A 66,019-nucleotide genomic window follows, 5' to 3' on the forward strand; every position below is an offset into this window, starting at 1 on the left:
ACGCTAATCTCAGTTCCAACCATTTTAGAATTGATGCTCTCTCACTCTGTGATATCCCCTGTCAGTCAGTAATGTCACAAAGCTAGTCCTTTATTTTTCCTAAAAGCTGTTCGTTGGCTCAAGGATACTATGTCCTTGATTTTTTTCAGAGGAATAATAAACCAGGAGGGGCTCCAATCAGTCTGTTTATGTATAGAAATGAAAAGGATTTTGAGAGGCCTTTTTGTTTAAATGTAAACAGATGAGACTTCAGGCCAAAGTGGTCATGTTTTAGAAGTGACCTGTAGAATGAAAAGGGAGTGGTCAGCTCTCGAGCTGAACTGAGCAGTTTAGTTCAGTCCAGAACTGGTTGGGAGTACTGGACTCTCTTCTGCCCTTCTAACTTCAACCTGTAAGAATCTGACCCTTTTTTGTACTGTGTTTTAAAGGGGGTTTGCTCACTGGGATTGTTGTGTATATTCGGAACAAGATACTTAAGTCTAGTTTTCTTAAACTGAGTTCTGTAGGGGTTCTTCTTTCTGTTCTTCGTGTTTCATTGTGTAATTTTGTGAATAATTTTTTTGTCTGTTTTAAACCTGGTAGTCAACCTTGCTAACTTAATCCAGGTAATTTTCAATGTGCAGTTACCAAACCTAGAGATCCCGCCCCAAAAAACCCAACTAACATCCTGACCATTGAGCTATACTGCAAATCATATATACCCAAACGGGAACTGACTACCCTCCCGAGCTGAACTGACCACCACTTGACCCTATCCCCTGACCCAACCCGACACCTCCCAATAAAATGTAACTGCCTCATGCACCCTCCCAACCAACTCAACTACCCCTTCACCTGAGACAACCTGACTGTTCCTCCAATCACCTGATTACTCATGAATCCACTGTTGCATCAGGTATTGGCTCCGAAGGGTTAATATTAACGTAACATTGGATCCACCCATTCTATTGACATTACAGTCAGTCTGTGAGTGGAGGCAAGCAGTGGTCCACTAGCTTTCAGTGGGAGCAAGTGTACCTGCACCAGCTCCCGAAGGTCCTAGTGCTTATGCCTGATCAAACATTCTCATCATACAATAAATGCTTTTGTATCTATGGGCAGTGCCTCTTCTGTAGATACCTCACAGTGTATTCTCTACCACTAATCACTAGATAGGCCCCAAGATAAAGAGGAATCCAAGCAAATTACCTCAAACAACCGTCACTCAAGTTGTGTAGGGTACTCATGAAGTGGCAGGTAGAAAGCAAAAGTTTGTGTAAAAAAACGAATGGGGGGGAATGCATTGCATGGCCCCTTTAAAAGATTTTTTTTGGTGCTTAGAGTTAAAATGGATAACTGAACAGCAGTTTAAAGTATAGGTGCACAAACAGAACCCAAAGTGAAACATTTTGTATCAAACAGCCAAGCAGCATTTTTACCAAGAAAACAAGTCTTTTCAAATCTAGCCAATCGACTTAATACCAAGCCCTGACATACTGAAAACCTATCACATTTAAACCTGATGGGTTTGATTACTGAGAACCAGTCTGATTGTGAAGAAATTAGCAAGTCATCAAGGATATAAGAGATGTGGGCATTTTGAAAATTTGGGGAGATCTAACTGCCATTCACCAGAGTTAAGAGTCTCAGCTCTCAAGAGAAAAATTGTCTCTCAGTCATCTATGTGTTAGGGAAAGCACAATGTAAATAATCCTAATTACATCAATATGAATGTCGGAGAAGACATTTTGTACAGAGCAAGGGCTTTTTGGAAAGAAAATCAGCAGAGAGGGTGAGGAGCATTTCGGAAGACGCAATCTATGTGAACTTTGCGAGTCTACATTTTAATTTTGCTGCTGGAACTTGTATTTATTCAAACAGCATCCTATTAGAATCTTGTTTTGTTCAGGGATAGGTAGTTAGAGAGGGATTGCTCAGTTTTAAAAGGATTTCATTTCACTTAACCACTCATATATAATAGAGTGGGGGGTGAGAGCTCGGTCATACTTGTTTCACTTCTTTATCAGATTACGAGGTGAGGCAAGCTTCTCAGTTTTAATTATCAGAGGAGTGTCGACCTCCCCTTCATAACACAAGTGACTTGGCAGAACAAAGAGTTGAAGGAAACTAGTAAGAATGTTGCACTGGAACAATTAATGAAACTGAAAGTTGACAAGTCTCCAGGACTTGATAGTCTACATCCCAGAGTGTTGAAGAATATGGCTATAGAGATTGTCAATCATCTTCCAAAATTCTATAGATTCTGGGATGACTCCTATGGATTGACTGCTTGTAAATGTCACCCTGCTGTTTAAAATCAGAACAAGAGAAAAACACCAGGAACTATCGACCTTACATACAGTCGTAGAGATGTACAGCACAGAAACAGGCCCTTTGTCCAACTCGTCCAAGCCAACCAGATATTCTAAACTAATCTAGTCCCATTTGCCAGTACTTGGCCTATATCCCTCTAAAGAAGAAAGTGAGGTCTGCAGATGCTGGAGATCAGAGCTGAAAGTGTGTCTTTTGCCCGAAACGTCGATTCTCCTGTTCCCTGGATGCTGCCTGACCTGCTGCGCTTTTCCAGCAACACATTTTCAGCTATATCCCTCTAAACCCTTCCTATTCCTGTTATATACCATCCAGGTGTCTTTTAAATATTGTAATTGTACCAGCCTCCACCACTTCCTCTCGCAGCTCATTCCATACACGCATCACCATCTCCATGTACAAATTACCCTTTAGGTCCCTTTTAAGCCTTTCCTGTCTCACCTTAAACTGTAGAGAAATGCTTGAATTTATCATAAAGGTAAATTAACATTTAGATGAACATGATCTGATTGGCCAGAATTAGCATGGATTTGTGAAGGGAAAATCGTTGTTTGACAAGCTTGTAGGATTGTTTGGAAGTGTTACTAACAAAATTGACCAAGTGGAGTCTTTAGGTGTAGTATATTGCTTTCTTTCAGAAAACGTCTGATAAAATCCCTGACAGGAGGTTGTTTAGCAAAATGAAAGCAGTTTGGATAGAAGGTAATGTATTGGCACGGATTAATAACTGGATAGCAGGCAGAAAATAGAGAGTAGGAATAAATAGTTAAAAATCACACAACACCAGGTTATAGTCCAACAGGTTTAATTGCAAGCACACTAGCTTTCGGAGCACCGCTCCTTCAACAGGAGACAATCACCTGATGAAGGAGCGTCGCTCCGAAAGCTAGTGTGCTTCCAATTAAACCTGTTGGACTATAACCTGGTGTTGTGTGATTTTTAACTGTGTACACCCCAGTCCAACACCGGCACCTCCAAATCAGGAATAAATGGGCCATTCTCACATTGACTGTGACTCATGGGCGACCATAAGGATCAGCACTCAGGCCTCAACTGTTCAAAATATACAGCAATGATTTGGACATGGGGACCAAACATTATATTTCCAAATTTACAGATTTATAATTTAAAAAGCTAAGCAAGAATGAGTGTTGTGAGGAAGATATAAAATGTTTTCAGGGTGATTTAGACGGGCTTATTGATTAGATAGGAAAATAGCAGATGGAATATAATGTGCAAAAAATAAGCAAAGTTATCTACTTTGATACAACAAACAGGTGTGCAGAGTATTCTTAAATGGTGGAAGGTGGAAAATGTAGATGTGCAAAGAGACTTTAAGCACCTTGTCAATAAGCAAGCTAATAGGAAGGCTAGTGGAATGTTGGCTTTTATTGTAAGGGCATTTGAATACAGGAGTATTGAAGTCTTGCCTCATTTGTACAGGAACTTGATTAGAACCCAGGGTTCTGTGTACAAATCTAGCCTCCTTCTCTCAGAAAAGATACTACTGGTCAGACAGGGAGTGCCAACAAAGGTTCACCAAACTTGTTCCCAGGATGGTGGGATGGTGCTATGAAGAGAGATTGGTCAAACTGAGTCAATATTCTCTAGAGTTTTAAAGAATGAGAGATGATCAGTTTGAAACTTCCAAAATACCTAAAGGGATAGACAAGGTAGATGTAAGAAAGATGTTTCCCCTGGTTGGGAATCTAGAACTAGGGGGCACAATATAAAAGTAAGGGGGATACCATTTAGGACTGAGAAAAGAGAATTTTTTTTATTTAGAGGGTGGTGAACATTTGGAATTCTGTATCATTGGTAGTCACAGGTGAGATGCCGGAAGTCTGGAAGTTGGCTAACGTGGTGCCATTATTTAAAAAAGGTGATAAGGAAAAGCCAGGGAACCACAGACCAGCAAGCCTGACATTAGTGGTGGGTAAGTTATTGGAGGGACAGGTTTTATATGTATTTGGAGAGGCAAGGACTGATTAAGGATAGTCAACATGACTTTGTGCGTGGGAAATTATGTTTCACGAGCTTGATTGAGTTTTTTTGAAGAAGATATTGATGAGGGTAGAGCAGTGGATGTGATCTATATGGACTTCAGTAAGGCATTCGACAAGGTTCCCCATGGGAGATTGTTTCGGAAGGTTAAATCTCATGGAATACAGGGAGAACTAGCCATTTGGTTACTGAACTGGTTTGAAGGTAGAAAACAGAGGGTGGTGGTGGAAGGTTGTTTTTCAGACTGGAGGCCTGTGACCAGTGGAGTGCCACAAGGATCGGTACTGGGTCTGCTGTTTTTTGTCATTTATATAAATGATTTGATGTGAACATAGGGGGTATTGTTAGTAAATTTGCAGATGACAACAAAACTGGAGGTGTAGTGGACAGTGAAGAAGGTTACCTCAGAGTACAACGGGATCTTGATCAGATGGGCCAATGGGCTGAGGAGTGGCAGATGGAGTTTAATTTAGATAAATGTGCAGTGCTGCATTTTGGAAAGGCAACTCAGAGCAGGACTGTACACTTAATAGTAAGGTCTGAGGGAGTGTTGCTGAACAAAGAGAACTTGGAGTGCAGGTTCATAGTTCCTTGAAAATGGAGTCGAAGGTAGATAGGATAGTGAAGAAGGTGTTTGGTATGTTTTCCTTTATTGGTCAGTGCATTGAGTATAGGAGTTTTGAGGTCATGTTGCGGCTGCACAGGACATTGGTTAGATCACTTCTGGTTAGACCAATTCTGGTCTCCCTCCTTTCAGAAGAATGTTGTGAAACATGAAAGGGTTCAGAAAAGATTCATAAGGCTGTTGCCAGGGTTGGAGGATTTGAGCAATAGGGAGGTGCTGAATAGGCTGGAGCTGTTTTCCCTGGAGTGTTGGAGGCTGAGCGGTGACCTTATAGAGATTTATAAAATCAAGAGGGGCATGGATAGGATAAAAAGACCAGGTCATTTCCCTGGGATGGGGGAGCCCAGAACTAGAGGGCATAGGTTTAGGGTGAGAGAGGAAAAATTTAAAAGCGATCTAAGGAGCAACGTTTTCACGCAGAGGTTGCTGTGTGTTTGGAATGAGCTGCCAGAGGAAGTGGTAGAGGCTGGTACAATTACAACATTTGAAAGGCATCTGGATTGGTATATGAATAGGAAGGGTTTAGAGGAATATGGGCCAAGTGCTGGCAAATGGGACTAGATTAGGTTGGGATGTCTGGCCGGCATAGACGAGCTGGACTGAAGGGTCTGTTTCTGTGCTGTCTATCTCTATGACCCTATGAGTGTGGAAGCTCAGTCTCTGTTTATGTTCAACATTGAGGTTTAATGACGAATGGTGTAAAGGATAATAGAGATAGAGTATGTAAAAGGCATTGATCAGTCATGATTGTATGCAGTTGTAGGACAGAATGGATGGGCTGAATGGACCATTCCTGTTCCCATGTTTCTACCCAGCACCACTTACTGGTCAAAGTGACAAACACCGGAAAGTACCAGGAGTTATCTGGGAAGATGCCCCCACATCACCCACTCATCTACCCACTGACCATACCCGCTCATCCACTCACCCATTCACTCACTCAATTACTTACTCACTAACCCTCACTCGAAACATGGGCTCTTAAACTGACCTGGTAGATTACACCAATTCATGCCATTAAAGGAAGGGTCTTTATCCTGAAATTGCTCCTCTCCAATGAACCACTTCGATTTGCTGTGCTGCACATTGCTTTCACAGCTGCCAGTGGGAGGTCCTGTTAGGTCGGGAGGATTCTCAGACACAGGTACAATGTGCCCAGCATCGCTGCTGCAGTGGGCCATTGTGTAATAATGCTTTAAAATAATTTTCCAATTGATACCTCTTGTTCTTTTTTCAAATACTTTAAATCTGTGTCCTCTAGTGACTTCTTCTGCCAGTGGAAACAGTTTCTCTGTATCCTTATCAAAACCTTTGATGATTTTGAACACCAATCTTAAAACTCTTCTTTATCAGTTCTGTTTTAAGGACATAGTTGATGTCTCTCATTCCTGAGACCATGTTTCTAAATCTTCTTTGCAAATTCCCTGGAGTTTGATGTGATTGTAATATGGGCCAAATATCCAAGGGAGTGACTTGATCCTTAATGGATGCTTCATGCCCTGTGGAAAGGAGAAATGGAAGGTGATCAGTTGCTAGTGTTTGCTCACGACTATATAAGCACTATGAAGTCAGTACAATAGGGTACAGAGTGGATGGTGTGGCCTATTGAACCTTGGTGCCTGGTTTGGCCTCCCTGGACAAATATGCTGCAGAGCTCCAAATGAGCAACTCCCCCACCCCTCAACAAAGCAGGGTACTTGGCAGTGTTCTGGACAAACCCAGCCAGAAATGAACGGAGCACATAAGGCAAATAGAAAATGGGTTGATAAGCTTTATGGTGAAAATTTGTTGTTCAGAAATGCTAGTTCTATTTCTCTTTCCACAGATTCTGTGCATTTCCAACATTTACTGGCTCAGATTTCCAGCATCTCCAGTTGGGAAATAGAGTGAGTCTGTAGGGGAGGTGTGTGGGTGGGGGGGGGGGGGGGGGGGGGGGAGCGTACATCCAATGTTCATTAAGGTTTGCATCAGAAACCCAGGATTGAGATGGCTGAAAACAGTGCTACCAGTGAGCCAAAATGAACACACCCCTTTTATGCATTCATTCTTGTATTCTTCTTGGTTGAACCTCTTGTTGGGATTCTCGTTGAAATTCCCAATGGCTGGGGGAGGTATTTTGTGCTGAAAGCATTTTTATCCATGATTTTCTCAATATTGAGAGGTCATGCTTTCAAGGTGAGAGGTGAAAAGTTTAAAGGGGATACACGTGGCAAGTACTTTACACAGAGCTTGGTAGGTGTCTGGAATGCATTGCCAGCAGAGGTGGTAGAGGCAGGCACGGTAGATTCATTTAAGATGCATCTGGACAGGTGCATGAGTAGGTGCGGAGCAGAGGGATGCAGATGCTTCGGAATTGGGCGACAGGTTTAAACAATGGATTTGGATCAGCTCAGGCTTGGAGGGCTGAAGGGCCTGTTCCTGGGCTGTAAATTTTCTTTGTTCTTAGAACTTATGAAATTGTTACATTAATCCCTGCACAGCTGCTCCATGATTCACAAAGACAATCAGGTAAAGCTCCAGAAGATTCAACTATCTTCTTGTTTGCACTATCAAATCCTTGTTTTACATCGTCGCACACAGTTTACTTTCCCCCAGCCCAACATATTTTGCAAATTAATTGATCTTCTCACATATAACACAGTAGCTCAGTGGTTAGCACTGCTGCCCTACAGTGCCAGGAATGCAGGTTCAATTCCAGCCTCAGGCGACTGTCTGTGTGGAGTTTGCACATTCTCCTCGTGTCTGCGTAGGTTTCCTCCGGGTGCTCTGGTTTCCTCCCACAGTCCAAAGATGTGCAGGGTAGGTGGATTAGCCATTCTAAATTGCCCATAGTGTCCAAATATGTGCAGGCTAAGTAGACTGGCCATGGGAAGTGCAGGGGTTACAGGGATGGGGTGGGGGTATGGGTAAGATGCTCTTCAGGGGGTTGGTGTGGACTTGATGGGTCAAATGGCCTGTTTCACACTGTAAGGATTCTATGATCCTATGTGAGCAATCTCTCCTATCTCTAAATGTATACCACTGTATGAAAAATATCAGAATGAAAAATTCTTTCAGACTTAATTAAAATTAATTAACACTGATCATTGGCATGGATTTAACCAAGTTTGCTTGAATCTTGTCAGGAAACAGAAGTGAAGAGTAGCTCGTAAAGTGCATCGATAAAATTTCCCGAACAGCATCATTGCAAAACCAGAATAAAAACTCACTAAGTATGCACTCTTCTAGTTTCAGATATGTATCCTTGAGTACAATGCCATTAAGGGAAAAAAGTTATCAGGAAGTAACACATTATGAAGTGATACTGTAGAAGATTTATGCCTGAAATAGAAGTGTTGCAAGCTGTAACTGAGTCGACTTTTCACCAGCTGATTAAGCATGACAGATGAGTCAAACAATTGACCTTTATTTGGCTGGGAAAAGTGAAATGGCCTTTCTTTAACCTCTTTGTTAGATGGAATGCTTCCTAATTGTAAACTGCAAAGTAACTGCCCACAAGACAAAGAGGAAATACTAGTAAAAATAAACTGTGACTGAAGTAACAACAATAGATTGAGTTATAATAATAAGAAAGAAATGTGTTATACAAACAGTTTAGAGTATGTTTCTTAGCCTGTCATAAGCCATGCATATTGTATCTAGTTGACCAATGTTCTTGTGAAGCTCTTCACCGTGTTTACAAGTATTGGGTACCAATCAATCATCATTAGTTATTTTAATTATCTCGAATGAAACCATTGTTCTCTTAACCATCTTTCCTCTGTGATGTCTTTACTTTATGGCATTCTTTTGATGATGCAAAATCAAGATTTAGTTCTCAGCATGGTTCCAGTTTTTGGTACAGTCTGTAAGCGGAATTTTCTGCTCCCAAAGGAACTGAGAATGGTGGATGATAGAACTTAATTGGGTGAGAGTGCAAAACCAGAACTTTCACAATCAAAATAAAAGTTACCATTTAAGTCAGCATTCTCAGAAGGTGAGGTATGCCCCTTGGCATTAAGCGTTGAGAACCTCATGTCCTGTATTGCGTCTCATTAATCATGCACCTCACTGGTATTAGCACAGGCTTCTCAAAGAACTCCCACCCAATTTAAAGACGAAATGCTTCAGATACTCATCTGCTCAGACCAGGTGAATATCTAGTGACCTGTTCTTCAGCTGCAATCCTGGTTAAATTCTTTGCCTGTTCGCCTTCTACCAAAATATTGTAAATGTTCATTGTCTTTTCTTTTGTGGTAAATTGTACAACTACAATAGGTGTGTCCAAAGGATGAGGTCAGGATGTGCCTCTAGGCAATCACAGAACCAAACAGGAGAACGGCAATGAAGCAGCTTGTACTTCAGGTGGTAACTTCATGACAAAGTCAAGGCAGCAGTTTGTGTTTTCAATGTAAAAAGGTAGGTCGATGTAGTGAAGGGCATGGTGCTGCATCAACACCAGAGATATAGTGCACGTAACTGCAGCATCTTCAGCAAGTACATAGCCGGTGGCTGAAGAGTGGGGTGATGCCTAAATAGGAGAATGGAGGCATGGTCAGTGGAGTGAGGCTGGACTCTGGTCAGTCAGAGAGTCTCACCACAGTCAGTCCACGGGCTGGGGTGCATTTAGGTTGATAATAGATTTCCAAGTAATTGGTCCAATTCAGATCCAGGAGATTAGTAACCTGTCAGACAAGGCGTAAGCCATGGTCATCCTGGAAGTCAAGGAAAGATCAATCCTGGTCTTGCAGGTGTGACAGTTAGGGATGTCTTACAAATGAGGCATGGGGCATAAGCCTCAGTCAATCAGGGGGAGGATCATAAGTGCATGTGGCGTCAGGGTGTGGTAGAACATGTCCATCTTAGCATTGAGGTTGCAGGTGGCTCAAGTCTGGTGATTTGTCTGGTTGTACTGGCTGGGTATGAGTGTGGTTATATTTATAGGATCAAATAAATGTAATAGGGTGGGAATAGAGCAGAGAAGTTGTACAATCTCCAAAGGAAGGCCAAGGAAACTCTGAGTGACTCTGGTCTGGATTTGGGGAGAGTGCAGGGGCAGGAAAAGGGATCAGCACTTTGATTATGAGGGACTCATTGGGTTAATCAGTTACATTAATAGTAACAAAGAAGGCTCAGGAGAGTGAGGCTTGAAGAAGCGAGAATCGTGAAACAGTGGAGGGTATACTGCAAGTCACAGAGGGTGCTTGCAACTGGTAGGAGTCAGGCTTTGGGCAGGTTTTGTTTGGCATTGGACATTCCTGATGAAGGGCTTTTGCCCAAAACATCTGCTCCTCGGATCCTGCCTGACCTGTTGTGCTTTTCTAGCACCACACTGTTCAACTCTGACTCTCCAGCAACTGCAGTTCTCATTTTCTTTTAGATCTGATTCAATGGACAAAGGTCTTCTTGCTACACTTTCAAAATTAGCAATTCGCCGAAGCCATTAACCTTCACAAGAGGCTGTACAAAGTTAAAAATCACACAACACCAGGTCATAGTCCAACAGGTTTATTTGGAAGTATTAGCTTTCAGGTGGTGGTGGAAATTCACAAGGGGGTATCGTTTTAGGGCAAGGGGCAGGAGATTTAGAGGGGAAAAAGCTTCCACACAGTGGATGGTGAGACTCTGGAATGCACTGCCTGGGAAGGTAGTGGACGTTGGAAACCTTATAACCTTTAAAAGATATTAAGATAAGTATTTCAATTATCATAACATTCAAGGATATGGGACAAATGCAGGTAATTGAGATTAGTGCATTTCTAGTGGTAGTTATGATGGTGCAGACTTGATGAGCTGTAAATCTATGAATCATGGGATCTCAGATTTTAGCCCAGATTTTGGGATCAGTAGTAAGAAGCAACACAAAAACATAGCCATGAGGTTCAAGCATCGATTGTCCTGAATCAACTTTCATGCAAGCACCATTGACAGAGGAACCTCGATTATTCGAATATCAATTATCTGAATTTGGGATTATCCGAAGAAGATCTCAAGGTCCCAATAGAAACAATACATCCAAGAGGTGTTTCCAACACTGATTGCGTCTTTTGTGTACAATGATTAAAAGTGAACTCAGCTTACTGAAATGTTGCCGAGAACAGTCCTGCACATCAATGGGAGCCCAGGCACTATAATCTCTCTAACATTGTCCTGTCCAGGGCAAAAGTGGAACCTGTCAAAACGTTGCAGTAAAAAATGTGTGTTTGTTATTTTGAGACTCACCCCTCAAAGGCAGTCTGTCTGTTGGTTCCAATCTGGCTGCCATCTCCATTCTGGGGACAGGGGTGGGGACGCACGGTGGGTGGGAGTGCGCGGGGGGAGCAGGGGTGCACCTGGGGGTGGGGCAGTGGTTTGCACGGGGTGTGCTGCTGCCTAGTCTCCTGAACTGGGGAGCAGACATAGCAAGTGATCACTCTGTCAATCCCATTGAACTGACTTGGGTGGTGGGGGGGAATGGGGTGGAGGTGAGTGGTGGTGGGGGGGCTTCAGCAATGCTGCAGGTCCCTTACACACAAGTGTGTCTCTGCTCAGTAACAAACCTTGAGACAGAGAGAGGGAGCAAGGCAGGCAGAGTGAGGAAAAAGGAAACTTCAGAAAACTCCACGCTCCAGAGGAAAGGCATTGAAACAATTAACTGAATAATCAATTATCCGAACGAAATAGCACCTGCCCATCTTATTTGGATAATCGAGGTTCCTCTGTGTACTGAGTCTGTAGAGTCCAGCAACTGTGAAGACATCAAGTAAGCTGATTAACCAATCAGTTTAAAGTATTTGCACAGACAGTGTGCTAAGAAGCTACAACGACAGGACGATGTGCATGACTAACATCAGATGCAGCATGTGATAGGCAGGACCCCTGACCAGGTCACTGTTCAATAGGTTTTCCACATTCATTTGTGAAACAACTAATTGGACCTACACCTGGAGGACTGCAGAAGTTCAAGACAGCAGTGATTAGGGTTGGGCAATAAATGCCAAGCCAGCCTGTGAAGCCATTTCACTTGAAAGATTAAAGAATTAAACTAAAAATCTTTGATTAAAATTGACCTTTTTAATCATGGCACAAGAAGCATGATAAAAATTGGGACATTCACATGCAATGGACATAAATGCTGAAATGTTGAACAAAATTTAAAACGTATGTATTATTTACTATTTTATCAAATTAGTGTACTCGGACCAGAGACGTTGTTCAGAAATTAAAATTTGAATTTCTAATGAATGACTAAAAGTATTGGATGCGATTTCAAATTTTAAGACTTTTATTGTTAAAAATATACTAAAAGCAATATTGACTAAACACTGTTTCAGTGGGAAATTTATCCACTAACTAGGGGAAAGAGCCCCGTGATGACAAAATATCACTGTTCCTCAAGTAGCCACTTCATTAGTTGGGAACTAACCTCAGCACCTTTAACATTTTCGAGCTAAGTAATTTCTACACCTTGAACTGATTTTCACAGTGAGGGATGACTTGAAATGCTTCGGATGTGGAACTCATTTCCCGGTGGAGAAGGGGGAGGAGCTGATTTGCGGAGCTGAATTTAATGGGAAGTTACATAAGTAAACAAGAGATCAAGGAACAGAGAGATATACTGATGAGATCAAGAGGGGTGAAGCCAGGCATCTGTAGACTATAAACAATGTATTGAATCTACAAAGGGACTGGTGCAGTGCTGTAATTTCAATGTAAACTTTAAAATCAACTGCTTTAAATGGAAGGTGAGGATTTGTGATAAATACGCTTCCCCAGCATGTTCCTCACATAGCTTGGCCACCTTTTCTTCAGATTTACCTGCAGCCACAAAGGTGTGAGTGAGTGACAGCCTATAGTGCCTTTGCTGTGTCACCCACTCCTTCAGAAAGGTCACCAGCGTGTACTCAAGACACAAGGCATTAGCAGTGATCCAGGAATGCTTTTACACGTGAATGTAAACATTCTCACTATTGTGTTTCTCTAGATTTTTTTTAATTTGCAAATCTTTAGTCATAAAATCACACATGTCCAAAACCAACTGCAATTAATTGGTAGTGTCCCTTTCAATTTCAATAAAACTTACCAAGTTTGTCTTTAGGCAGTACTAATGGGATTTTCAGTGGGAAGCCATTGACAGTAAGTCTGTAGATTCAATGAAATTCACGATTAAATCCTATGACTGGGATTGCTAATGTATTATTCAATCTCTTCTGAGGGGTCCTCCTGCACAACTCAGCTGTATGGCTGAAACAAATTGGCCCACAGCATTTTAACAACAGTGAAGAGAAATCAGAGCTAACGTTTCAGGTCCAGTGTTCTGAGGAAGGGTCACTGGAACCAAAACGTTAACTCTGTTATCTCTCCACAGGTGCTGCCAGACCTGCTGAGTTTTTCCAGCAATTTCTGTTTTTGCTTCTGATTTATAGCACCCACAGTTCTTTTGTTTATATCTTATCAACAGTGATCATTTCTCAGGCTATCTATGTCGGCCAGTAAAACAAAAATCTCCAGTAACATTTTGGACTTAAGTCCTAATGGATTTAATAATGTACAAACAGTTCTTTCATTGACTGAAGAGTAGACAAATGGGTGCGTCTTTGCTTTCTATCATTATTGACTATAAATCCTGTCATTCTGAGTCTACATCTGAAATGTATCCAGCCATTGAATAATCCTGAACCTATTGGTTCTGTTTGTAATTGTGAAATGTAAATACAATGATGAACATTAACGTGTGTGTTACCTTATTAGAGTCAAGATAACCTTGATCATGTGGATATACCAAAATCACAAATTTATGCACATGGTTATAACTTTGCATGTTACATTCCGAAAAGCCTTTCTCTTGAACATTTGCTTAAATATGATAGCTATCACTTTACTTAAAATCAATTCCTCCAGGATATCTCTGTAGAGGTTCCTCAGGGTAGTGTCCCAGGTCTCTTCAGCTTCTCCATCCATGCTCTTCTCTCTGCCATAAGGTGAAAAGTGGGGGTGTTCGCTGTTGATTGCAAAATGTTTAGTCCAATTTGCCACTGCCTAGATACTGAAGCAGTCCATGTCCATATGCAGGAAGACCAGGACTACATCTGACTTGAGCTGATAAGGGTCAGAGAACATTAACATCGCACAAGTGCCAGTCAATGACCTTCTCCAGCTGTGGACAATCTAACTATCTCCACTTGCTATTCAGTGGTATTACCATCACTGACTCTCCCATTATCAACTTCCTGAGGTTCACCATTGACAGAAACTGAACTGGACCAGCTACATCAGCAAAATGGTTACAAGAACAGATCAGAGTCTGTTGTGAGCAACTCATTGCCTGCCTCCAAAGTCTCTTCACCCTCTGCATAACCCCAATTAGAAATATAATGAAATACTGTCAACTTATCGAGATGAGCATAGCTCCAACTGCACTCAAGAAACCCAAATTCAGGACAAATAACTCACTGAATTGGTATCTCATGCACTATCATGCACATTCCCTCCCTCTACCACTGATACATATGGCAGCAATGTTTACCATCAGCAATATGTACTGCAGTAACTCATCAAGATTCCTTCAACTGCACCTTCCAAATTCATCACCTCTACCACCTAGAGGGACAAGGCCAACAGACCCAGGGGAACACAACAGCTGCACGTTCTCTTCCAAGCCTCTCACTACTCTGACTTGGAATAACTTCACTGTTGCTTTACTTTTGATGGGTCAAAATCTTGGATATGTCTGCCTAACAACATTGTGTGCATGAGGGTGTACACTTATATAGAAGAAACCAACTTGGAGGAACCTCCTGTATAAAGGGGTACAATTCTTTGAGAACACCCATTGGAAAGAGGAAGGAGGGAAGATGTGGCTCTGGGATTAGACCCATCAACCAAGTAAAGACTCACAGTTCCCGTGACCAGTGACTCAGAATTTCCTTGGTAGACAATCACACTTGTTAGTGAGTGATTGCCTATGACAATATCTACACCATGTCGATTATAACTGTTCAAGACAACAGCTCACCACCACTTTCTCAAGGGCAATTGGGGATGGGCAATAAATCCAGGCTTAAGCAGTGACCTCGCTTCCTGTGAATGAATAAACAAACCTCCTTTACAGCCAACCTGTCCTTCCGAACACCCTCCAACTGCTGTGTTTTAGATCATGTCTTCCCAATTTGGGAAATGCTTTAATAAATACAGACGCACAGACAGATAGAGAGGCAGACAGATAAGTAGATAGATGTCAATTAGTCTGCATTCTAATGTGGCACCCTGTCAACTTGTGCAAATACAACACTTAATAGAATACCTTTAAATCAGTACCTGCTCATCAAAAACAACTGCATGGATCTGATTAATTTCTTTGTTTTATTCACATGAAAATGAACAAGATAAACCCTCATAAATTCAATACCAAAAATGAGTCTTTTACTTGTCTCCAAACTATCCAGTGTGTAATCTGGATGGAGCATTGACAATTTGATGATCTTACACAGTACATTTTTGTACAAACAAAAAACTGCAGTCTGGCAACATTTTTCTATGTATCCCCTGCTATAATTACATTATCTGTGCCAGATACATCCAGAAGGCATGGTCAGCAATTAATAATTCATCAGAGTGTCTAAGCATTCCTTCATTAACTTCAGGCGTGGGATGTCATAGGTGTTTCTTTTATAAAAATAATTTTTGATTAAAATGAAACCCAATAAAATGTGTCAGTGCTTGAGCAGCGAAATGAAAAAAAAAAGCAATGAAAGAAAGTGGAAACTCTGAAGGCCCTGTTACTTCAAATTGGTGGTGTACTAGGAGCTGCCCTCTCACAAACCACAATCTATTATTTAAGACTACACAGAGAGAGGTTTTCATAAATTATGCAGTCTCCAGAAACAGAGCTGAAAAGTCAATTACTATTAATGACTCTATCCGGAATAGCCCATTGATTTAAGCAGGATACCATCCAAGTGGTTACATTAAATGCAGCCCAGGCAGTAAAAGTCTACCCAGACCTAAGTGATGTACATTTGAATGAAATGGAATATTCAAGCTTTAATATGAATTGATTTTTAGTGTGATCTGCAGTGACAAGTTAGCCTAGAAATTAACAGCACAGCATCTTCACTGATCTATTTCATAATTTATTATAAGCACATTGAGTTTCTGTTCCGTAGAGCTGCGAGCATCTTTACACATGAATATGTGCAAATTATGTGCCTATTTAAAGAGCACCATTCTTGTTGTAAAGTAACAAATATTTTTATAACTTAATTTACAGAATTACAGATACTTTGCAGAATTGTGTATTACAGCGAAAACGGCCCGGCCATTCATTGTGACTTTTGTGAGCATATTTTACAGATAAGATGAGGCAGAGATTTACATTTTCTGAAAACCAATTGTTCATTCTAATGTCAGAAAACCCAAGATGGAAAGAGGTTACAATATTATGGGACTGTGAAATGAAATTGTTTCCTCAAAAACCTCAAATAATGATCAAGCTGTCATTAATAGGTGAGCACGTTATAGTCATTATGTTATTAGGTTACAAATTTAGGTGTTGGATTCTACCTGTGAACAGACAAAAAGGATTAAATGGAAATACAAGATTTGTGACAATAAACTTTGGTGGGATTTTACACTCATCTTGGATCTGAATCCTCAGATAAACTTCGGGAGCAAGCTTGCTTCCCTCTGGATGCTATTCCCATTTTCATTTTTTGGGTTTAGTTGGTTAAGGCTCAAGTTATATCAGGACGTTCTACCTCTGAGAACCGCTGGTTGATCAAATGGTTACCAGAAGTTGTGGCCACCAGTGGGTCTGCATCACATCCCCAGTAGAGACCATTACTTGAGCTGGTCACAAAGGTAAAAGGCTGGGCTAGCTATTGTAGGAACTAGGCTGAAAGGTCCTGTCAACGGGTGGGGGAACAGGAGGTGTGGGGACTAGCAGTTGTCAGGCCAAGGAAGAGGGGAATTGAGGTTGGTGGGGGGGATGGTACCTTAGGGGAGTGGGGTCTTTAATGAGTCCTACAGCCCAGTACAAGTGTTTCTATCCCCCATGCCCATCAAAAACATGCAGGTTAGGTGAATTGGCCATGCTAAATTGCCCATAGCATTCAAGGATGTGTAGGTTAGGGATAAACGTAGAGTAATAGAGTAGGGTGGGTTGGTGTGGACTTGTTGGGTTGGATGGCCTGTTTCCACACTGTAGGGATTCTATGATCATTAGCTATAGAAGCACTCGTTCTCAGGTTTCATACTTGATGTGGGCTCCTGCCTGCTGTAGAAAAATTTGTGGCTGTGTATGGAAGAGGCCTTTAATGGTTCTTAATTAGCCACTTAAGATCTCAACTGTGCCACGAGTGGGTGAATTATAACAGGCATAGCCAGGTTGGTGCCAGTAATGGTACCATTTTAGGCACTTGCACACTTCCCCGCTAATCTGCCATTGGGGGAAACATGTAATTTAGCCCCTCTGTGCTAATTCAGAAGATAACAACACAGAAAGATAAATGGAAGTTACTTTATTTAAATCAAGCAAACAGATACAGGATTTGGAAAAGTGGAGTATATTTATTACTTTCATTATTACGCAAAATAACTGATTGAACACAGTGAATCTGATCAGAAATCTTGTTATAGTGTTCTCTGTATAAAGTATTATGAAAAAAACAGTTGAAAATCTTTGTATTTGACCTCACCTTTTCAAGTGATTTTCTGGTCTGCCTTCAATAGATTACAGACAAGTATGAAAAACACAAATATCCAACTCAGATCACAAGCTCACATGTTATTGCACCCTTTGGCTGCATAATCACACAGTTTGATATCAGGCCTTAAAGTAAACAGCCCGAAAGATAAGGCACTTAGAAGATATCAGAAAGTGACCAGCTCAATCTTTTCCAAAGGCACAGCATCACACAACACCAGGTTATAGTCCAAAAGGTTTATTTAAAATCACAAGCTTTCGGAGCACTACTCCTTCGTCAGCTGGAGTGAAGAGAGCACACAGGCTAGAATTTATAGGCAGAGAGACCAAAAGATCATACAAATGGTGTGAAAGGAGGTTCAACAGGTTGAATAACAAGTCTCTGCAGGTTATCAAACGAGTCAGTGAAGGAATGACCTATAATCCTATAATTGAGGCAGAGAGCTAATTAGACAAAATTAAAAATAATGTGGTGCTGGAAACAAACTAAATGGCTGATAATAATGTGATAGATATAAGGTTGACATGCCGAGGGTCTAATCAAAGTAATACGTAATCCAAAACTGTACAAATTAATTAAGGCAGAAGGGTCTTAACAAGTGATGATGTCAAAACAGGACAGTAAGGAAGATTTTACGATACAGGACAGCATGGTGGGATCACATGTATCGTGACACAAACCCAAGGTCACGGTTGAGGCTCGGTGATTCTGCATTGTTGTGTATCTTGAAGGCTATCTGGGAGGATGCTTACACTAAGATTGGAGGCTGATCGTCCTAGACTGCTGAAGTGTTCCCTGACCGGGAGGAAACACTTCAAAGGGATGTCTCGTGCAAAGTCCTGACAAGTTTATCTAGCAATTGGGTGGCACCAATAGCATGGACTACCCACAGGGACTGATCTCTATTTGAAAAGAGTAAGTCTGAGGAGCACCTTCAGACTTTGATGACATCAAACATTTTAGTTACAGTGCCATTATGGCATCAAAAGAAACCATTCAGCCCATCAATGATTGTTGAATATTGTCGGCAAAGATTCTGGTGGCTGGTAGTTCTCAAAAATGGTCTTGAGAGCAAGGGCGTGGAGGGTTGTTCCAAAGAAGTAGTTATTTACAGTAGGAATTGCAACACACTTCTGCATTTCACCATGCATTGCCTGCGACAGGGAAGGTCACCACATCCTTTTACTATGTCAGCTTGTGATCTTTCTTAGCTACAGAAGGATCATCAGTCTGTAATGAGCAATTCACTGAAGACCTCCTCATAAAGACCAACTAGCATTTCATGTTCCCCGTGTACACCAGAAGCGTGTAGGAAACCAGGTTTCCTTCAGGTACAAGGTGAGATTCACTGCATCCATGTAGCCATGAGAACATCTCCTGTGAAAAAAAGATCTCCTGTTCACTTCCTAGTTTGCAGAGAAGGTGGAGGGTGCTCTGTTTGCTATGAGCCAGTTAAAGCACATAATCTACTAGCCACCTAAAGCCTTTTCCAGCCGTGGACGAGACTTTACCCATGGGAGGGTGGTGCCATTTCCAGGATGCCAGGAGGTTGTACCAAGGAAATTGCCTTGGTACTCATCAGGGCCCTACCCCCCCCCCATCCTCACACCGCGAAATATTTCCCACAAACCACACAGATCCTCTGTCCTTGTTGTCACTGCTCCCCCCTGGCTGCTGAAAGAAGTGGGGCTTCCTTTCTAATGGGGTAGAAGTCCAGCCTCAAACTGTCTCAGCAGCCAGACAGTAGTTTGCTGGCTGGATGGTGAGCTGACCAAGCACATGCAGCCTCACCCTCAACTATTATACCGGTGGTATGGCAGTAAAATTCAGTCCAATATCAGGGAGCTATGAAGGTGGAATTTGAGATGTGTCTGACTTGATAGAAAGTGATGTGGAGGTGCCGGCGTTGAACTGGGGTGGGCAAAGTTAAAACTCACGCAATGCTAGGTTATAGTCTAACAGGTTTATTTGAAAGCACAAGCTTTTGGAGTGCTGCTCCTTCATCAGGTAACTGATGGAGGAGCAACTTCTGAAAAATTTGTACTTTTAAATAAACCTGTTGGACTCTAACCTGGTGTTGTGTGAGTTTTAACTTGATAGAAAGTGGCTAAGGACTACCGGAACCCATTTGAAGTGAGCCAGGACCCACAGAGACCTGAAGACCAAAGCTGGAGACTGAAGGCAGATCACTTAGACTCCTGCAAGTGAAATGGAGGTGATCTTCCAAAGATAATGGCTAGCTTCGGAATGAGTGACCTCCCATTGTGTTTTCCATTTCCAATTGGTACATGAAAATGTATCAACTATGGTCAAACAGTGTTAGCCCTTCGGAACATCATTCAGAACACTGATATGCTATGTATCAAGTGACAAATATCAAGCATTAATAACCATGGGTGGATCTTCATTTATTTATGTGTAAGAAATGGACTAAATGAATGTGTAATTGTTAATCACAAAGTAACATAGAAGACTAAAGTCAAAGAATCCTACAGCCCGGAGATATCCCTTTGGCCCAAACTGATCCATGCCAACGAAAATGTCCACCCATACGAACCCCATTTCCCTGCACTTGGCCCGTATCTTTCTAATCCCTTCCTAACCATGGACTTGTCCAAATGCCTTTTAAATGTTGAGGTTGTACACGTCTCAATGATTTCTGTTAGCAGATTCTGGATGAGTGGTGCTGGAAGAGCACAGCAGTTCAGGCAGCATCCGAGGAGCAGTAAAATCGACGTTTCAGGCAAAAGCCCTTCATCAGGAATAAAGGCAGAGAGTCTGAAGGGTGGAGAGATAAGCGAGAGGAGGGTGGGGCTGTGGAGAAAGTAGCATGGAGTACAATAGGTGAGTGGGGGAGGGGATGAAGGTGATATGTCGGGGGGGAGGGTGGAGTGGATGGTGAAAAAGAAGATAGGCAGGTAGGACAAGTCATGGGGACAGTGCTGAGCTGGAAGTTTGGAACTAGGGTGAGGTGGGGGAAGGGGAAATGAGGAAACTGTTGAAGTCCACATTGATGCCCTGGGGTTGAAATGTTCCGAGGCAGAAGATGAGGCGTTCTTCCTCCAGGCATCTGGTGGTGAGGGGGCAGCGGTGAAGGAGGCCCAGGACCTCCATGTCCTTGCTAGATGGGAGGGGGAGTTGAAATGTTGGGCCACAGGGCGGTGTGGTTGATTGGTGCGGGTGTCCCGGAGATGTTTCCTAAAGCGCTCTGCTAGGAGGCGTCCAGTCTCCCCAATGTAGAGGAGACCGCATCGGGAGCAACGGATGCAATAAATGATATTAGTGGATGTGCAGGTAAAACTTTAATGGATCTGGTAGGCTCCTTTAGAGCCTTGGATAGAGGTGAGGGAGGAGGTGTGGGCACAGGTTTTACAGTTCCTGCGGTGGCAGGGGAAGGTGCCAGGATAGGAGGGTGGGTTGTAGGGGGTCGTGGACCTGACCAGGTAGTCATGGAGGGAACAGTCTTTGCGGAAGGCGGAAAGGGGTGGGGAGGGAAATATATCCCTGGTGGTGGGGTCTTTTTGGAGGTGGCGGAAATGTCGGCGGATGATTTGGTTTATGCGAAGGTTGGTAGGGTGGAAGGTCAACACCAGGGGCGTTCTGTCCTTGTTACGGTTGGAGGAGTGGGGTCTGAGGGCAGAGGTGAGGGATGTGGACGAGATGCGTTGGAGGGCATCTTTAACCATGTGGGAAGGGAAATTGCAATCTCTAAAGAAGCAGGACATCTGGTGTGTTCTCTGGTGGAACTGGTCCTCTGGGGAGCAGATACGGCGGAGGCGGAGGAATTGGGAATACAGGATGGCATTTTTGCAAGAGGTAGGGTGGGAAGAGGTGTAATCCAGGTAGCTGTGGGAGTCGGTGGGTTTGTAAAAAATGTCAGTGTCAAGTCGATCATCATTAATGGAGATGGAGAGGTCCAGGAAGGGGACAGAGCTGTCAGAGATGGTCCAGGTAAATTTAAGGTCAGGGTGGAATGTGTTGGTGAAGTTGATGAATTGCTCAACCTCCTCGCGGGAGCACGAGGTGGCACCAATACAGTCATCAACGTAGCGGAGGAAGAAGTGGGGAGTGGTGCCGGTGTAATTACGGAAGATCGACTGTTTTACGTAGCTAACAAAGAGACAGGCATAGGTGGGGCCCATACGTGTGCCCATGGCTACCCCTTTGGTCTGGAGGAAGTGGGAGGATCTGAAGGAGAAATTGTTAAGGGTGAGGACCAGTTTGGCCAAACGAATGAGAGTGTCGGTAGGAGGGTACTGTTGGGGACGTCGGGAGAGGAAAAAATGGAGGGCTTGGAGGCCCTGGTCATGGCGGATGGAGGTGTAGAGGGATTGGATATCCATGGTGAAGATGAGGCATTGGGGGCCGGGGAAACGGAAGTCTTGGAGGAGGGGGAGGGCGTGGGTGGTGTCTTGAACGTATGTGGGAAGTTCCTGGACTAGGGGGGATCGGACAGTGTCGAGGTAGGTAGAGATGAGTTCAGTGGGGCAGGAGCATGCTGAGACAATGGGTCGGTCAGGGTGGTCAGGCTTGTGGATCTTGGGAAGGAGGTAGAACCGGGCAGTGCGGGGTTCCTGGACTATGAGGTCAGAAGCTGTGGGTGGGACATCTCCTGAGGTGATGAGGTTCTGTATGGTCTGGGAGTGATGGTTTAGTGATGGGAGGTGGGGTCATGGTCGAGGGGGCGGTAGGAAGAGGTGTCCTTGAGTTGGCATTTGGCTTCAGCGGTGTAGAGGTCATTGCACCAGACTACCACTGCGCCCCCTTTATCTGCTGGCTTGATGGTGAGGTTGGGATTGGAGCAGAGGGATTGGAGGGCTGCGCGTTGTGAGGGTGAGAGGTTAGAGTGGGGGAGGGGGTAGACAGGTTGAGGCGGTTAATGTCCTGGTGGCAGTTGGAAATGAAGAGGTCGAGGACAGGTAATAGGCCAGCACAGGGTGTCCAGGTGGATGCAGTGTGTTGGAGGTGGGCGAAGGGGTCCTCAGAAGGTGGGCGGGAGTCCTGATTGTGAAAGTAAGCTCGGAGGCGGAGGCGGCAGAAGAAGTGTTTGACGTCACGTCGTGTATTAAATTCATTGATGCGTGGACGGGGGGGATGAAGTTAAGTCCTTTGCTGAGGACTGATCGTTCATCCTCAGTGAGGGGAACATCTGGAGGGATGGTGAAAACTCGGCAGGGCTGGGAGCTGGGATCTGGTGTGGGTGTGGAGCTGGGAGTGGGGGTGGAGCCAGTAACTGGAGTGGGTGTGATGGTGGGGGGAATGGGGGTGGAGTCATGAGCAGGGGTGGTGTTCCCCTCAGGGTTCTGGGGGCTGGGAATGGTGACAGTGGGATCTGTGGGAGGCTTGTCAGCAGAATGCAGGTGAGTGGCATTGGTGGGGGTGGAAGTGGTGGCAGACATGGCAGTAGGGGTGGCGGAAGTCACTGAGCGTGTGACATCAGTGATGATGTGAGGGGCAGAAGTGATGTCACGTGTGGTGCATGAGGAGTTGTGAGGGGCGGAAGTGGTTGTGGGAGTGGCCATGATGGGGGCGGAAGTGACATCATCAATCAGCATGGGGGTGGCAGCTGCACCAGCCGCATGGCTAATGGCGTCCGAGCAGTTCCAGAGGCTGGGGGAATCTTCTGGAATGTTTGAGGAGTGTTGGTTATGGAGGTGGGTAGATAAAAGTTTGTTGTAATTACAGTTTTTGATGTTTGAGATGGAGTTGAAATACTGTTTGTTGAGAGTATGAATTCTCCTGAGGATGTAGTACAGAGTGGGTCCTTTGCAATTCTGAGAGAGTGTGGCCCTCAGTTGAGGCAGGGCTGACTGTAGAGAGGTTAGGTGCCAGAGCATTGCTGCAAGCATGGAGCAAAGGATCTTGAAGGAGAACTGTTGCTGGTGTTTTTGAATCTGTAGTCTGTACTGTTTGTCCTGTTCGGGTCCGAACTCTGCTGGTTTAAAGGTGGTCCGGAGTCCGTGTGGGATGAGTTGGTTACGGAGGCAGGCACTGAGGAAGCAAATGTGGCTGTGGTAGCAAGTTTGTTTCAGGACATGGTTGAAGAGCTTCAGGGCAGAGGAAATGACTTGGGAGTTGCAGTGGGAGAGGGACTCCCTGAGATTCTTTCTGTTAGCAGCTCATTCCATATGTGTACCACTCTCTGTAAAAAGTTGCCCCTCAGATACCTTTTTATTCTTTCCCCTCTAATCTTAAACTGATGCCCTCTCATCCTCTATTCCCCAATCTGGGAAAAACACTGAGTGCCTTCTCCCTATCCATGCTTCTTATGATCTTATACACCTATAAGGTCCCCCCTCAATCTCCTACACTCGAAAGAGAAAGGTCCTGGCTTGTCCAACCTCTCCCTATAACTCAGACCACTGAGTCCAGGCAACATCCTTGTAAATTTATCCTGCACTCTTTCCAGTTTAATAACATCCTTCATATAACAAGGTGACCAAAACTGAGCACAATACTCCAATATATTGCTTAAATTTCAGCAACACCAAAGTGGATAATGCCTTTCCTGAATAGATGCTTCCCCGCCACCAGCCCTCTCTGTAATATCCAAAGACTTCTTCTGCATTTTGTTTTATACCACTTTCTGACCAGACATCACAACATCAGATCATGAATCGAACATTTAGAAAGTAAATACTGCACTCTTCTTTCCCACAATGCCTAACTTTAAAATGCGAAAACTCTGTGTGGTGTTGTATGTCATAAAGACCTTTGATAGAAAGTGAAAGTCAGTGATGTTTGCCATTTAGTGATTGAATTCATTGCAGTTTACTTTGGAATTTTGCTTCAGAATGGTTACTTTAGAAGGCACAAAGAAAATGGTGGGGATGTGACTGCTATTGTTGTGGGCAGTCATTAATACATTCTCTGGGATCTGTTTACAACTACTGTATTTATAACCTTACATCAGCGTTCAAGTGATTCGATCCCAGTGCCTCCATGCACACAGTGTGTTGCCTCCAGTGTGTCAGTGGGGTTCCAACCCCTGCTTCCCACTAATTAAAAATTAAGATGCACACCTGCACTTCCAAGGCTTTGATATCTGGGGACATATAAAGAGCCAGGAATCATGATAACATGACTTAATTCTGCTTTTAAAGGGAAACCATCCCTTTTACCATTCTAGACAGGCTGCAGCTAGTTGCTAGACTAAGATCTCCTATCTAATGCAATCGCCAGTTCTGCAGCACTTATCATTCCCAACACAAAGGTAGGTATTTTACCATTAAGCTCTTATTGAAGATGTACTCAATTTGTTCTGGTAAAACATAAAAACAAGATTCCAGAGCTTTTATGTAGTTAATGAATGCCACAATTTAAAAAAAAATTGGTGGTTTCTAATTGAAATTCTGTTTAACTGTTGAAATAATACAATTATTTTGTACTGTTCCTTTCCTTACATCAACACAGAGACTGCAGTTTTGGTCTCCTTTTCTGAGGAAGGATGTCCTGGCTATGGAAAAATGCAACAGAGGTCTATCTGGGGTTAGTTAGGATTATATTCACTGGAGTTTAGAAAAATGTGGGGAGTTTCATAGATATCTGAAATCCGAACAAGAGTAGACAGGGCAAATGCAGAAGAGATATCCCTGAGGATCAGGGAGACCAGAAGGAGGGGTCACAATTGTTGGATCCAGCGCAGGAGGCGACAAGGCAGTGATGGAGGTGTATCGGACCAGAGGCAAAGATGGCGCCTGAGGATCAGTGATTTCGATGTCAGTTGACTCTGGAGTAGATGGCGGTGAAGCAGTGGCGGAGAGTTGGTGACGCAGGCTTCGTTGACGATGATGAGCTGGCTCAGGTCTGATGGGCTCCCTTCAAGCTATATCTTTCTTTGTCTTCCTTATTCTTGATTTAATCAAAATGGCGCTGTTTTGTGGCGACACGTGAAAGCTTTTCACGATATTTTATTGAATTTTTATTGTAAATTGCACATGACAATAAAATCAAAATCAAACTCAAAATCAGTCTAAGGATATGGGGTAGGCCATTTCAGACTGTGTTGAGGTGACATTTCTTCACCCAGAGAGTGGTGAGCCTGTGGAATTCTTTGCCACAGAGAGTGGTGGAGGCCATAACCTTGAATGTTTTCAAAAAGGAGGTGAATGCAGTTTTTAAGATTAAACTGATCAAACTGTATGGGGATAAAGCAGGAACAGGGTACTGAGTTGGATAATGACCTATGATCATATTGAACAGCACAGCAGACTTGAGGGGATGAATGGCCTACTTCTCTGTTTTTCTATGCAATAAAGTCATCACAGAACCAGAGGACCAAAAGGCTGCTCTCTCATTAGAGAGAGACAACCGATGGTGAGTTTAACATGGCGATTGCCAAGCTCAGGCGAGGGGTTGGATTGAGAAGGCAGAAGCTTCACGGTAACCTCAGCTGCTCCAGGAATCAAAACCGTGACATTGGCAACACTTTGTGTTGCAAAGCAGCTGTCTGGTTACCTGACCTTCTCTTCTGTGAAATAGAAATGCTGTTAAGAACATAGACTTGTTGAGTCATAGAGATGCACAGCACGGAAGCAGACCCTTCCGTCCAACCCGTCCATGCCGACCAGATATCTCAACCCAATCTAGTCCCAACTGCCAGCACCTGGCCCATGTCCCTCCAAACACTTCTTATTCATATACCCATCCAGATGCCTTTTAAATGTTGCAATTGTACCAGCCTCCACCACATCCCCTGGCAGCTCATTCCATAGACGTACCACCCTCTGTTTGAGAAAGTTGCCCAGGGAAAATAGCCCTAGCCTGTTCAATCTCGCCCTATAGCTCAAATCCTCCAACCCTGACAACATACTTGTAAATCTTTTCTGAACCCTTTCAAGTTTCACAAATCTTTCCAATAGGAAGGAAATTAGAATTGCACACAATATTCCAATATCCTGTACAGCTGCAACATGACCACCCAAGTCCTGTATTCAATACTCTGACCAATAAAGGAAAGCATACCAAACACCATCTTCACTGTCCTATCTACCTATGACTCCATTTTCAAGGAGCTATGAATCTTCACTCCAAGGTCTATTTGTTCAGCAACACTCCCTAGGACCTTACCATTAAGTGTGTAAGTCCTGCTAAGATTTGCTTTTCCAAAATGCAGCAGCTCACATTTATCTAAATTAAACTCCATCTGCCACTTCTCACCCCATTGGCTCATCTGATTAAGGTCCCATTGTAATCTGAGATAACCTTCTTCGCTGTCGACTACACCTCCAATTTTAGTTTCATCTGCAAACTTATTAACTATACCTTTTATGCTCACATCCAAATCATTTATCGAAATGACGAAAATTAGTGGACCCAGCACCGATCCTTGTGGCACTCCACTGGTCACAGGCCTCCAGTCTGAAAAACAACCCTCTACCACTACTCTCTGTCTTTTGTCTTTGAGCCAGTTCTGTATCCAAATCGCTATTCTCCATGTATCCCGTGAGATCTAACTTTGCTAACCAGTCTCCCATGGGGAACCTTGTCGAACGCCTTACTGAAGTCCATTTAGATCACATCTACTGCTCTGTCCTCATCAATCCTCTTTGTTACTTCTCCAAAAAACTCAATCAAATGATTTCTCACGCACAAAGTCATGTTGACTATCCCTAAACAGTCCTTGCCTTTCCAAATACATGCACATCCTGTCCCTCAGGCTTCCCTCCAACAACTTGCCTACCACCGACATCAGGCTCACTGGTCTATAGTTCCCTGACTTGTCCTTATCACTTTTTTCTTAAACAGTGGCACCATGTTAGCCAACCTCCATTATTCCGATACCTCACCTGTGTCTGGTACCTCACCTGATCTATGATAGATCAAAAGAAGAGGCACTCACATATGTAAAAAAAAGGTTGTAAGCCTGGGGTTGGAAGAATTTTAGAATTCATCAAAGAAGGACCAAGAAATTAATAAAGAAAGAGTACAGAGTATAAATGCAAAGTTCAGAAGACATTGAAAGAGATTACAAAAGCTTCCATAGATATATTAAATGGAAAAAGCTAGAAAAGGCAAATAGAGTCATAGAGATGTACAGCATGGAAACAGACACTTCGGTCCAACCCGTCCATGCCGACCAGATATCCCAACCCAATCTAGACATTGAAAGAGATTACAAAAGCTTCCATAGATATATTAAATGGAAAAAGCTAGAAAAGGCAAATAGAGTCATAGAGATGTACAGCATGGAAACAGACCCTTCGGTCCAACCCGTCCATGCCGACCAGATATCCCAACCCAATCTAGTCCCACCTGCCAGCACCCGGCCCCTATCCCTACAAAACCTTCCTATTCATATACCCATCCAAATGCCTCTTAAATGTTGCAATTGTACCAGCCTCCACCACTTCCTCTGGCAGCTCATTCCATACACGTACCACCCTCTGTGTAAAGCAATTGCTCTAAAGAGACCTAGGGGGTCTGAAATTATTAAGATCCAAGGGTCTGTTAAGAATATGGAATTGAAATGAGAAACCAATGGGACTAAATGCCAATATGTTCCCTGGACCTAATGGAATACATTCTAGAATATTAAAGGAAGTAGCTACAGAATTAATGGATGCACTGGTGAAACTTCCAAGCATTCTTAGATTTTGGCATGCTCCCAGAAGATTGGAATACTGCCAATATAACACATTTTATTTAATAAGGGGGAGGGTGTGACAAAAATATAGGTAACTACAGGCCAATCAGCTCAGCATCTGTCATTGGGAAAATGCTTTAGTCTCTTATAAAGAGTATAATAGCAGACTACTCAGAGATTCACAATCTAATGAAGAAGAGTCAGTATAAGTTCAGAAAGGGAAATCAATCCTGACAAATCTATGAGTTCTTTGAGGAGATAATAAGCAGGATAAATAAAGGGGAAACAATAGATATAATATATTAGGATTTAAAAATGCTTTCAATAATGAACTGCACATAAGGCAACGAAAGATGATAAGAGTCCATGGTTTTGGATACACAGCAAATTTTGTTTTACCAGGTACCTTATGAACTGGCACTCTTGATAAACCGACAAAACTTATAAACGTACATACTGCAACATTTACTGTATTGTAACAGGATAACAAAAAAAATTATAGCTTTTTAAAAAGCATTTACCTCAATGTAATTATACTTGTTCAATCAAATGGCTACATGAAATACCAACAGTAGATTCAATTACGAGTCAATTTCTCCTCAAATGCCATGATCCACTGGGATGTCCAAATAGTCAGTTCAGTGAGAAGACTCTCTGCTAATAAGTTTAATTAAGGCAAAGTTGCGTTATTATTTAAGTGATACATGCCGTAAGTAAAGCTTAATAATGATGACTATACTCCCTGCATTATGTTTGTATCACTTAGTGTGTGTTTTTACATTGATTATGTGGAGCACCCAGAATATTTCATCAATTTGTGCACTCCTGGTCCAATAGGTATTGGATAATAAAACCTTTGCCGTGGTATATCAGTATGAGTAGAGATTTGGTTAACCAATAGAACACAGAGAGTTAGGATAACAGGAGCATTTTCAGGATGGCAACCTGTAACTAGAATATACCTTTAATAGAAATGACCAAGTCTGTGGTTTGTGTCACCTCACAAGTTGCATAACTATGTCCCCAACCTTTCCCGAAGCTTCCCCATGTTGCTGAATATTCCAAAAATATATTGTTCTTCCTTATGCATGCAATTTTAAATGATCTGGCAAATGTTCACATCGCTAATAGTTATGTCCGAGATTAATTTAGAGCCCTTATTCAGAAAGGCTTTCAGCTCCTGGCAGCAGAAGAAACTGAGGATGAGGAAGAGAGAGAAGACCTTCCATTCATGAGAAAGCTGCTTTGGAGGGAGAGAAACATATCATTTAGTTTGAGAGAGGAGACAAAACATATTGCGAATGGCTTGCGGCAAAGCAAAACCAAGAATATTGAAGCTCTATAATTCTTACAAAGTGTGGATGGAGGCCATGGTTGTCACTTGCCTTGGCCACTCTTATGAGGTCATTGAACCCCTTGTCATGCTGCTTGGCAGTGGTTGCCTGTGCAATTTCCTTCCATGTGGCCTGCATCCCCCCTTTTATGGAGCTTACTGCTTTTAATTCCCAGGAAGCATTCCTTTACTGTCCTCCTTGCTTCAAATAAAACAGTGACTGATGTACAGTCTGTCTTTTAGCCATGTTTCTTTTTGTAAAAAGAGTAATGGCATTGTTTGCGAGGTGGGAAAGCAGGTCTGGGGTGGAGGGAACCGCGTAAGGCTTGCAGCCATGAGCTGACAAAGGAGATGGTTTTAAGGCCAATGATCATGGAAGTAATTTTCTTCACAAATGTTACCATTTTATTGGCGTCCCACAGTGGTCCTGTAAAAGGGCAGTAAAAGACTGATGATACTGAGTGACACATGCAAAACCATCACCAACTGTCAGACAGCGGAAAATTATCGTTTAATGAATTAAGAGTTGTAGAGTCCATACAGCATGGACTTCGGTCGAACCAGCCCATTATCCCAAACTAAATTAGTCTTACCTGCCTGCACCTGGCCCCTATCCCTCCAAACATTTCTTATTTATGTACTTATCCAAATGTCTTTTAAATGTCGTAACTGTAGCTGAATCTACCATTTCCTGTGGAAGTTCATCCCACACATGAAACACTCTCCGCATTCAAAAAACAATTGCCGCATGTCTTTTTTTTTAATCTTTCTCCTCTCATCTTAAAAATATGCCCCCAATCTTGAAATTCCTCATCCTAGGCAAAAGACCCCTGCCATTCACCCTATCTATATCCCTCATTGTTCTATAAACTCTGTAAGTCACCTCTCAATCTTCTGACGTTATTGTCATCCTCTAAATTAATAGTTTTTACAGAAATGTTAGTAACTCACAGCAGGAAACAGGATTGAGAAAACAATCCTGAAAACATTTAGAGAAATAAATACATCTTATTCGTCCCAACTGACATTTTATAGACTTTGATGAAATGACCTTTAATCTGCCTCCGTTCTTGAGGTTCTGTAATCTTCCCTCATATAACTTATCCTCTTTCCCCTTTGTGTCAGTCTTGCTACTTTTTAACTGCATCTTTTCGAAAGCATGACTCTGATTTTTTGTGGTGTGGTAACCAATATTGAACACATTACTTCAAATGTGGTTTGACCAGTGAATCACAGAGCCTTAGTGTAGCCTCCTGGGACATGTACTTTCCTGTTCTGGTTACACAAACTCGCGAATCGTCCGTATCTCTTTCATTTTCTTTTTCCTTTTTCTAGAGGTCACAGGGATCATAAGAAAATTACAAACCTTGATATTAAACACAAGGCTTTCATCATAAGTCAGACAAGAGACTGAAGTTATTTGTGGAAATCATCGAAAAAGAAGCCCTATAGGAATTTCACACCAAAACCATTTTCAGGGTTGTTGAATTGATACAGAACATTAAAAAGCTCTCTTTTAGTGAAGAGCAGAAGGAGACAGGTATGATGTAAAGGTTCTGAATGGATCCCATGCATGATACAGCTATTTTGGCTAGTTACATGACACAATGCAGTTGCCATTTAATAGTTAAAGACAATACAAAATCTGGGATACATCATATAGGACTGAGAGGTGAACATATAAGGGGTTAGAAGTGACTTATTAAAGTCGATGCAAGGAACATTCCCTTCATTGGAATATGTGGGCCCAAGGCCCTTCTGACATTAGATGTCAGCTTGAATTTACACCAGACTGGCGAAGACACTTTGATTTGGAGTCACTGTAATTCCTGCCACCCCACTCAGTTAGGGGTGAGCAGTGGAGGAGGGCAATGAGGAAACGGAAAGAGTAAGCAATCTAGAAAAAGCAGAAATAGTTGTAGGAAACAATTAACGACAGAACAATTAGGAGGAGGAAGGATGCAAAGGATGTGAGGAACAAGAAAGTAGCAACAAGCAGGAGAAAGCAGATATCAGTTGGTGAGGAGGAGGAAGTCAGTGATCAGGAGTGTTGAGGCCATGATGATAAGATGGCAAGCAGCGATTGGGAGTGGTCAGGCCACTATAGGGTGGAGTAAGTAGCAGTGATCGAAAGAGGGAGGAAGGTTCAATCAGATCCATATATCTGGGTATCAACCATGTGGAGACAGAAGCAACGATTGGCTGTGAGGGGACAGTGCACTGACAGAGAGGCCGAGGCGGCTTTCAGGTGGATAGGGAGTGGACAGTGAGAACGACAGAAAGGAAGTGGTCAGTTAGAGGGAGAGGACAATAATTGGGTAGGGAGAGGGAGGGATGTTTAGGTTGACCACAGACAGAGGAAATTTGTAAAAACCAAAAGAATTTATTGGTCAAAGTATTAAGTATAGGAGTTGGAAGGTCATGTTGTGGCTGTACAGAACATTTTGGTGAGACCACTGCTGGAATACTGCGTGCAATTCTGGTCTCCTTCCTATCGGAAAGATGTGAAACTTGAAAGGGTTCAGAAAAGATTTACAAGGATGTTGCCAGGGTTGGTGGATCTGAGCTGTAGGGAGAGGCTGAACAGGCTCGGGCTGTTTTCCCTGGAGCGTTGGAGGCTGAGAGGTCTACAAAATTATGTGGGGCATGGTTAGGATAAATAGACAAAGTCTTTTCCCTGGGTCGGGGAGTCCAGAACTAGAGGGCATAGGTTTAGGGATAGAGACCTAAGGGGCAACTTTTTCACACAGAGGATGGTACGTGTATGGAATGAGCTGCCAGAGGAAGTGGTGGAGACTGATACAATTGTAATATTTAAAAGGCATTTGGATAGGTATATGAATAAGAAGGGTTTGGAGGGAGATGGGCTAGGTGCTGGCAGGTGGGACTAGATTGGGTTGGGATATCTGGTCGACATGGACTAGTTGGACCGAAGGGTCTGATTCCATGCTGTACATCTCTATGACTCTAATTGTGATACTGTAAATCAGAAAAAACAACAGAAATTGCTGGAAACGTCCAGCTGGTCTGGCAGCCTCTGTGGAGAGAAATCAGAGTTCATGTTTCGGTCAAGTGACACTTCCTCAGAACTGAAGGGAATTTGTGATTGGATGGAAGAGGGTGAATGTCCATAATCAATATTCTTGCCTGGTCTGCCATTTATTTTAATTCATTCAGGATAGATGGGTGTAGCTGGCTGGGCTAATATTTATTGCCAATTCCTAACTATATTTGAGAAGGTGATGAGCTATGTTCTTGAACTTCTGTCATCGATGTGTGGTAAGGGCACTCACGTTATGTTAGGGAGGATGTGAATGTGAATTGAGAACCTCATTCCTGAAGAAGGGCTTATGCCCGAAACGTCAATTCTCCTTCTCCTTGGATGCTGCCTGACCTGCTGCGCTTTTCCAGCAACACATTTTTAAGCTCTGATCTCCAGCATCTGCAGTCCTCACTTTCTCCTGGAAGAGGGTGGTGCCTAGGAAGGCAGGGAAATGAGGTGACTTTCAGCAATCCTTGGATCTAGTGAGGAGTTCTTCACGTATTCAAGACTAGGCTTTTTTAAAACACAACTCCCCTTTTTTGTTGGCAGATCCTATAATGAGACTTGGTTATCCCAAGCAAAGCTAGCTTGATGCCAGGTGGAATCAGGACTGTCCAATTTTACAGAGGACACCTTCGCCACCTATTGGTCCTTCTGTTTCTATATGCAAAGGCCTAAGTCCTGGGCACTGTTTTCCGACCACGTAATAATATGGGTTTCTGGTGCAGAATGAACGGGCACTGCCCCCTGCCATATTGAGTGATTTTCTGTCCATTTTAAATTTAAAAAAATAACTTCAGAATACTGAAAACTGATGTGAATGTTTGGGAACCACAAGCTATGAAAAATTGAGAACCACATTTTTAATATATTTAAATAACAACTTTTATATTATAAGGAAGGCATAGTGTGAACATATGATCACATTAAATCATAAAAATTGATTATTGTTAATATGACAGTGAATTTATTGTCTGAAATTATTGAGGTAGCGTTTTACAATTTTTTTCTTTAACAGAATTGTAAGAGTGTACTTCAGCATCATGTTTGATTTGTGGAGCATGTTTTAATTTCTATAAAATCTGTTTGCCTTTCAAACATTAACAAAAATTGCTGCATGTGCCTTTATTAGTTCCTGAATGATCACTACACACCAAGGAATTATAGATGGTCTTGTGATTTTCTGTATAGATGCATTCCATGAGGGGTATCAAGTTGTAATGTAGGACAGATGTTACCCACTGTGGTTAACATGCTTCAGGCTTCTCACAAAACTCAGTTATTTCCCATTAACGCAGTCAATGGGCTCAGTCATGAATTTCTGCTCTTACTGCAGGTACTTGGTGTTGATGAGTTGGAGAAATGATTCAGGGATCCTGTTACGTTTTAATGTGGGAGAAGGGAGAAGAGTAATGAGAGATAGCAGGGAGCAAGGTTGGAATTGAGGCTAAGAGTGAGAGCCTCTGCTTGAGATCTAACGTCGATATTTCACGCAAATTTACCCTAAGTAACAAGGGATTTGTGTGGAGCTAGAAGGTACATTAAACTGCTTGGAATGCACCTTATAGAAATCAGCTGCAAAATTCAGCTCCACTAACTGTGTAGTTCACCAATTCAAACAAATAACAACATGGTGTCTGCTCCTGGCTTTTCAAGGCATGGTCAATAGCAATTAACATGCTCTGGAGCATGACATCAACATTATCTCCTGTGTAGCTGGACATGGGCTGAATGGGCAGATCTTGACACCAGTCCATACTCAATATTCTTGCCTGGTCTGCCATTTATTTTAATTTATTCAGGGTAGATGGGTGTAGCTGGCTGGGCTAACATTTATTGCCAATTCCTAACTATATTTGAGAAGGTGATGAGCTATGTTCTTGAACTTCTGTCATCGATGTGTGGTAAGGGCACTCACGTTATGTTAGGGAGGCTGTTAAAGAATCGTGACCCAGCCATGCTGAAAGAACAGTGATTTTTCTTCTTACGTCCTTTCTCAAGATGTGGCCAGCATTTACTGTCCTAATTGCTATTGAGAAGCTAGTAGAGAACTGTCTTTTTGAACATCTAGAGTTCATGAATTGCAGGGAACCCCATAATTCTGATTCCAGGATTTTGACACACTGTCAGTGAAAGAATGGTGATGTAGTTCTAAATCCGGATGGTGTGAGGGTTAGAGAGGAACTTGTAGTTTATAACGTTCTCCTGCATCTGTTGCCCCTGTCATTCGTGGAAGTAGTGGTCCTAGGTTTGGAAGAAGCCTTGGGTGAGTTCCTGCATCCCATATATCAGGCACACTGCTGTCACTGTGCATGGTACTAGAGGGAGAGAATGATGAAGGTTTGATCAAGCAGGCTGCTTTGCCTTGGATGATGTCAAATTCCTTGAGCATTCAATGGATCTCCACAACCATGCAAGTGGGAAATATTCCATCACACTCCTGACTTGTGCCTCGTAGATGTGAGTGTGGTGTGGGAAGTCAGGAGGTGAGAATGGTATTGGGCTGCAGCTCACAATTTTCTCATGGAGGCAGGGGGAGGAGGAAGGGTCTCAGCAAGTGTTCTTGGATACACAGGGTCTTCAGTGAGCATTTGTCCTGACTGCACCTCACCCACAATGTCCCACCATGAAACAAGCTGCCAAAAGGAAATTAGCACAGCGCCATGACTTGATGTCAATGTCAAGACTCATTGTTTTGAGGTTATTTCCAGTTAAAACAGGACAACCAGCTCATGCATCTGTTGGCAGAAGCTGGTTATCAGTCTGTGATGCTGACGTAACTGAAGCAGAAGGAGAGGTGCACTTTGCCAAGGAGGTACAGTTGGCGAGCAGGGAGATAATGACATTACCAGTGGTTGCCAAAGCCATTTTGACCTTGAGCCTTTATGCCAGCAGTTTATACCAGATAGGGGCTGGAGACATCACCAACATATTGCAGTTTGCTGTCCATCAGCGCCTCAGAATTCTGGTGCCTCCACAGCTAATCATTTTAGGGACTTGAATTTGAAGGATTGTGGCGATACGTTGAATTTCTTTTTAAAATTATCAACGAATGTCTTATTGGAGCTTTTTTTTCAAACAAGAAATTTCCAGACAATTGCAGTTTCTGGATTCTTGAACTTATTTCATGGAAAGCTATTTTTATAACTGGGTTTAATGGCAGTTCTGTCAAACAGACATTGCGGTTTGAAGGTGACTTTAGATTTTCATTTTCAGATGGGGAGGATTGCTGATGTAAAAGAACTGCTCAGCTCATGCCTCCTATTTCTTTAGCACCTTCATGGTGAATCCTGTGAGAAATTGTCCTTTTAATGACCAACTGAGAGAATTCTCAACACTGTCCCCTCAGCAAGTTGCACGCACCAAGATTCGACTGACTATATTGGCAACACCTATTCCCCTGTGCATGAACGCCAAGCCGAAATCTGTCCAAACATTGCACACCTTATCCTATTTGTCTTCAAGAACTACGATTTATTGGCTGAAAATGTTTTTTTCTCAAAATCAATCTGTGCACAACGTAGTCAGTTTTACCCCCCTCCTCCCCCCCCACACCCCCTCTTTTCTAGGTATGTGTGCTTTTGAGATTATTTAGACAGAGAAATATTTGTGTTTTAATATTACAAACAGTGTGTGTTAGGTACTCTGCATCTTAGACTCATAGAGTCATGGAGATATACAGCACAGAAACAGACCCTTCATCCAACTGATATCCTAAACTGATTTAATCCCATTTGCCAGCACTTGGCCCATATCCCTCTAAATCCTTCCTATTCATATACCCATCCAGATACCTTTTAAATGTTGCAATTGTACCACCCTCCACCACTTCATCTGGCAGCTCATTCCATATACACATCACCCTCTGTGTGAAATAGCTGTCCCTTAGGTCCCTTTTATATCTTTCCCCTCTCACCCTAAACCTATGCCCTCCAGTTCTGGACTCCCTGATCCCAGGGAAAAGACCTTGTCTATTTATCCTATCCATACCCCCCATGATTTTATAAACCTCTGTAAGGTCAGCCCTCAGCCTCTGATGCTCCAGAGAAAACAGCCCCAACCTATTCAGCCTCTCCCTAAAGCCCAGACCCTCCAGCCCTGGCAACATCCTTGTAAATGTTTTCTGAACCCTTTCAAGTTTCACAACACCCTTCCGATAGGAGGGAGACTAGAATTGTACACAATATTCCAAAAGTGGCCAAACCAAAGTCCTGTATAGCCGCAACATGGCCTCCCAACTCCTATACATGATGCTCTGACCAATAAAGGAAAGCTTATCAAACATCTTCTTCACTATCCTATCTACCTGCGACTCCACATTTCTTGGAATAAGTTTTATTTTACAGCAAATCAATAATTTTGTGTTTATTGAAGAAACCTGGTTGAATGATCTGTTTTTTGCAGTCTAATGTAGAGAGCATTTATGATTGGTCATTTGGGGAACTGGGTAAAGCAATTAACTTTCTGTTGTGTCCTGTGGAGTAGTGGGACTAGAGAATGATAGTGCACTCTTCCCATGTTCTATCATAACAATCAAGGGATAATGGAGAGCAGCTAGGCCGAGGTAGGGGACTTAATTGTCTTCTCCTGAAATAGAGAGGTGCTGGAGGAGCAGGCATGAGGCTTTACCAAGGACATCAAGATTCTCAATTATGCAGGAACTCATCAACAATGCAGGTATCTCTGCAGTCACCACATTGGGAGGTATATCAGAACAGAAAAGAATCAAAAGTTTCCTTGAATATTCAGTTTTGGTGAATTCCTGAAATTTCGGGAGCAATAACATCTTTGTCATTTCTGCACTACTCAGGTCTTCTCCCTATCTTCAAGCCATACTGAACCATGCATTGCTGTCAGTTCACAAGATGTGCCCACTGAACATTTGGATGATGGCTCTCACCACTGTTCCTACAATCATCCTCATGCTGATGGTTCTACTGCCGGGATCATCTAGGAATTTGACTTTGGGACTCACTAGATACTGTCTCCTGCCTTTCTACCGTACATGCAATGCCACTATCTGAGCTGGTGACTGTGAATATCTGGTAAAGTTATGGTGTTTCTTCTCCAGAGATCTGCCTTTAATCCAGGCTTTCATCTTTATTACCAGGGTTGGTAAGGCAGCTTCTGATGCTTATAAATACCTGTTTGGGGAAGAAAGGGACTGTGTGTGTGGAAAGCTGAAGGTGCATGGTTATACTGCCTGTACTTTAAGCATTGTACCTAACTGTGGGATAAGGGTGGTTGGATTTAAAAAGATGCATAAAGCAAGAACATACCAACATCATGGATGACTTCTGAATCTGCTTTGTTTGGTGATGGCTACTCCCATTATATCCAACATTATCATCTCCACTGGGCTGCCCCCGTGCCAGATGATGCCCATGCTAGCATTTATTATGGGTCACCTTGTCCTGTAAGAAGAAAATTAAGATGTCAGTGTGTTGCAATGAGTTCAGACGATGTGATTGCCTTAGCTGAATAGTCGGCAGCAAGTAGTAACTGTGAGATTGGGAATGAAGCTTATCACAGTGATGGGCATGTAAGTGTGAGCTAGATCAGATGAATAAAAATGGAAAGATGAAACCTCCATTCAGCCCTCAGGGCTCTCCACTTCCTCCTGGGAATAAAGGCCTGAACTGTCCTCATCCACCACTACCCTCCTCCACAAAATCGAGTTCATCCTCACCCTCAGCAACCTCTCTTTTAACTCCTCTAATTTTCTTCAGGTCAACGGTGTGGCCATGGGTTGCCATACGGGTCCTATTTATGCCTGTCTCTTTCTGGGGTGTGCAGAACATTTCTTGTTCCAGTCCTACTCTGGCCCCCCAGCCCACACAACTCTTTCTCCAGAATATCAATGACATCATTGGTGCTGCTTCCCTATCTCGCCTGGAATTGGAAAAGTTTGTCGATTTTGCTTCCAATTTCACCCCACTCCCATCTTCATCTGCTCCATCTCTGATTCCTCGCATGTCTTCCTCGACATCTCTGATTCCATTTCTGGGGATAGGTTGGCCAATATACATTACAAACACACTGACTCCCATAGTTACCTTAACTATACATCCTTGCACCCTGCTTCCAATAAAGACGCTATTTCATTTTGCCCATTCTTCCATGTCTGACACATTGGTTCTGATGCTGCCAACTTCGACAAAGGAGTCTCGGAAATGTCCACCTTATTCCTCAACCGAGATTTCCCCAGCACCATGATTGACAAGGCCCTCAGCCAGATCCGACCCATCTCTCATACTTCAGCCCTTAGCCTCTTTCACAGGAATATATAATTTGAAGATGCCTTCACTGATTTTGACTGCTTATATGTGGTCATTCCACCTTATCCAGTGCTAGATTCAGGTCCTTGACACCAGAATTCGAGCATTGACCTCCATGGCTATGTGCTTCCATTCTGTGTCTGTCTGAGGCCCTCATCGCTCACTGCAGAAAGATGATCTTTCTCCTTCTTGCAACTTCCCCAGTACTTAATCCAAGAACCCAGCACTCTCTCTGGATTGCCTTAGTCAGCTTGAATCCTTCTGCTAATGCATTCCCCAGCTACCTGAATGAATTGCTACAGTCAACATACACCCCTCTGAAGATGCAAGCTGCCTTTAAAATACGTCATCGAATTTTGAATAATGCTAGTCTCATACAAAGCTGAAGCCATTCAGCAGTGCGTTTCGTGCTGGGTCTATATCACTGTCATCGAAATGAGCAAGAAGGAGCAATTTGTGTACATTGTGATCCCATCTCTGACAGATCGGTTTATCAGGCTTTATCATATTTTTAGTCTATAGAATTTAAACCTACATAGATGCCAATATCTTCCTTCAGCTACATATGATATAATACAAAGGAAAAAATTGCAAAGCCTTGGAGAAAGACCAGGGAGAGTGGAAATAACACCGAAGCTCTTTCAAAGAGTCAGCAACACACAACAGGCCAAAGGGCCTCTTATGGTGCATTATGATTCTATGCTGACACTAAGCTAATCATATGGATTTTTTGCTATTCCTTGAGCTTTGTGTATTTGACCTGATGACGTCCAGATTAAAAACCGTGATATCATTACAACTTCATAAAACGAAAATCAATAACCAATTTCTGGCACATAGCACATTTAGTCAGTGTGTCTTATTAGTTAGTGAATAATGAATGCCAGTGAGTGATTACAAACCATAAAACTCATGGGGGTACAAATGATATTATAAATTCTATCAGCAAGTCAGCATTTTGAGATGGAAGCTCTGAGATTGAAATGGAAAGCACAAAGTAAATATAGAAGATGCCCATTATTCCGTATTAGCTTTTCCACAAAAGTCCACCCGTTCAACCATCTGGCATGTGGTAGTTCCTTGTTACCAGTTCTAAGTATACTAATTTGTATCGGTTTTCCTTTGTTTCAGTTTGCTGACAGTTTGCCGTATTCATTTATCTTATAAATAGTGACCAACACATCACTTTCTGTTACCTCACTTCAACAACTTGCACTTAAAAAGCACCTTCACTGTAGAAGAACACATAATGGCACTTCATAGGTATAATCAGAAAATCGTTGTCAGGCTAAGAAGCTGTTAAGAAGGTTGGTAAAGATATTGGCTTCTAGATGGTGTTAGAGCAGGAGGGAGTGGAGCAGAGGTGGAGGGTTTTAGGGTGAGAATGCCAGAGTATAGGCCACAGGAGAGTGAAAGCATGGTGACCAGAGCTGTGCTGAAAGGTTATGGCCTATAAAATATGTCAGAATCAGAAGAAATTCAAGTTCTAAAGCTGTTTGCTAGCTTGGAGGATGATAGGGAAATAAGTCTATGAAGATGGCATGATGGCATAGTGGTTAGCACTGCTGCTTCACGGTGCCCGGGGCCCGGGTTCAATTCCAGCCTTGGACAACCATCTGTGTGGAGTTTGCACATTCTCTCTGTGTCTGCATGGGTTTCCTCCCACAATCCAAAGATGTGCAAGTTAGGTGAATTGCCCATAGTGTTCAGGGATCTGCAGGTTAGGTGCATTAGTTAGGGGAAATATAAGGTAGGGGAATGGGCCTGCTGGGGTACTCTTCAGAGGGTTGGTGTGGACTTGTGGGGTCAATGACCTGTTTCCATACTGTAGGGGTTCTATTCGATTTCCTACAGTATGGAAACAGACCATTTGGTCCAAAATGCCTACACTGAACCTCCAAAGAGTAAACCACTCAGCCCCATTCCCCAACTCTATATTCACCTCGAAGAACACAATGGGCAATTTAGCATGATCAATTGACCTGACCCACACACCTTTGGATTGTAGGAGGAAACTGGACCACCTGAAGGAAAAACCCACGCAGACACAGGGAGAATGTACAAACTCTGGTCATGGGTTCAAATCTCATCGTGGTGGTTGGTGAAATTACCTTCAAATATTTAAATCTGGAATTGAAAGCTAGTCTCAGTGTTGGTGATTGTGGAACGATCAACAATTATTGCAAAAATCTTTACAACATTCTGGACTTAACATTCAGTTCAACACCTTCAAATCGTGAACCCACTTCCATTCCTTCCCTTTCTTTTACCTTTACTTGCTACATTCTGTCTCCATGTCCTCGTTCCCTTCCCCCCCACTCCAGTACGACTGCCTGTTGCTCTCCAGCCTCGCAGTCAGACACACTATTGTTCTGCCATTCTCACATTCTGATTACTTTATCTGAACTATCAACATCCTTTCTTCCCCAACACTCCACCTTCTACACACCCTCCACACTATAGCATAAATGCTGCCTTTTCCATACTTCATGTCAATTCTGATGAAGAGTCATCTAGATTAGAAACATTAGCTTGCTCTCTCTCCATGGATGCTTCCTGACCCACTGTGATCTCACTGTAAACTAAATCTTTTTAACTACAAGAGAGTCTTCTAGTTAGACCAGGAAGTATTTTTGTCCACTGCAGTAGACCAAGCAGGTCCTGCCTTTCCTATGCTTAAACCGAATGGTGGCATCAACCTTCATTAGAGTAGTGAGATGGCATACAACATGCAACAATTCAGCCGATGGTGAAATGAACTCATAGGCAAACAATACTATTTTCATGTGAGATTGTGCTGCTGACCTGTTGTTTGGCCCATGAACAGGTGACATAAGAGAGAAAAAGTGTGAACATAATGTTACCTATTTTTTACTCCATGCATTTTCTTCACCATTTTAACATGTAAAACTTGAAGGATTATCACATTCATGTTTACAATATTACCAGGTTACTTTTGACAGTTAAAAACAATCCACTTTTTTGGCTTAGCATTTGATTTTTATTGGTTGATACTTTGCAGAAATAGAGTCATAGAGATGTACAGCACGGAAACAGACACTTCAGTCCAACTCGTCCATGCTGACCAGATATCACAAATTAAGCTAGTCCCATTTGCCAACACTTGGCCCATATCCCTCTAAACCCTTCTGATTCATATATCCATCTCAATGCCTTTTAAATGTTGTAATTGTACCAGACTCCACCACTTCCTCTGGCAGCATTTACATTAATTTCAATTCTTTACACAAATCTGATAAAGTTACAAATGTAAGATCAAGAATAGGCCACTAGCCCCTCCATCCTGCTTTTTATTATTATTATAGAATCCCTACAGTGTAGAAACAGGCCATTTGGCCCAACAAGTCCACACTAACCCTCCAAAGAGAATCTCACCCAGACCAATGCCTCATTTAACTGTCTGAACTGTATCGTGTCTTTTTGAGATCTGAGCAGTAATACAACAGCACTCATTCCAGGTAATAGTCTCATAAAAAGTTTCTGAAATGTTTCCAATGCAGGCGAACAATGCTGTACATTGAAGTCCAAAGGATAACTAGGGAGAGAATAGGGCCCCTTAAAGATCAGCAAAGCAGACTATGTGTGGAGCCGCAGGAGATGGGGGAGATACTAAACGAGTATTCTGCATCAGTGTTTACTGAAGAAAAGATCATGGAAGATATAGAATGTGTGGAAATAGATGGTGACATCTTGAAAAATGTCCATATTACAGAAGAGGAGGTGCTGGATGTCTTGAAATGCATAAAAGTGGATAGATCCCAAGAACCTGATCAGGTGTACCTTAGAACTCTGTGGGAAGTGAGGGAAATGATTGCTGGGCTCCTTACTGAGATATTTGCATTTTCGATAGTCACAGGTGAGGTGCTGGAAGACTTGAAGTTGGCTGACGTGGTGCCACTGTTTAAGAAGGTTGGTAAGGACATACCACGGAACTATAAACCAGTGAGCCTGATGTCAGTGGTAAGCAAGTTGTTGGAGGGAATCCTGAGGGTCAGGATTTACATGTATTTGGAAAAGCAATGACTGATTAAGGGTAGTCAGCACAGCTTTATGTGTGGGAATCATGTCTCACACACTTGATTGAGTTTTTTGAAGAAGTAACAAAGAGGATTGATGACGGCAGAGTGGTGAACGTGATCTATATGGACTCCAGTAAGGCGTTCGACAAGGTTCCCCATTGGAGACTGGTTAGCAAGGTTAGATCTCACGGAATACAGGGTGAACTAGCCATTTGGATATAGAAATGGCTCAAAGGTAGAAGACAGAGGGTGGTGGTGGTGGGGGGGTGTTTTTCAGACTGGAGGCCTGTGACCAGTGGAGTGCCACAAGGATCGGTGCTGGGTCCACTACTTTTTGTCATTTATATAAACGATTTGGATGTGAACATAAGAGGTATAGTTAGTAAGTTTGCAGATGACATCAAAATTGGAGGTGTAGTGAACAGTAAAGAAGGTTACCCCAGAATAAAACAGGATCTTGATCAGATGGGCCAATGGGCTGAGGAGCGGCAGATGGAGTTTAATTTAGATAAATGCGAGGTGCTGCATTTTGAGAAAGCAAATCACAGTAGGACTTATACACTTAATGGTGAGGTCCGAGGGAGTGTTGCTGAACAAAGAGACCTTGGAGTACAGGTTCATAATTCCTTGAAAGTAAAGTCGAAGGTAGATAGAATAATGAAGAAGGATAGTGAAGAAGGCATTTAGTTATGCTTTCCTTTATGGTCAGAGTGTTGACTATAGGAGTTGGGAGGTCATGTTGTGGCTGTGCAGGACATTGGTTAAGCCACTTTCGGAATATTGCATGCAATTCTGGTCTCCTTCCTATTGGAAAGATGTTGTGAAATGTGAAAGGGTTCTGTAAAGATTTACAACGATGTTGCAGGGGTTAAAGGATTTGAGCTATAGGGAGAGGCTGAATAGGTTGGGGCTGCTTTCCCTAGAGCATCGGAGGCTGAGGGGTGACCTTATAGAGGTTTATAAAATCATGAGAGACATGAATAGGGTGGGGGAGTCCAGAACTGGAGGGCACAGGTTTAGGATGAGAGGGGAAAGATATAAAAGAGACCTAAGGGGCAAATTTTTCATACAGAGAGTGGTAAGTGTATGGAATGAGCTGCCAGAGGAAGTGGTGGAGACTAGTACAATTACAACATTTAAAATGCATCTGAATGGATATTTGAATAGTAAGGGTTTAGAGGGATATGGACTAAATGCTGGCAAATGGAGCTTGATTAATTTAGGATATCTGGTCGGCATGGACTAGTTGGATCGAAGGGCTGTACATGTCTACTACTCTATGACTCTAAGTCCAGTTGTGATCACATTGGTGTCATGTATAACTGAATCATAACTTTGTTACAGTTGTATTTAATTTCATTTTCAATTAATAGTAACAGTCCACAACCTATCAGGGTTGGCAGCATTGCGGCTTCATCGATATCTGGAGTGGGACTCTGCAACCAGGCAGCTAACACAGCAACGGAGTGTGGCAGCAGCTGAGGCCCAACATGAGCCCTAATCACGGCAGTGACGGTCAGTGATGAGGCAGCGGTGACGAAAGATGGTGGCAGTGGTGGTCAGGGCCATAGCCTTGTGAGCGGCCGCTGGGGTGGAAGTCAGCAGTGATTGGTGATGAAGGCAGCTGGCGAGCACAGGCAGGTTTTAGCCCAGTGTGGGTGAAAGCATGACTCGCACGGGGACAGCAAGACCTATTGGGGAAAGCCCAGTTTTCAGATTAGATTAGATTCCCTACAGTGACGAAACAGGCTATTCGATCCAACAAGTCCACACCGACCCTCTGAAGAGTAACCCACCCAGATCTATTCACCTGCTCCCTACTAATGCACATATCACTATGCGCAATCTTTGGAATGTGGGAGGAAACCAGAGCACCCGGAGGAAACCCACACAGACACGTGGAGAATGTACAAACTCCACACAGACAGTTGTTCGAGGCTGGAATTGAACCTGGGTCCCTGGCGCTGCGAGGCAGCAGTGCTAACCACTGAGCCACAGTTGGGGCGTTTGCAGACCCATGGCTTAAAGGAGGGCTGAAATGCTTGACATTTTAACCTTATTTCATTATTTTTCTACTTTTATACTAAGAAAACTATACGGTTGAACTCTTCAACTTATTTCTTTATTTTTCTACTTCTTTCACCAAGATTTTGTACCTGGGTACTTTGTACCGAAGATGGCACGATGTGTGGCAACATTGTACTCTTCTCACTGTACCCCATACTTGACTGCATGTGACAATAAAGCCTAAATCTAAATCTGAATCTAATTATTTGTTGTATATGCATACTAATCTTTTGCGATTAATGCACCAGTACACCTCGAACACAGTGTGTCTCAACTTCATCCAACATTAAGATGATTTGCTTATTTTTTATTCTTTCCAACATGGACAATCTCACTTTCTCACATTGTGCTCCATTTGCCAAAACCTTGCCCACTCTCTGTATTCCTTTGATGCCTCCTTACTTACTTACTTTCCTACTCACAACTTACTTTCCTACTTATTAATTAACAGCAGTTAGAACTATTGAGTTTACTTTTCCACACATGCTTCATGTACTCGTTAACAGAAATGATGCTGACAGAGGGAAAATATTTTGAGGATAATTTTTCATCCAATTTGCAGGCTGGAATACATGAGATTAGATGCAGCATTTACATCCCAACCAATATAACTTCACAGAAGCTCATTGGAGAGGGAGATGAGAAAGGACACAGAACCAGAAATGCACCTCACCTCCTCCTTTTCTTGAGGTGTGAGTTAAGTTAGAATCATCCTCTTTGTGTTAACCTCCCAGTGACCTCAAATAATTATTACCGTGTTCGGAAAAGTCCAGCCAAAAGTTGTCTTTGCAATGTCCCAGTAAGACTAGGTAACTTAGAGGACTAACCCCTGACTGGTTATTGCTGCTGTCACTGAAATCAAAAAAGGGCTGGAAATCACAATGGGTCAGACAGCGTCCGTGGAGAGAGAGAGAAAGCTAATGTTTGAGTCTAGGTGACTCCACATCAGAGTTGACATGAAGTGTGGAGGGGGCAGGGGATAGAATTAATGCAATAGTCAGGGCTCGGGGGGGGGGGGGGGGGGATGCGGAGAGGTGGAGTGCTGGGGTTTGGAGCCTGCTGACAGAGCAGATTAAGTGTTCAGAATGCGACAACAGCAGAACACTGGTGAGTCTAACTGCCAAACAGGAAAGGACAGATAGTCCCATTGGAGAGGTGGGGGAAGGGGACAGAGAATGTAACAAGTAAAGCTAAAAGAAAGGGAAGAAATGGAAGTGGGTTCACAGTCTGATGGTATTATTGCTGCTTTCATACCAAGCATGTCTGTGGCCTTCAGTGACCATGTCAATTTAGGGCCTTACTACTGTGGACTCACACCATTAGGAGTAGACGGAACTGTTCAAATTTATTTCATTTGGCATTCTTATGGTTGGACAGAGCGCTTCAAGTGCAAGAAAATGTCAAACTCAGTGCCAAAAGTAAACAGTTTACTCATCCAGCTCTCAGCTTATATTTATTGTAAAAGTAAAATACAAAGAAACTTTCCACATTCACACTTCTGGCAGGGTGCCTGCCTTATTTTCATATATCCACACCTGACAGGAAAGGCACCACCTCAACAAGACAAACCTCTAAAATCAGCCTCCAGAGCTAAGTATATCTGGGAAATTTCTAAAATGCTTACTCTACTTTTTGGTAGGTTTTCAACAAAGTTAACCACAAGCACTTGATCAACGCTGAAGGACAGATTATTAGAAGAATTTTCTTTTGACAGGAAATAGGTTGGGGAGGCCCCCACCTACTTTCAATTCATTATTCTAATGTTGCAGAAAATGACTGAATTAATATGCACCCAGAGAGTGTCTCACCCTCCAAATTCCTTTACTGTATAAATGGGTTATCACACTTTAATAATTTTGTATGCGATTTTTGAGATTGAAGTGCTGGTGTGGGTGAGTGAGGACAGGGGTTGTCAGAATTCAATATTTTACAAATACTTCACTTTTTCCATTTTTCAATGTAATCATTAAACACCCAGGTTGAGTAAATTCAAATTTTGGCTAAAATTCAAGCGCCTTAGATAGCACAGTCCACATCCGTGAATCCTGCCACCTGGAAGGACAAAGGTGGCAGATACACAGGAAAACTACCTCTTGCAAGTTGCTCTCCAAGCCTCTGTCTACCCTGTCATGGAAATCTATTACCGTTTCTCCAGTCTTACTGGGTCAAAATTCTGGAACTTCCTCTCTGATGTCATTGTGTGGACATGGATTGCAGCTACTTAAGAAGCAAGCACATCTTCTTAAGGGCAACCAGGAATGGCCAATAAATGCTGGCCCTGTCAGCAACATCTAACATACCGTGAGTGAACTTAAAAGAACTCAGACTAAATACAGAGTTGTTTCCATGAAGGATGTTGGACTATGGTGCTCTCTGTCTCCCATGACCTAACTACTCCAAACCATATACTGTCAATAATGTCTGTGCATCAACGATTTGAACTATTCAATAACAGTAGGGTTGCCTTCAGCTGGCAAGGCCTTAATCCCTAGAAATCTCTCCCAGAATCTCTCTTTACTCCTAACCTCTTTGACCCAGCTATTGGTCATGTGTCCTAGTATTTTTGTTTTTAATTGCTTCATAGGATGTGAGTGTTGTCAGCTCTGCCAACATTTATTATCCACTCCTAATTGCCCAGAGATTGGTTGAGAGTAAGCCTGGATCTGGAGTCACATATAGGCCCCCCGACAATCAACAATGGTTTCATGGTTTAATTTACAGATTTTTCTTTTGAATTCAAACTTCAACATCTGCCATAGTGGGGTTCGAGTAGGACCCCAGAACATTATCTTGGTCGCTGGATTAATAGTGTGGCAATTAGGTCAAGATTGGATGTAAGTTTGCTCGCAGTGCTACAAGCTCCGTTTTCAGACATTTCATCACCATACTAGGTAACATCGCCAGTGAGCCTCCAGTAAAGCTTCACCAGAGGCTCACTGAAGATCTTACCTGGTATGGCGACGAAACATCTGAAAATAAACCTTCCGGTTCAGTGAGCAAAGTTATATCCAGAACTCCAACCTGAGCTACAAATCTTCTCAAAACCCGCTAAATAGGTCAATATCTCCTTCGGCTGATGTGACAAATTTTGATTGATAATACTGCTTTGAAGCACCCTGGAAGATCTTACTACATTAAAGGCATTATATGAATACAATGTGTTGTTGTTGCTTCTTTTGAGATGTGTTAGTTAATGCTAAAACTGCTGGAATTACACTCCTGGCACACAATGCAATTTCAATTTCCTCCAAAACTCAGAGGACTTTTTCACATACTGAGGCACAGACATATTGTGCAAAATGCAGCAGATGTTTGCTCTCACTGCCATTGTAACATTTCTTGACTGCCAGGAGGAAGCTGCAGCACCCAGTGATCACAGTCTGTTTCACCTGGCTTCACACGTCTACTGAAGTTAAACAATCTCGGAACCTGTATAGACATGGGATTCAGGTTAGCAAAAACACAGGATCAGCTTGTTGTGTGTCATAGTGCCATAGCCACTGTACTGAGACTTACACACTGCGTCTCCACCCTCCTTCCTGGAATCTCTTTCAAAGTGAATCAGATGGCAGCACCATTTAGTCGCAACGTACTACAGGTTTCACAAAAAGGGTTATACCGCTCGAGACATAAATTGCATATGAAAGCTCAGATATAACATTAATTTTAAGCTGCTATGAATTTGACCCATCAATACTTTCACTGCATTAACGTGCCATTTTCATTTCTCACACTTGCTATTCTTGTGACCAAGCCTGAGCAGATTCAAGGAAGTGTCCTGCGTATTACTGTAATCAGGAATTCAGATCTCAGAAGAGTATTTGTTTTTTTAATTATGATTCAGGGGACTTTGTACAGATGAGAAAAATGCACAAATCTGCATAAAATACTCATAAATGTACCCTGACAAATACAAAAACTCCCCAAAATACATTTCTTTATATTCAGTCATCTTTCCAGCTTTTGCATGCAGATGGTAATCCACTATGGTAGGGACTTGTAGAACAATAGAGAAAATTGTTGTTCAAACTCATGAAATATGTTATTTTAACCTTTATCCAGAATCTGTTCCTTCAAGTTCAACTTCTCCTTCCTATTTCATATTGTACTGGGTGGGTGGCACTGGGGATGTGGTGCGGGGAGCTTGTGTTGGTTGCCAGCCTAGTTTAGCTTTGACAAGCAAAATTGTAGTAATATATGGGTTGTACATACTGCAGAATAAAAGATGACTGCCTTAGATAACTGGACAATTCGAAAGAGGTCAAAATTGTAAGATGAACCCCGAAAGCTATCAGTTGTTATATTTTATGATTAGGTTAGATTACTTACAGTGTGGAAACAGGCCCTTCAGCCGAACAAGTCCACACCGACCCTCCAAAAAGCAACCCACCCAGACCCATTCCCTTACACCTCACACTACAGGCAATTTAGCATGGCCAATTCACCTAACCTGCACATTTTTGGACTGTGGGAGGAAACCTGAGCACCCAAAGGAAACCCATGTAGACACAGGGAGAATGTGCAAACGCCACACACATAGCTGCCTGAGGCAGGAATTGAACCCAGGTCTCTGGTGCTGTGAGGCAGCAGTGCTAACCACTGTGCCACCGTGCTGCCCATATTGCAACACACAAAAGGCCAAAAGGTCCAAAGGTAGAGATTTTTTAATGCACTAGCATCAGGCAAATACACACATGAAAGGAAATTAAGAATAAGCAAGGTTTTATTTATACTATGTACATGGAATGAAGCTCTGTGGGTTCCATTGGGCCCAGGAATCCTTCGTCTGTCTGCTCCCTTTCCCAGCCTCCCTTTCTCTGCGGGAGGTCCTGTTGCACCCTTTCCTGCTTGAAACCCACCAGCCTAAACACAGTGATCACGTATTGAGCAGTTCCATGATTAGCGGTTCAATTCCACCAGTATGGGTAGAATGTCAGCATCTACATCAGTGGCAGAGTTCTCTTTTCGCATTACTGATCTGGGCAAATGGTAAGGGTTGGGATGTTATCAACATTTACAAAACAAGATCTTCTCAACCTCTTATCTGTACTGGATGCAAGATTTGGTATCCAGGTCAATCGGGTCTCTGGGAGTCATATGATTGGTGTCAATTATTGCTTCATTTTCCACCACTTGGCACATCCTCCCTGCTTTGTTTTCCTGGGTAGGGTTAGGCTTCCCTATACAGGATACATCCCTTAGATTCACAGCACACAAGCCACTCCAGGATTGCACATCATTATCTGATTCCAATTCACTCGAGCCATTGCACAGTGACAGGTTCTGAGTGAGCTGCGTACCACCAGACTCCTGGCCACAGGCAGCTGCCCTCTGTGACCTGCTCCTGAGGCTGCCCTCCAACTATCAGTTCAACAATATAGTGGTGGTCAATAGTATCCAATATCCTCTGGATGATTGGGGTTTGCATGGCTTTTGGCAATATCATAGACCTTCTATGTAAAATCCATGTTAAAATTGTACAAACAGGAATTTATATGATATGGTGTGCATAAAGAATTATACCCATACCTACCTGCGGGTCAATGATGAAAATGATATAACTCAATTAGACTCTGAGGAAATCCTGAAATGGAGGCAGGTTCTAGCAATCTGAGAAAAATCAGAAAAATCACAGATGGAAATCCATCTGAAAAATTAAAAGCATCAATGGAGAATTTAAAGAGATTGAGTGAAATCAGTACCCTCTTAATAAAGTATTTATTATATATTGCAGGTAGAAGAAATTATTCCCCAATGTATCCTGTTTGTTAGTAAGATTGCTCACAGCAACCTTGAAAATTTGTCACTTGTGTTTTAAGAGATCTTATTTCTTGACAGGGCAATCTGCATTCTAATTATTCCCCTCTGTATCTCCCCTAATCTTAAGAAGTACGTGCTTGTCTATCCTTGGCAATCTCTGAAGAGTCTACCTTGTTTCAGCCACAGAACAGGACTACACCAAAGTGATAGCCCAACTGTGAATGATATCTGACAGTGTATTACTTACGTGTCAGTGCATGAGTACCTTCCTTGGAATGAGCCAATTTATTTTTATTTTCATTAATTTTAATGGGAAAATGGGCTTAGCAGACTGGGTAATACATGTAATTTACACCTTATCTTGACGAAAGTAGACATAACAGCTTGAGTGTTAAGCTCTAGAAATCTATTTGAAACCTTTCAGTGGATGCTAAATCTTTCTCTGACTTCAAATCCTTAATAACCTTGTCAGTGAAATAGTTTATCAGTGTTCTCCAGCAAGTCTTTGAACTGTTACCAGTCAGACTTCATCCAGCTAAAATCTGTAATTGTCTATTAATAAGAAAATGTGTAGATGATTTAGATAGTTTTAGTTTACGTGTTCCAAATTTTTGAAAAGGCCAGTCAGTTCCAATTTCCTTTTGAGGTCAGTGTGCATTAGTGCTTGAGGAATATTGAAGACAAGTCTATGTGCCCTGGACTTACTGAAGTAAATCTACTATTATTTTTCAGTCAGTATGTTGTTAATAATAAAAAAAATTACATTTCAGTGACTGGTAATGCAGTGTTCACCCAAGTAGAAGCAGTTACTGCATTTTAGAAGTGACTGATCGTGTGAAGCACTTCATATTTTTCTTTACGGTTCAGCATGTTATGACATGATAGATAGTAATATTCTATTTATACCATGATAACATTAGTTGAAAAAGGAATGAGTGATGTAATGGGTGAGATTGTTTAATTCGAATGAATCCAGTACAGCCGAGGGCTTTCTTTTTCTTATAATTGTAAAGTCGTGCATGAGTGAAAGGAGGGGGAGGGAAACGAGAATTATGCTGCAGCTGTTAAAATGGCTGTCAAAACACCATCCACGTTAACTGTGGCACTTGCCCGACTGGTAAAGACTCTTGTATTGGTGTCGAGGCTTGTGCCTGAGACAGAAGTTGGACAATAGAGCTGACTGCCTCCAGAAATGCACCTTTTCATTTTGTTATTTATTGCTATACGCTAGTTCAATGTGTGCAAGCTTACTCTTCACAGATCCACATTTGCAGATCACTGCCAGCCACTGCCTATGCCAGTTTCAGTTGTCTCTATCCCATCCCGACTCCATCCTGGCTTTCCAGGGCATCTTAGTGGCTGATATTTTCTGGACTACTCACTTCACTCACCATCCATATCATAGAGACATAGAACCACTACAGTGTGGAAGCAGGCCATTCGGCCCAATGAGTCCAAACCCGTCCTCCAAAGAGCACCCCACCCATAGCCACCTCTTACAACCGCTGTATTTCCCATCCAGCCTGCACATCCCTGGACACTATAGGCAATTTAGCATGGCCGATCCTGCTAACCTGCACATCTTTGGACTGTGGGAGGAAACCAGAAAACACCCAGAGGAAACCCATGTAGACATGGGGAGAACGTGCAATCTCCAAACAGACAATCGCCGAAGGGCGGAATCGAACCTGGGGCCCTGGTGCTGTCAGGCAGTAGTGCTGACCACTGAGCCACCATGATGCCCAATCACATGCCTGTGTGGCCCTATCACATGGGTGGCACGGTGGGTCAATTGTTAGCACTGCTGCCTCACAACACCAGGTGCTGTGTTTGAATCCATGTTAGAACCCGGGTGGGATCTTTGTCCAGAAGTATCTGAAAGGCTTAAAACATGATTGAACCCATTGGGGAAGAAGATTTTGGAGAGTAAAGTATAATTGCCTCCCTTGAGCACATGATGTCTTAGTGATATTGTCACTGGGCTAATAACGTTCTGCTCTATGACAGATGGTAGAATTTGAATTCAATCAAATTCTGAAATTGATTGTATAACATTGCATAAACTGTTGTTCTTACCTGGTCTGGCCTACTCATGACTCCATACCCATAGCAATGTGCTTGAGACTTAATTGCCTTCTGAAGTGGTCCAGCAATTGTGTCATAAAATTTCATGACATCAAGTCAAAAATGGGTGAGGAAACCTCCTGCTGATTACCACATTTTGCTTGTGTTCTCTTGCTGGTGAATCAATGTTCCTTCATGTTGCACACCACTTGAGGAGAACTGAGACTGGCAAGGGCACAAAATGTATACCATCACATTCAATGTCCACCAACAAGAGTGACTCAGCAGCAGCATTACTGTCTGAGCAGGGTGAATCTTAAAGGACTTAGTGGTGAGGGAACCACCAAGAGGGTAAAACATACCTGGCCTCATTCTCACCAATCTACAGCTGGAGATGCATCTGTTCTTGACAGTATGGGTAAGAGTGATCACCAGACAGTCCTTGTAGAGACAATGTCCTGCCTTCACATTGATAATAATTCACATCGATAATACTTCACATCGATAATACTTCACATTGTGTTCTGTGGCACAGTTACACTGGCGGCACAGTGGTCCAGTGGTTAGTACTAATGCCTCACAGCAGCAGGGGCCCAGTTTTGATTCCACCTTTGACCTATTGTCTGTGTGGAGTTTGCACATTCTCCCCATTTCTACAAAGACGTGAAGGTTAGGTGGATTGGCCATGCTAAATTGCCTTGTAGAGTTCAGGGATGGGCAGGCTAGGTGGATTAGCCATGGGAAATGCAGGGTTATAGGGATGGGGTAGGATGGGTGTGGGTCGGATGCTTTACAGAGGGTAGGTGTGGTTGCGGTGGGCCAAAGGGCCTGCTTCCCTACTGTAGGGATTGTATGATTACAGAATAAATGGGACAGACTTTGAAGTGATCTAGTGACACAAAACTGGGCATCCATAAGGTACTGTGGGCCATCAACAGCAGAAGAATTATACTCTAACATGTTTATGGCCCAGCATATTCCCCACTCAACTATCACACCAGGGGTGAAGAATGTAGTGCTGGAAAAGCACAGCAGGTCAGGCAGTATCCGAGGAGCTGCTTTTCCAGCACTACACTCTCGATTCTGAGCTGCAGCATCTGCAGTCCTCACTTTCTCCTATCACTCCAGGGGATCAACTGTGGTTGAATGAAGCCTGAAAGTGGACATAACAAAAGCAGAATCTGGGATAACTAATAGTGAGATGTCAACCTGGTGAAGACACAAGATTATTTGTGTGCCAAGCAGTGTAAGCAGTACCTGATAGACAGAACTAAGTGATTTCGCAACCAATGGATCAGATCTAACTTCTGCAGTCCCATCACATCTGCTCATGAATGGTGGTGGACAATCAAACAACTCACTGGAGGAAGAGGCTCCATAAATACTGCATCTTCGATGATGGAAGAGCATGTCAGTACAAAAGATAAAGCTGAAGCATTTCCAAAATGATCCATCTTGGCCTCCTCCTGAGGTGTCCATTATGATATTGCTTTGCAGTGCAAGTGATTTAACATACTGATTAACATACTGCTAAGCATGAAAATTGCTTGGTACACATTATCACAGTAAGCATGCAAGTTAAAATGTGGTGTGGTAGTTGGGCCAGTATTGATCAGCAGGTAATTTATAAATGACATTCTTCAATGAAGCTCCCTTTGTTTAGATGACCAATCATTGCGCTATGGTGTTTGGTATGCTTATGTTAAGAACTAATAGCACATCATTGTCCAGAACATGTGAACACAATTTCTATAGTTTAGTTGTTTAGTTCCAGCTGCATGAGCAGTTTTGCATTATGAAGATAGTTATCATTCCTGCTGATACAAGCCTGCTTCACAGCTGTATTTTCTGTGCCATTGGCTTAACCAAACAGTATGGTGTTGAGGAATAAACGAATATTTTAGCCAAAGAAACACTGATTCTGGGTTCAGAATATTGGATGTTTCAGGAACAACAAAAGGCCTTTATTCTTGACATGCCTGTCTCTTTTTGATTGATCAATTGCCTATCCTTTCATCAATCCCTTCAATTCCACCTCTCTCTGGGAATCCACCGCGGTGAGGTTTGTGTTGGGAGTTGGGGAGGGGGATGTACGATTTGGGAGGTATTTGGTTGTACTATGAGGCCATTGTTTTAACCCTTAGTTCGATTCTCATCCCTGACCAGTGATTGCATTCCCATCTTGGGTAATGACTGGACTGGAATGCAAGACCTGATTCAGGGCTAAGGTCCAAAACCCCCTATCCTATCCTTGAGTGGACTCATTGAGAATCTGTTTAAATCTCATCAGCATTCTTAACTGCTCCTCCCATTTGGCTTCTGAACCAGTGGAATCCTGCTTTATGTTTTTCCTACTTCTACATTTTACTATTTCGACCTGATTTTTCTCACTATCTGTGAGTTCCATTTTATTCAGAATCTGACTGTTTGCATCTTGCCCTTGCTGACCTTGTACAGATTCTCTGTATTCAAATAAAACTTTCTCCCTGTCCTTATCATTATGAGTGTGCCCCCTAGCTTAGCAATCCCCTCACATTTACAGGCTTCCTGCCACTAACTCTGGCCTTTTGTACTTTCTTTCCCAGCCAACCTTTGCTCAATAGCAGAGCTGTCACCTCAGAGATTTCAGCACACAACCTAGGTTGACAGCTCAGAACAGAACGATGGGACTACCGCACTTTCAAAGGTGATAATTTTCAAATTAAACATTAAACTGAGGTCCCATCTGCCCTCTCAGATGTACCCAAGAGATCGACAACATCAGTAAATACAGAATTACACTGTCATTTATCTCATTACTTTTTGTGGGACCTTGGAACTGCGACTGCATTGCAAAGAAATGCTGCATTGCTTATCATTTGTTACTAGGAAACTCTGAAGTTAGATTAGATTAGATTCTCTACAGTGTGGAAACAGGCCCTCCAGCCCAACAAGTCCACACCGACCCTCCGAAGAGTAACCAACCCAGACCCATTTCCCTCTGACAGATGTACCTAACACTATGGGCAATTTAGCATGGCCGATTCACCTGACCCTCACATTTTTGGACTGTGGGAGGAAACCGGAGCACCCAGAGGAAACCCACGCAGATACGGGGAAAATGTGCAAAAACTCCACACAGACAGTCGCCCGAGGCTTTTGGACATAAATTAGTCACTGCATTTCCCTATACTGGAACAGTGACTACAATTCAAAGAAGTACTAAGAATAGAAGTTCTATAGCTTCTTCAATGATTTCTGCAGATTGAAAAATAGCAAATATCATCACACTGTGAATGGAGAGAGACATAAAAGAACGAATTACAGACCTGTACGCCTTACAGCCGTAGTCAAGAAAGTGTTTATTATAAGGAATGGGATAAATAACCACCTAGTTGATGATGATCTGGCTGGGTAGTCAGTGTGGAATTGTAGATGGTACATTAGTGTTTGATGAATCTTTTGGAGTTCTTTTGAAGATGTTACCAACAATTTTGATAAAACAGAGCAGATAGATGCAGTATAGTTAGATTTTCAAAAGGATGTTGATAAAGTTCCCTACAGGAGGCTGGTTAAAAAAAACCTTAAAGCACATGGGATGGGGGTAATGTACTGGTATTGATTGGCTAACAAACAGAAAACAGAGAGTATGAGTAAACAGGTCATTCTCACATTGTCAGACTGTGTCTAGTGAGCTACTGCAATTTTACCCCAGCTGTTCACAATATCTATCAATGATTTGGAGTTGGGGACCAGATGTAGTATTTCCAAATTTGCAGATGATCAAAGCTAAGTGGGAATGTGTGTTGTGAGGAAGATGCTAAGCAGTTTCAAAAGGATTTGGTCAGGATTAATGAATGTGCAGGAACAAGGCAGATGGAACGTAATGTGGAAAAGTGTGAGTTTATCCACTTTGGTAGGAGAAACAGAGAGGTTGGAAAGTGTAGATATACCAAGGGGCCCACTTGTTGATGAGGCACTGAAGGCTAATATGCAGCAAACTCTTAGGAAGGCTAATGGAATGTTAGTCTTTATTTGCAAGAGGATTTGAGTATACGAGTACTGAAGTCTTATTCAGTTATATAGGAGCTTGGCTGGACCACACCTGGAGTATTTTATGCAGTTTTGGTTTTGTAGTGATTGTAACAAGACCAGACAGGTGGACATCATGGAACATGAGTTCCCTGATGTTAATCTGGTCCAATCAGGGAGGTCTGACTGACAGATATAAACAGGAGTGTTTTTGTGAAGGGCACTGCTTGTTACTGGCCACTCGGGTGTTTTCCTATCTTCCTGGTGGTGGAAACTGAATAAAGATTCATACACCTTGTGTCTCTCCCTGTGTCTCACACCTGCACACACACACACCATGGGTGCTGGGGAAAAAATAAGCACTACCGCAGTTAGGTGGGAGTGTGGGGGTAAGGGACTCTGAGGTTCTGTTCACTCTGAGAGCTGACTCTGAGGGAGCTGGTTCAGTGTCAAGGACTCACCACATGTTAACAAAGGGTGACTTGGTGATGGGACACCGGCCTCTTTGGAGCTATTTCAGGTCTCCTTATCTCAGGAAAGTTATTATCGTCATAGAGGGAGGGCACCAGTCTTGTCCCTGGGATGGCAGGACTGTCCTATGAAAAGCTATTGGATAAACTGGCCTGCATTCTTCAGAATGTCAAGGAATGAGGGGAATCTGATTGAAACTTACAAAATACTTCAAGGGATAGAATATTTCAAATATCAAATATTTCCCCTGTTTGAGGAGTTTAGAACTAGGAGACACATCTTAAAATTCAGGGGAATGCAACTTAGGTCTCTGAGGTGAAGAATTTCCTTCACTCAGTGTGTTGTGACCCTTTGGAATTCTCTAACCCAGAAGGCTGTGGGAGCACAGTCTTTGAGTACGTTAACTTTAGAGATTGATAGATTTCTTATTCCTACTGCCATACACGATTATGGGGTAAGTGTGTTTAAAAGGCATTGAAGAGTTGACTCAATCATGGGACAGGCTTGATGGGCCAACTGGCCTATTCCTGTTCTTCAGTTCCTACTTCATTGGAGGTGAAGCCAGAAAAAAGTTCTGCATAAATGTTCTTCATTGCTTTTATTGCGTTGCTTGTGACATCTTGAGAATTGATCATTCTGCCTTCTATAAAATCCACATGACACAAAATGATGCGAGTTACGTCATAAACCTGGCAATTACACAATGCAGAACAGGTATGGTAAATCCTGATTTTAGGAACCATTCGTAAGAGAGGCCTGGGACACCAAACCTATAAAAAAACCTAGAACAGATCTGAACTTTGGCTGAGATATCAGACAAATCCACGGTGGAATTTGGAAATGCTCAGGAAAAGAATTAGCAGGATAAGTTTTCAGCTGATGTATTATGACTATTAATGCCAGCACTGATGTGGAGGTGCTGGTGATGGATTGGGATGGACAAAGTTAGAAGTCAAGTGACACCAGGTTATTTGAAATCACAAGCTTTCGGAGTGGTACTCCTTCATCAGGTGAAGGACCTGTTGGACTATAACCTGCTGTCAAATGCCAGCATTGCAAATTAATTTAAAGGTGGACAATCCAAAAATGCTGAGATGTAAATTAAGGATTTGAAGTTTATGAATTAAAACCACCTCAGACTAAATACTGAATCTGCTGGAAATATTCAATCTGTGCAGAGAAACAGAGTTAATGTTTCTGGTCTATAACCTTTTGTTGGAATAACAATAATAAATTGGCCATGGGAATCAATTGCATACCTTTCACTCTTCACTCCAAGTATACCGTCAGGGAACAGTGTCCATTGTGTTTTTAAATAGTCAAATCATAAACCTGCTATTTTCCCTCTAAAATCACGTGCATTCCTATTACTGGACTGACAAAGTGCCATTTAAATTCCCAGTAGTAGACACAATGGGAATTGCACAGATTCCTGTCACTAAATCCATTCCAACCATAGTGAATCGCATGCATTCTTATGATTAGACCATGTAGCAATAACTTACATTCCTATCATTAGACAATCCAAAAAATTAATTATGTAGCTTTCAGCATACTACAAGGCTATCAGATGTATTCCCATCACTGGATGATATATTCTTTCCGTAAGACTATGTGGCAAACAGATACTCTACACAAGATGGCTACAAAACAGAATGTGTAGAGTCATTGCAAAACCATTAAAATCTCCATTTTACCATTACAATTATAGAAATTGATCACAGGTGAAGCAGAAAAACACAATTGACTCCTCTATTTGAATACTTTTGATGATCTCATCAGATCCAAATTTGCGTAACACTTTTAACATCCACTTGACAAAACCAAAGCACTTCATAGGCAATCCTTTTTTGGAAGTATACAGTCCACCAATAGGTACATAGCAAGATCCCACCACCAGAAATAGGATATTGGCGAGTTAACAGCACTCAATGAAATTGTTGGATGGTACACGATGAGTACAATACCTGGACAATTCCCAAGCTTTTGCTTAAATTGGATCTTTTCCTGTTACTGTGCAGGACCCTCCTAAATATCAGCCAGGCTGATGTGTCGCGTCCAGGCATGCAGTTCGAACCAACAGCCTTCTGCCTTCGAGAAGAACGTGCTACTATCCAGGCAGACTAACACAAATATGTTTTACATTATATAGCATTACCTTAGAACAGAAACACAAAACCTGCAAGTCATTGCTCTGCATTTGCAACAGATCCAATTGGTTATAACCTGCCAACATTAATATTGTTTTGGAATGCTTGAATTTAGTCCCAATTCAGACCACTCTGAACTTGGAGTTCCAAATTTGCTGCTCATCTCCAGTTGGCATCTTATCAAAGTCTCGGTTGCTTGGCTAAGGTTGTTACCATTTGGGGTTAGCTTCACGCTATTGTTCATTAGCTGAATAGAAATGTTGAACAAGCATTTTGTAGTAGCAAACTTACAGGAACAAAAACAAACACTTTGACGATTCAACTTCATTCCAACACAAATTGAAAGTATTAAAATGTTGCAACTTTGAACTGTGGAAAACATATATCTAGCATCAGACTGTTAAATTTCAACATAAGTTACCCATTTCACTTAGAAATACATAACCTTTTAAAACTGCAGTAAATGATTCATTAATTTGTGTACAAGTGAGCAGATCTATTTCACAAACAAAAACAGAAGTTGCTGACAAAGCTCAGCAGGTCCGGCAACATCCGTGGAGAGAAACCTGAGTTAACATTTCAGGCCCAATGACCCTTCCTCAGAACCTTCCAGCAGATTCATTTGTTCATTTATAAATGCACATTGTTGCCTGTGGACTTAAGTGTGGATTGATTTAGGGAGGGAATCATATTGAGAATAGCACAAGATTTACTTATTTAAGCGCGGTGACTCGGTGGTTAGCACTGCTGCCTCACAGCGCCAGGATCCCAGGTTTGACTCCAGCCTTGGGCAACTGTCTGTGTGGAGTTTGCACATTCTCCCCGTGTCTGTGTGGGTTTCCTCCGGGTGCTCCGGTTTCTTCCCACATTCCAAAGATGTGCAGGTCAGGTGAATTGTCCATAGTGTTAGGTGCATTAGTCAGAGGGAAATGGATCTAGGTGGGTTACTCTTCGGAGGGTCGGTGTGGGCTTGTTGGACCGAAGGGCCTGTTTCCACACTGAAGGGAATCAAATCCAAAAGTTTGTGTGGGCAAGTCTACAGCAACCATTTTGACAGAGAAAAATAAATTCAATTTAAAATTGTTTCCTAATACACATTTAAACAGATTCAAGAGCAGCTTGTTCCCTGCTGTTTCCAGACTTTTGTACAGACCTCTCAAATATGATCTCTGTCTCTCTATTGGCACCTTCTCTGTGGCTATAACACTGTATTCTGCACTCTGTTCTGCTACCCTGGTGCACTTTGCATGGTATAATCTGCCTGTATAGCGTGCAAAGTAACAGTTTTCACTGTATTTTGGTACATGTGACAACAATCAATCAATCAATTGATCGATAAGAATGATCCCACCAGTGGTACACCTTGATCGCAGTGTTAAACACAAACTCATATTACAACAGATGGGAGCTGAAGCCAAAGCCTGCTGAAAAGTGAGATTCAGTACTAGCAAGTGAACTGAGCACTACTGAACAGTGATACAGTAAAGATACTGCTGGTCATGGGACCACTGTTTTCTCTTTTAATTCCGGACCACTACACGATACAAATTCCAAATGTAGTGCAGGGAATTAGAAACTTACAGTCTACAATGCAGCCATAACTTTTCACATTGCAACTTATTAGTAAATATATCTCAATAGTCGTTGTGGATCCTGCATTTGCTGTTCAATATTAGCATTCCCCAATAGTTAGGCCTTAGGGAGAGTGATGACATACAACACTGAAGGAAGAGAATGCATACATATTAATACATATGAGACATTCTTTAAAATACATGAACATGTATTTCACCCACATGATGTATGAGTTTTTATTTTAATAAGATTCATAGAACTAGCCTTTGTGTGAAAATATTTGCAGATTATCTCCTTTGGCTTATGTGGAAACTTGGTTTAATTTCCAGGTTGGGGATAGATTGTTGTTTTCCAGCTGCACAGTCAATGGTTTTGTTGGTTTTGGTGATTGGTTCATTTTGTGCATGACCTCTTCCTGCAAAATTTATAATAATTACCAACTTGGAATTCTAAAAGTGAATATGACATAAATCATCATCTCGACTCTGTTTCCAGCATCAGCAATGACAGCAGTAAAGCAAAGTGAAACTAACTCCACAGATTAGGTAATACAAGAATAAGACAAAACCTAACAGTGTTCTCACAAGCAGTTGGAACCTGAAAAAAAAAGCTACAATCCAATCACTTCACATAGGTAAAAGATTTTCTTCACAGTACATTTTGCAGCTTGACATCTGTAGAAGATACTGCATATTAAAGCCCTCTGCTCCCGTTACCTGATGCTATAACCCTAAAGCGACAGCAGAAACTTGTCAATACTTCCCATCTTTTAATTGGGTAAGAAGTTACCCAAGAGAGCTCAGCACTTATAATGGTGGCAAATTGACAACTGAAATGGAAGATGCAAACTGCAATTTGATAGCACGAATGGAAAAGCACAGAAGCATAAAAAAAAAACAGAAAGCACTTGGCTCCAAGGCTATAATAATCTCTCTGGAGGCAGAGGATGCTCTCAAATTGGCCAAGATTTTGCTCTCACAATTCAACTAATCTTTGCCCCTTGAGTGTGCTAGAGCTTTGTAATAAACTTCTGTTCATCTGGTTTTCTTTATCTATATTATGATGCACACTAATATAACTGTGTGCACAGGAATGGATATGAAGGAAATCTGATTGCAATGTGGTTTAGTTAAAAGGTAATATTTTGACATTGAAATGTTCAACATACAAACTGTTTCCAGAATGTAATCCTAATTTATTCTGATGGAATGCAGGGAGGACGTTCCATCTTACAAACATAGTTGATTTCAGGTATTCAAACAAATGGTCAGTACAAAATGGCTGTTACAATAATTGTTTTCATTAATTGACAACAGACAGAATTTACAGATATTCCACAAGTGGAAATTTCAGCTCAAACAGTTTATATGCTGATAAAAAAAACATATGTACAATGGAAATTGACAGCGGGCAAGAAAGATATAAGACACTATGTTCACAGCTGAATTCTATAAGCCTATCTGAGAAATAAACAGAAAAAACATTGACTGTAAGCTGTGGTGTTTCATTTCAATGTTGAATCTAACATTAAACCAAATATATAGAAGCACCAGCAAGAACAATCCCAAATCACAATGCAGTGTCATTTGTAGAAGGGCTGCTCAGGAAACTTCTGAACAATTCTCATAACAAACACAGCCTTTCAGTGACTAATTTTAAAAGCTTTGTGCAATGTTTAACTGCACTATACAAATGCTAGTTTTTGTTGTCAACTATTCAGATGTAGCTTCCAATGTACCACAATCACAACATTGACTGCATTTCAAAAGTACTTTATTGATTGTGAAGCACTTGGAATGTCATGAGGTTCTGAGAAGCACTATTAAGTCTTCCTTTCTTTCTATAAGGTGCCTGGGAAAACATGGCCTTTGATGTATAGTGTTGACTTCAGGCCAATTCTACTTTAGGATTTTGTAATTACTTTACATTTCCAGTGGGGGAAATAAATAATCTCCACAGGTTAGTGACTTAGAGTCATAGAGATTTACAGCATGGAAACAGACCCTTCTGACCAACTCATCCATGTTGATCAGATACCTGAAATTAATCTACTTCCATTTGTCAACATTTGGCTCACATGCCTCCAAACCCTTCCTATTCATATATCCACCAGATGCTTTTTATATTTTGCAATTGTATCAGCCTCCACCACTTCCTCTGGCAGCTCATTCCATACACGCATCACCGTCTGCATGAAAAGGTTACCCTTATTGTCCCTTTTATATGTTTCCCCTCTCACCTTAAACTGATGCCTTCAAGTTTTGGACTTCCCTACCTTGGGAAAAAATAACTTAGCTATTCACCTGTAAATTCCCTCATAATTTTATAAACCCCCATAAGGTCACACTTCAGCCTTTGGCTTTCCAGGGAAAATAGCCCCTGCCTATACGGGCCTCTCCCTTTAGCTCAAGCCCTCTGACCTATCAATGTCCTATACAGCCGCAACGTGACATAGAGTCATAGAGTCACAGAGATGTACAGCATGGAAACAGACACTTCGGTCCAACCCGTCCACGCCGACCAGATATCCCAACCCAAACTAGTCCCACCTGCCAGCACCCGACCCATATCCCTCCAAACCCTTCCTATTCATATACATATCCAAATGCCTTTTAACTGTGGCAATTGTACCAGCCTCCACCACATCCTCTGGCAGCTCATTCCATACACGTACCACCCTCTGTGTGAAAAAGTTGCCCCTTAGGTCTCTTTTATATCTTTCCTCTCTCACCCTAAACCTATGCCTTCTAGTTCTGGACTCCCCGACCCCAGGGAAAAAACTTTGTCTATTTATCCTATCCATGCCCCTCATAATTTTGTAAACCTCTATAAGGTCACCCCTCAGTCTCCAACGCTCCAGGGAAAATAGCCCCAGCCTGTTCAGCCTCTCCCTGTAGCTCAAATCCTCTAACCCTGACAACATCCTTGTAAACCTTGTCTCAACTCTTTTACTCAATGCACTGACCAATAAAAGCAAGCATACCAAATGCCTTCTTCACCACCCTCTCCAGCTGTGACTCCACCTCCAACTATGAATCTCCACCTCAAGGTCCCTTTGTTCAGCAACACTCCCGAGGATCTTACCATTAAGTGTATAAGTCCTGCCCTGATTTGCCTTTCCAAAATGCAGCACCTCACACTTATCTAAACTAAACTCCATCTGCCCCTCCTCGGCCCATTGGTCCATCCGATTAACGTCCTGTTATACTCATGAGATTATGTTCTTCGCTCTCCACTACACTACCAATTTTGTTGTCATCTGCAAATTTACTGCAAACATGAATATTATTTACTGAATAGCATTGCCTTACATCTGTAGAATTCAATCTTAAGTCCTTTTTTTTAACTTATGGTAAATACTGGCTGCAGTTTAATGTGGTGCTGCACCAACAATATCACCTAAGCCCATTAACTTTCATCTGGTTGATTGGAGCTTGGTATCATCAGACCTAACAGCCAGAAATCCAATTGGGCTCTCCTTGATTGAGATGTTATTATACTGTGGTTTGCCTTTTGAGAAAGAAATCACTTTAATGTACCAAAGTTGACATAGGTGAAGTAGGCCATTCAGCCCCTGGTGCCTACTCTCTCATTCAATAAGATCCTGGCTGATCTTTACGTGTTATGAATTGAAGTGTGAGTACAACCTTATGTATACTGTTGAAAACGTAGGGAAATCAGTAACATCAACACCAAAAGCTAAATATTTTGGATGCAGGAAATCTAAAACAAAGCAGAAATGCTCAACAGGTCAGGAGGCAACTGTGGAGAGGAAGCCAGAGTTAATGTGTTGGACTTAACCTGGGCGGCAGGGACCTGGTATCAGGGCTGAATGTCAGGGGACACATTTTGCCAGTGGCAGTCAGCCAGCAGTAGCTATTGCTGGTGTTGCTTCTGGGATGTGGTGAATGGGACACTGGGGACTGTGAAGCCACATTCAAGTTGATTCCTTAAAGATCCTAGAGCCCATTATTATCATATAGACCAGGAGTTCCCAAACTGTGGTATGTGTGTGCCTGTATAGATGTGAGACATCAATGGAAGCTTTGCAGCAGAAACGGTCTGATGGTAGATGTAGTGTCTAACACAAACAATTCTTCCAGCCTTCTCAGGAAGCCCAACTGGACAGGAACATAATTTATTGTTGTACATGAAAATGGAGCCACTAGTCATGATCCCTGGGTCTACAGTAAAATATTTTCTAATCAGTCTGTTCAGAGATATTATTACACATCTCTGGAGCAGGTGGGACATGATCCTGGGCCTCCTGGTTCAAAGGTATGGACACTACCACAGGAGACTCACCCCCATTCTACCTCACAAATGGTTCAGGTAATCAGTTCCAGCTGGACAGGCCCATGCCTCCAACTAAAGGAACTCATACCCAGAGAGCTGCAGCGGAGATTAATTCGTATTTCCTCTGGGCCCTGTAGGAGTTATCACATCACTTCTTCATTTATTTTTATTCTGTTTGTGTTCGAAGATATTAAACTTCAGATGTTTCCTGTTGCTTGTTCTGCTTGTTTTTTTTTTCCAAATGCAAGGGCAATGTGGCCAAAGATGGACTGACAGGTCCCTTATGACTGTTCTCAGTGTTATTTGGTCATGAATGACTTTTCAGACTTTTGAGCCTCCTAGCACAGGTTGTGGTCTTCCCAGAGGGTTGGTCCTCCTCCATCTTGAGCATTGATCATCTTGAGCATTGCATCTCCTGTGAGGAGACTAGGTAAAATTGACAAGGTTAGTCATCAACCACCTGCACTTTCCTAAGGGTGTACGATTCTCACCTTAAGATGCACTTGAAGGATCTGAAAGAAAGGAAGGGGTTTCAATGGTTCCAAACTGCTCACCTCAACTGAAAACGATGTGGAAACTCTGACTCCAAGCGGAAAGTATTTGCAGATTTTACCGAGAAGTAAAGGGTGGGCAGTTAGGTTAGATGTTTCTTAATGATTCAGTGCGGAAGACCTTGCTGAAAACTTAATTGATTTAGGTATAAAATTCAGGACTTACACACTTTTTAAAACATTCTGAGTCTTGA

At 42.4% G+C, this 66,019-nt stretch overlaps 1 long non-coding RNA gene across 2 annotated transcripts; it reads left to right on the plus strand.

Moving 5' to 3' along the window:
* The first annotated feature begins 16,304 nt into the window (after nucleotides 1–16,304).
* Nucleotides 16,305–45,144, plus strand: LOC148150532 (uncharacterized). 2 transcript variants are annotated; one of them, XR_015751780.1, is made up of 4 exons: nucleotides 16,305–16,402; nucleotides 37,373–37,677; nucleotides 44,254–44,395; nucleotides 45,028–45,144. It is a non-coding gene; the product is annotated as an uncharacterized LOC148150532 (long non-coding RNA). The 2 variants fall into 2 exon arrangements; XR_015751781.1 differs by having other exon boundaries at nucleotides 37,373–37,673.
* The last annotated feature ends 20,875 nt before the right edge of the window (nucleotides 45,145–66,019 follow it).

Source organism: Chiloscyllium plagiosum, unplaced genomic scaffold (genome assembly GCF_037043375.1).
Source record: "Chiloscyllium plagiosum isolate Xiang-an unplaced genomic scaffold, Cpla_swu_hap1 HiC_scaffold_3, whole genome shotgun sequence".
NCBI classification, from domain to species: Eukaryota; Metazoa; Chordata; class Chondrichthyes; order Orectolobiformes; family Hemiscylliidae; genus Chiloscyllium; species Chiloscyllium plagiosum.